General features: G+C 43.3%; 6 protein-coding genes across 6 annotated transcripts; 1 reads left to right on the top strand and 5 right to left on the bottom strand.

Annotated features, from left to right (window-relative positions):
• Positions 1–6,858: 6,858 nt before the first annotated feature.
• Positions 6,859–7,800, bottom strand: LOC135169360 (uncharacterized). The gene has a single exon (XM_064134304.1). It carries the CDS (start codon positions 7,798–7,800, stop codon positions 6,859–6,861), a length of 942 nt encoding a protein of 313 aa, XP_063990374.1.
• A 27,059-nt stretch (positions 7,801–34,859) lies between these two features.
• On the bottom strand, positions 34,860–37,128 carry LOC135169359 (uncharacterized). The gene is made up of 3 exons (XM_064134303.1): positions 37,069–37,128; positions 36,081–36,965; positions 34,860–36,023 (listed from the first exon to the last, which is right to left on the bottom strand). The coding sequence occupies exons 1-3, from the start codon at positions 37,126–37,128 to the stop codon at positions 34,860–34,862; spliced, it is 2,109 nt and encodes a 702-aa protein (XP_063990373.1).
• Positions 37,129–43,467: 6,339 nt separating this feature from the next.
• On the bottom strand, positions 43,468–46,294 carry LOC135169358 (uncharacterized). The gene is made up of 6 exons (XM_064134301.1): positions 46,286–46,294; positions 45,799–46,189; positions 44,899–45,732; positions 43,924–44,859; positions 43,619–43,682; positions 43,468–43,561 (listed from the first exon to the last, which is right to left on the bottom strand). Exons 1-6 carry the CDS (start codon positions 46,292–46,294, stop codon positions 43,468–43,470), a joined length of 2,328 nt encoding a protein of 775 aa, XP_063990371.1.
• Positions 46,295–46,364: 70 nt separating this feature from the next.
• On the top strand, positions 46,365–47,399 carry LOC135169357 (histone-lysine N-methyltransferase SETMAR-like). The gene has a single exon (XM_064134300.1). The coding sequence runs from the start codon at positions 46,365–46,367 to the stop codon at positions 47,397–47,399; it is 1,035 nt and encodes a 344-aa protein (XP_063990370.1).
• Positions 47,400–51,643: 4,244 nt separating this feature from the next.
• Positions 51,644–53,596, bottom strand: LOC135169356 (uncharacterized). Its single transcript, XM_064134299.1, has one exon. The coding sequence runs from the start codon at positions 53,594–53,596 to the stop codon at positions 51,644–51,646; it is 1,953 nt and encodes a 650-aa protein (XP_063990369.1).
• An 18-nt stretch (positions 53,597–53,614) lies between these two features.
• LOC135169354 (uncharacterized) lies at positions 53,615–57,342 on the bottom strand. Its single transcript, XM_064134298.1, has 3 exons — positions 55,794–57,342; positions 54,969–55,728; positions 53,615–54,896 (listed from the first exon to the last, which is right to left on the bottom strand). Exons 1-3 carry the CDS (start codon positions 57,340–57,342, stop codon positions 53,615–53,617), a joined length of 3,591 nt encoding a protein of 1,196 aa, XP_063990368.1.
• Between the last annotated feature and the right edge of the window lie 13,694 nt (positions 57,343–71,036).

The following is a 71,036-nucleotide window of genomic DNA, read 5'->3' as shown; positions in this document are numbered from 1 at the left end:
ATGTTTAAAATTGCATTTCTGGCAAAAAAGCCGTCTTGACAAAATGTTGTAAACCCATTTGTTTACAAGATAATTGGCAAAACGGGTTTTTTGTTGGAAAAATTCGGAAAATCGTGGGCATCCCCCTTGGCGTTCCAAAGCTAATTATTTAAATGTTAATTATCTCATTATGCAATAGCCTTACAGTGTTTTGTCAAGAGATCTTTTTTATTGTAAATTTAATTTACAACAAGAAAGGTCTCTTGACAAAATGCTGTAAGGCTATTGCATAATGAGATAATTAACATTTAAATAATTAGCTTTGGAACGCCAAGGGGGATGCCCACGATTTTCCGAATTTTTCCAACAAAAAACCCGTTTTGCCAATTATCTTGTAAACAAATGGGTTTACAACATTTTGTCAAGACGGCTTTTTTGCCAGAAATGCAATTTTAAACATTAATGATCTTATCGAAAAATCGCGTAGATGTCTTAATTTGATAATTAATCGCGGATTATTGTTTAAAATTCAAATCCAATTATTCAATAAACAAATGGATTTACGGGATTCCACCAGGAGACATTTATTGTAGATAATTTTATTCTCTGCAAAAAATGTCTTGTGACAAAAGGCCGTAAATCCATTTGTTTACGTGATAATCAAGATAACGCGGTTATTGCTCCAGATTCCGCGAAAATCGCGAGCTATCCCCTCTGAAATTTCCCCGCGATTGTTTATCATTAATTATCTCGATAATAGGCTCTTTTACAGCATTTTGTCAAGAGACCTTTCTTGTTGTAAATTAAATTTACAATAAAAAAGATCTTTTGACAAAACACTGTAAGGCTATTGCATAATGAGATAATTAACATTTAAATAATTAGCTTTGGAACGCCAAGGGGGATGCCCACGATTTTCCGAATTTTTCCAACAAAAAACCCGTTTTGCCAATTATCTTGTAAACAAATGGGTTTACAACATTTTGTCAAGACGGCTTTTTTGCCAGAAATGCAATTTTAAACATTAATGATCTTATCGAAAAATCGCGTAGATGTCTTAATTTGATAATTAATCGCGGATTATTGTTTAAAATTCAAATCCAATTATTCAATAAACAAATGGATTTACGGGATTCCACCAGGAGACATTTATTGTAGATAATTTTATTCTCTGCAAAAAATGTCTTGTGACAAAAGGCCGTAAATCCATTTGTTTACGTGATAATCAAGATAACGCGGTTATTGCTCCAGATTCCGCGAAAATCGCGAGCTATCCCCTCTGAAATTTCCCCGCGATTGTTTATCATTAATTATCTCGATAATAGGCTCTTTTACAGCATTTTGTCAAGAGACCTTTCTTGTTGTAAATTAAATTTACAATAAAAAAGATCTCTTGACAAAACACTGTAAGGCTATTGCATAATGAGATAATTAACATTTAAATAATTAGCTTTGGAACGCCAAGGGGGATGCCCGCGGTTTTCAGAATGTTGTCTTTTAATAAATAATACTAAGGTAAATAATAATCGGTTTTTAATCATCCTAGCGCCCCCCCCCCCTGAAAGGATTGTCATGAAATATCTTTCCCCCTGTCTCTCTCTTACTCACTAGCGGAATGGAACGTCCGCCCGAGGAGAAGGGGAAGCACGCACACTGCTTACCCGCGGCACACGGACGGAGAGCCGCGCAATGCTCGCGCCCCATTGGCCGTTCTTTTCACCCCCATATCTCTGCAGGGGTGAGTCCGATCGAAAAGTAGAAAAGGACTTTTCTGCTCAGAATCACCCCCAAAACATGCCTGTTTAGAGTTCGCCCCTACCTGCTCGACACCCTGTATATGTTACCTGGTCAAACCTTCTCTAGACTAATATTAATAAACTGTATTGTCATACTGTTGCATTTCAAGATTTATCCAATATGATCATTACAGCTTATCTAAGATAGAAAACTAAGTAGAATAGGCAGTATTTACCTGATTAAAGATGTATGTTGCCTATTAGTTGTGGGATAGATAAATAAGTACTCAACGCAATGTAAATTAAATAATTCTTTTATTCTTTAAAATGGCACGAGGAAGATACGTCTGTACACTATGGATCTCTCCAAGAGACTAAAGAACTAGTCACTAAGGCCAAAACCAAATTTGTCACCTAATGAAAGAACCCTCTGTTCTTTCTAACTCAGAAAATATTGTTTATGTTTATACAGACTCTCGGGTGACGCTCTGTCGCCGTCCACGTCGATTCGTTTTTGTAACCGTCATTTAATATAAAGAATTAAACGTAATAATCCAATACGCCTCCTCAAAAATGAATCGTCGTGACATAGCATTAGCTTTATACGAAACTTAACAATAATAGAAATAATCACATTTTATTGGAAATTAACATACTACTTAAGACAGACCTTCCTCGCGCTTTCTAATATTTATGTCTGGGGCAAACAAAATAGTCCAACATTCGTTGCATTGGATTGGGGAAACCCAGAAATACCCAATCAGACTATGAGACTATAAAAGAACAAAAAACATTTAATCAAAATATTAGTTATGGCATGTGTCCAGTTATAGCAGGCCTAGTCCATTTCTAAATTCCAGGAATTTGATGGCTGGCAGTGGTTTCATCATCATATCTGCTACTTGATTACCTGTTGGAATAAATTTTAATTTAATTACATTTTTCTCGACTTGTTCTCTTATGACGTGGTATTTAATATCAATATGTTTTGATCGTTTATGGATACTCGGATTATTTGCTATGCTAATACAACCGGTGTTGTCTTCATGTATAATGATAGGATCGGATATATAAGCATTAATGCTTATAGCTACAGATTTTAGCCATAGTGCCTCCTTAACAGCTTCATAGAGAGCCATGTACTCAGCCTCTGTTGAAGCGCTGGCTACAGAAGCTTGCTTTTTCGTATTCCAACATATCGTACACCGTTCATAGAGCTTGAAAAGGTAGCCTGTCGTACTTTTACGATCCGTTCCTTCACCACCGCCCCAGTCTTAATGTACATAGCCTGTTATATGATTTTGAAAATTATTTCGCGAATAAGTTAATTTTATATGGTTTGAACCTTTCAAATATCTTAAAACTCTTTGCAGATTTTGCCAAAGTTCTTTGTTATTTTTGTTGGTATATCGACTCAAAATACCTACTGCAGTACTGTAACGGACCCGAGCGGTTGGGTTCGGGTTTCGGGGTTCACACTCGCGGATAGAGGATAGGAGCAGATATCTTCAATTGATTAACTATCTTTATTGGTTATTTCACAAATTTATTAACAATTAAAGACTCGCTCTGAGACACAGTGTGGGGTTGAGCAGGTGGTTGAATAAGGTTCACGCCAGTGTGTTGGTCAAAATATTTATTCTCAAGTTCTACAGGATACCGCGAGTGGTATGTCCAGGGTAGATCGGGAGTAGTGTGTCCGAGGAAGGTAGAGGAACGACTGTGTAGAGATCGGGAAGAGTGTGGGCTTATAAAGGAAAAAGTGTAGGAAAGGGAACGCCTTTGGATCTCTGGTTTAGGGTTCGGAATGCGCCGGTTCTGGGGAGTTCCCCAGTCTCTAAATAATGGTTTATTGCCTGTAGATGACCAGGGTTTGGGGTGTTCCCCAAACTGATGATGGTCGAGAGGGTAATTAGCCTCCGAGGGTCAGGTCCGGGGCTAGACTCGGTTGGGGAATTTCCCATCGAGTTGATGGGGTGTCCTGGCGACACTGTCACCACAGTACCCCCCTGCCAGTGATTTGGATCACGATGATGATGCTACTGTCCTGCCTGGTAGTGGTTGGTGAACCTGACGCGTCTTCCTGAGCGCGTTGTTGGCGGTGTTGCTGGCGGTGGTGGTGGCTCTGGTACTTCCGGCTCGGGTGTTGCTAAATTCTGGGTGGCTTGTTGGAGACCTGGTTCATCGTCAGCGATGACATACGCTGGTTTCAACCTGTCGATTGAGACGTTCACGTCCTTGCCCCTGATGTGGATGGTGAACGTCTTGGCGCTGCGGCGAATGACCCTGTATGGACCTTGATACGGCATCTGGAGAGGTCCTTTTGGTGCGTCATGGCGGACGAAGACTTGCTCTGCCGTGGCTAGGTCTTTGAACACAAAGGTTTTGTGAGCTCCGTGTCTGTTGACCTTGGCCGGGCGCAAGTTGGCAAAGTGCTGGCGAAGTTCCTTGACGTAGTCCGCTGGGTCGTCTTGGTGACTGACGGCTCGGGGGGCCAGGAACTCTCCAGGTAGGCGTAATGGCTCGCCGTATGCCAGGTCGGCTGCTGATGCCTGGAGGTCTTCCTTCCAGGCCGCTCTGATCCCCAAGAGCACCGTAGGGAGTACCTCCGTCCACGTGGTGTTCTCGTGGCACTTGATAGCTGCCTTGAGTTGGCGATGAAACCGCTCGACCATGCCGTTGGCTGCTGGGTGATAGGCAGTTGTCCTCAGGTGAGTCGTGCCTGCCAAGTAATTGAGGTGCTTGAACAGGTACGACTCGAATTGCCGACCTTGGTCTGTGGTGATGCGGAGGGGAACACCGAAGCGGCATATCCATCCCTCGTAGAAGGCTCTAGCGACTGTGGGTGCCTCCTGGTCCTCCAGGGGAAATGCCTCCGGCCACCTGGAGAATCTGTCGACGCACGTGAGGCAGTATCGGTAGCCCTCGGAGATGGACAGGATGATCAGGTCCATGTGCACGTGCTCGAACCTCGAAGATGGTGGGGCGAATTCTCCCACTGGCGCTGAGACATGCCTGGTGATTTTGGCCTGCTGGCACTGGATGCAGGCGCGAGCCCACTCGCGGCAGTCTGCTTTCACGGACGGCCAAACGTAACGTTGAGTCACGAGTTTGACCGAGGCTTTGACTCCAGGGTGAGCCAGGTTGTGGATGATGTTGAAGGCGGCTCGGCGGTATGGAGGTGTCAGGTATGGTCTTGGTGATGGTGATGACGTGTCGCAGAAGACAGCTACGCCTGCTCCTGGGATCTGGATTTGCTTGAGTTGCAAGCCTGATCCTGAGCGTAGGTATGTTTTCATGGTGTCATCGGCCTGCTGTGATGACGCCAGGGCGGTGTAGTCCAGTGGTGATGAAACTGCGTCGATGCGGGACAGTGCGTCCGCGACGACGTTGTCCTTGCCGGACACGTGTTGGATGTCGGTGGAGAACTGCCCGATGAAATCCAGGTGCCGTGCCTGTCTGGGTGAAGCCTTTTCCAACTTCTGCCGGAATGCGAACGTGATCGGTTTGTGGTCCGTGAAGATCGTGAAGGTCCTGGCCTCTACCATGTGTCTGAAGTGTTTGATGGCAAGGTAGATTGCCAGGAGCTCACGGTCGAATGCGCTCCACTTTACTTGAGCTGGACTGAGCTTCTTTGAAAAGAAAGCCAATGGTTCCCAGTCCCTGTTGACTCGTTGCTGCAATGCTGCACCGACGGTGTGGTTGGAGGCGTCACAGATGAGCGCGAGGTTGGCGTCGGCCTTGGGGTGAGCCAGGAGCGCTGCGTCAGCTAGTCTGGCCTTGCAGGTGGTGAAAGCCGTCTGGGCTTCCGGAGTCCAGTTGATGGGAGTTCTGCCCTTGATATTCCCCACCAAGAGCTCGTTGAGTGGTGCCTGGTCCTGTGCAGTCCGGGGTATGAATCTCCGGTAGAAATTCAGCATACCCAGGAACTGTCGGAGCTGCTTCGCCGTTGTTGGTGCTGGATAGTCCAGGATGGCTTGGACTTTTTTCGGCAATGGACGTGTGCCCTCCTTGGACACCAGGTAGCCCAGGAACTCCACCTCAGGCTGGCCGAACACGCACTTCTGTGGGTTGATGAGGAGGCCGTAGGATTGGAGGCGTTCAAATAAGGTCCCCAGGTGCTGTTGGTGTTGTTCTGGTGTTTCGGAGGCTATCAGGATGTCGTCGATGTACGCGTAGCAGAAGTCCAAGTCCCGTAGCACCTCGTCGATGAAGCGTTGAAAGGTCTGGGCGGCGTTGCGAAGACCGAACGACATGTAGGGGAATTCGTACATACCGAATGGTGTGGTGATCGCCGTCTTCGGGATGTCCGCCTCGGCGACCGGAATTTGGTGGTACGCCCGAACCAGGTCGATCGTGGAGAAGATCTCCTTGCCTCGGAGTGCCTGCGCGAAGTCCTGGATGTGCCGCACTGGGTAGCGGTCCGGAACGGTGCGAGCGTTGAGCGCCCGGTAGTCTCCGCATGGTCTCCAGTCATCCGTCTTCTTCTTGGCCATGTGGAGAGGTGAAGACCATGGGCTATTCGATGGTCGGGCTGTACCTCGTTGGACCATGGCGCTGAACTCCTTTTTGGCATCGGCCAGGCGGTCTGGGGCCAAACGCCGTGGTTTGCTGGCCACTGGAGGTCCTGGAGTGGTCTGGATGTGATGCTTGGTGTCATGCCGCGGAGCTGTCCCGGTTCCATCGGGTCTGGTGAGGTCGGGGAACTGCTGAAGGAGCTCGTGGTACTGCGAACTACCTGTAACTATTTTAATACTCGATAGATTAACATTTTCGACTTGCCCGGGTGAGGTGAGCGAGGTGATGGAGTCCACGAGTCTGCCGTTGCGGAGGTCCACCAAGAGTCCGTAGTGGAACAGGAAGTCTGCTCCGATGATGGGTTTGGAGACGTCGGCGATGACGAAGCTCCACGGGAATGCTCGCCGCAGCTTCAAGTTGAGGTCCAAGGAGACCGTCCCGTACGTCGCAATGGTGCTGCCGTTCGCCGCCGAGAGCTGATAAGTCGACTTGCGTTGCGGCCCGCGCACTAACCGTCGTGGGAAAACGCACAAGTCGGCTCCTGTGTCGATCAAAAAACGTACCTTGGTTTCCTGATCGGTGATGAATAGGCGGCGCGTCGTCGAGGCAGAGTCACTACCCGCCATTAGTGACTGCTCGGTCCGTTTCCCTGAGCGGTGAAATTGCACGGTCGTGTGCACATTTTAGCCTCAGGTCCGAAGCGCCGATGGTACCAACAGATGCGGTCGGTTCCGTGCTGCCGGTGCGTGGAGCGCGACCTGGACCTCTCTCGCCTGACGTTGCGGCCGCGGGGGGATCCTCCGTCTCCTCTGCTCGACCGCTTCAGGCTCTCGATTTCAGAGCGTAAGTCGCCGAATTGTTCCTCGAGGTTGAGGGCCAACTGGGACAGCTTGAGGCTCAGGAGCGCCTCAATGCTGTGCGCCGCTGCCTCAGCGACCTGTGGAGCAGCAGGTGGGATCCTTGGTCTCAGGATCTGGATGGTTTTGTCGGCCAGATCTGCAGCGTCGTCGAGGGAGGCCTTGCGCTGGGTGGCCAATAACACCTGGACGTCGGCCGGAAGGCGCGTGACCCACAGTGTCCGGAGAGCATCGTCCGGGAAGTTGGGTCCCGCCAGGTTTTTTAGGTGGCGCAGAAACTGAGACGGTTTCATGTCTCCCATTTCTGCGCCTTCTAGGAGCTTCCTCGTCTTCTCCTCCTGGGAGGAGCTCAGGCGCTTTATGAGCTCCGTTTTTAAATATGTGTAGGGGTTGTCCGCCGGAGGGTTCAGGATGATATCCCTCACGTCGGTGGCGTACCTTGACCTGGAGAGCTTCCCGCAGATGTGGCCGAATTTTGCTGATTCGGAAGTGATCCCGGCTGCGTGAAAACTGCGATCGGCGATGCCGAAGAAGAGTTCAGGGTCCTCCGGCGTGAACTCTCCTAGCTGCACGGCTACTCGGTTGATTTGGGCCGTACTCTCCATCAGGTTCTGCTGCTGCTGTGGAGGCCACGTGTCCTGCGATGGTGGTGAGGTGCACTCGTCGGATGGTGCTCGTTGCTGTAGTGGCCGCTCTCGTTCCACGACCATGTGGCGTCTGCTGGTGCTCAGTGTCCACGAACTTCCGCTGGATCACGTCGGGGTCACCAATTTGTGGTGTTGAGCAGGTGGTTGAATAAGGTTCACGCCAGTGTGTTGGTCAAAATATTTATTCTCAAGTTCTACAGGATACCGCGAGTGGTATGTCCAGGGTAGATCGGGAGTAGTGTGTCCGAGGAAGGTAGAGGAACGACTGTGTAGAGATCGGGAAGAGTGTGGGCTTATAAAGGAAAAAGTGTAGGAAAGGGAACGCCTTTGGATCTCTGGTTTAGGGTTCGGAATGCGCCGGTTCTGGGGAGTTCCCCAGTCTCTAAATAATGGTTTATTGCCTGTAGATGACCAGGGTTTGGGGTGTTCCCCAAACTGATGATGGTCGAGAGGGTAATTAGCCTCCGAGGGTCAGGTCCGGGGCTAGACTCGGTTGGGGAATTTCCCATCGAGTTGATGGGGTGTCCTGGCGACACTGTCACCACACAGAGTATCAGGCGAGTATAAGTACAAAAGAAGTAACTCCTTATGAATGGTATTCGGATAACTGGCCCAGAGAATACGAGTCCTCGAGTATTTATTGTCTCGTGAATTCGTATTACATCGCACGGTGACGCGCTAGAGGCCAGTTCGAGGCGTAAAGCGCTGACGCTGCGCCCCAGTTATCTACATAAGTTGAATATACGTGGATTGATCCACATATATTCATTACCTTTTATTTTCCTTTCTTCATATGTTTTGCATTCCGAATAATACGTGCCACTTTCGTGTCCTCGTATTCTCCGGATTACGAAACTGAAATGTTATGGCATTTTGGGGCATAACATCCCTCCCCGCCGGGGAAGAAAATTATTACTGATGATAATTTTCTTCTCTAACCCTATCTCATCAATAATTATAAAATCATTCCTTTTTCCTCCGTGAAGGTAAAGAGATGTTCTCTGGAAAAGTAGAAATCCTACGAATATCCACGATCATCACTTCTGGGGCATGGAATAGTGAAAAGTTAGACAGTTGAACAAGACTGTACAGCCTTAACTATGAACAACTTCGCGGAAAAGAGCCCAGAAACCTATTCTATATTTAATTTGTAAAATCCGTCGGCAAGAGATTTTTCCTCGATAAAATCAATATTAAAGAAGTTATAGCCAATCAAAAGTCTGGGTCGATCAAAATTCGGCCAAAACTTCACCGCCCCTTCAAGAAGGTGAAACAGCATTTAAAAAAAAAAGGAAGCATGGCTAAACCTGAGAATTAATGTCGATACGTATTTACAAGTAAATCTTTCAACTTCCTTCGCTTCTCTAACACACGCAGGCTAGGGTTTCCGGCACCAGCAGTACAGAGATACTCCTAGTACAAGGGCAAGAACCACCATGACCACTGAAAATATTGATGATGGGTGGAGTAGAAATTCCTGATAGTCGAATTTCTTTTGAAGCTTCCCTAGATCTTCCTTTTCAGTCTCTAGCTGCACATGAAGGTCCTCCAATTCCTTCAGATTCCCTATGACGTTTGTGAGTCGAATGTCGCTCACGTTATGGTCCTGCTGCTGTAGTTGCGTAATGGTGTCATTACTTAGTGTCAAGTTCAGTCTAGGCTGAATATGGTTCTCCCAGGTTGTTTCCTTTGACTTTCGGCCACGGATAGTGAAATCAGGAGCGATAACCTCACAGAAATCTTCTATCCGCATTATTCCTGAACCTTGAAGGGTGTCTCGAATTTCCCCCTCTCCGCAAGCTATGGCAATTGCTTCAGGTTCCGGTGCCACGTAGAACCATGCGTTAGTCTTCCGCATTTTGATAAGCGTGAGACCTTGTAGCCGAAGATGTCTCGTGCTACACGTTTCCGGTATCTTATCTGGGCTCAGGTACATTCGCACCTCACAAGGGCTAGTGACTCTCATTTTTTGAATCGGCAAAGAGTCGGTGCATAAGTATTGTCCCCGAACTCTCTTGCAGCGATTCCATTGCCCCTCGGTCATTGGCACGTACTGATGTGTTGCGCCATGTACGACCAGAAGCGCATTTGATGCCTCCAAGTACGAGTGATACCCGTTCGTTGTCCGCACAGGAATGCTATGCATCAGCATAACGTCGAATGCTTGGAAATCCACCAGGGGTATTCCTATTACTGTGATGATTTTCATGCCAACTGCGGATACACTAACAGTTGATACCTCTTGCAGTTCATGTACCCCTGCTACCTCCAACTCAAAGGGGAAACTTAAACCCTTCGGTAATTTGGCTTTCCTGAGAAGGTCGACCAATCCCTCTTCCGTGAACACTCCTGTGTCAAATATTAGCCCCTTGGAGTCGGTCAGCAGTTTTTTTAATCTCGCAGCATCCCGCATCGCCCCAGTGTACATGACCTCGACCACCAAAAAATGCTCATCTACGAGTTGCCGGTGTGCCATCTGCGTATCCTCATCCCTTATCTGTTTGATAGACCTCAACAAGATGTTTTCGTTCTTCTGGATCATCTGTTCCGTTTGAGCTAGATGAAGAAGCGTAGAGTTAACAATCTGTAACTGCTTCCCAGAACTATCCAGTGTCCCTTGAACTCCAGCCTCCAGACGTGAAATCCTCTCGCGTATTTCCCGGTCATCTTCAGCATCCATAGTTCCGAAAAGTGACTTGGCTACCGTGCCCAGACCATTTATAAGACCTCGACGGCCCTTCCTCCTCTCATTTAACCCAAACAACGCCGTGATGACGCTTCTCGTTTCCTCGAAATCGACAATCCATTGATCCACGAGGTGATGGAAGTTGGAACCCCATGGTCCAGCCCTGAAGCACAGTTGCTTCGTATAATTCAGATGTCCCTGCAGTTGATCAGCTCTCGCCAGCCATGATGCACCATCCGTGCTTGCAGCAACCGTCCAAACGTAGTTGCTCAAATGCAATCTCCCAATTGGCTCAAAATAAATTCCCGGGGTGTGGACGAATCTCTCAATCACATGTCCCTCCTCCCGAACTTCCGCGATGCTCCCCAGCATTAGCCACATGACAATAAAAATTAGCGCGTCGCTTGATTTGTCAATCAGGAAGTGCGTTGAACTTTTCAATTTTACCTGACGTGGACGATGTCGCCAACCCGATGGCCGCCATGCTTGATGACGAAGCACCCTTGAATATAAAAGTGACTGCCGCCCCGTCTGGGCCACAGTCTTCCAAAAAGTTAACAGTGAAGAAGTTAACATTCCAAGAACCAATAACATGAACGCCGGAAAGTGTTTTATGTGCGGTCGATTTGGACACACTGTCTCCGACTGCTTCCAGCATCTCTCCATCCATGTGGACCGGATAAGATCTTCACCATCGTGTACTCGGGGTCGGCTGTGCTCGAATCGTTCCTCGAGGAACCATCCATACCTGCGGCACTCCATGGACGACTTCGTATTCGAATATTTGGTGAGTACGAATACCTCCTCTATTTTCTTACCACCCTGTTTCTTACTGCCATTGGAAGTCTCTATTTTTCCTAATTCCTTGCTATTTTTGGAATGTTTTAGCGCCATCGATACCCCTACCATCCCGGGTACTTGAACTTGGAATTCAAGGTGAAGATGAGGGACTGGAGGGTTCGTAGTAAGCAAGATCTCAATGCCCTTTGGGATCTCGCCGTACGCTCTGACATCGAGGCTGGCGTAGAGGACGTTTTCAACCTCCGAAGACTCTTCGGCGAAACTCCAGCTCCACAACCGTGCCACGTGCCCCAGTTCCTGGACGATAGCGAAAGGACGTGGGACATCTGTGCCTCCTATCTGTGGGATTATCTAGGCTACTATTATATTAATGATACTGTGATAGAGCGTCCCTCCAACGTATCTGTAACCGCTTTTAACAATAAATGGTTTAATTAAACAAACTATATGTATCTGCAGTTCTAGTCCTTTCCTGAAAATCTCCTTATCACCCGGGCAAGAAAATTCCAGAAATTCACAGGGTAGATTAATCCGAGGCAGGGGTCCATCCAGTCATGCTTCTATAAAGGGTCGAAGCCGATTTACGTGGACTCTCTGCGTTTTTTGTTTGGTTCCCGACCTGATGGTGTAGTTAACCTAACCATTCCTCTCGATAATCTCGTATGGGCCTATCCAGGGCTGAGTTAACTTCTTTGACCTTCCACGTCGTAGGACATCATTTTTCAGTAGTACCTTATCTCCGATTTTCAAATCTATAGGTACAGCATCCTTGTCGTATTGGACTTTGCTCCTGATTTTCCCTTCATCGAGGGCCTCCCTTGCCTCCTGGTGCGCCGCGCGCAATCGTTCACGAAGCTCCTGGGCAAAATCATCATAGCAATACGTCAAACGGGGTGGCTGTTTGACGGCCGTCGGTAACTCGGCGCGTCTCCCAAAAATCAGCTCAAATGGCGTCATTTTCGTAGCCGTGTGGGGAGTGGTGTTATACGCAAACATTGCGTATGGCAGCCACGTATCCCAATCCGTTTGATCCTCCAGGATGAAGCTCCTCAGGTATTCTGCCAGAGTGCGGTGTGACCTCTCGACAATACCATTAGTCTGCGGATGATACGCCGTGGTTTGGATCTTCTTAATTCTTAGAAGCTTACAAACATTCCTAAATATCTCCCCTACAAAATTTGGTCCTTGATCCGTGAGCAATCTCTGTGGTGTACCATATTCACAGATGATTTTTTCGGCGAACGCACGCCCGATCGTATTGGCCTCTTGGTCCGGGATGGGTATGGCCTTGCTGAATTTAGTTAGTCCATCCTGAAACGTCAAGATATACTTATTCCCAGCATCCGTAATAGGTAATGGACCAACTATGTCCATTGCACATTGTTCGAATGCTGTTTCAGGGCTCTCCCCGATAATCATGGGGACCTTTGTGGCTTTTCCCAACTTGCTGAGTTGGCATTCCTCACAATTCCCCACATGGTTTTGAACATCCGACTTAATCCCCCTCCAGTAATATTTTTGCTTTAATTTGGCGTACATACGTTTTACACCCGGATGACCAGCAATCGGCGTATTATGATACTCCCGTAGTATTTCCGGAATGTCGTCGTCAGCAGGTGTAATGACCCCGCCGTCAGCGTTCGAGTCCATCGCACCTGTGTTCGCTCTTATCTGCGCTCGGGTTACCACGTTTATCCGACTTAACGCGTCAGCGCTGGTATTTAAGTTACCAGGCTTGTGTACCAGCTCGTATTCATACTCCTCTAATTTAATCCGCCAATGTACGAGTCTTGACCCCGGGTCCTTTACGTTAAATATCCACTTCAAGGGCCTATGGTCGGTCACTATAGTGAACTTACGCCCATATAGATAAGGACGGAAGTGACGAGCTCCCCATACAATAGCCAAGAGTTCCTTCTCTATGGTACTGTAGTTCTGCTCTGCCTTATTTAAGGTCCTGCTGGCATAGGCGATTGGTAAATCCTTGCCAATTTCCCCTTGCGATAACACAGCACCTATGGCCTTGTTTGACGCATCGGTGGTGAGCAGAAACGGATTCCCGAAATCGGGATACTGCAACACCGGAGCTGTTGTCAGAGCCCTTTTTAGGGTGTCAAAGGCGCTCTGCTCCCTCTCCCCCCAAGTCCAAGTTATGTCCTTTTTCAACAATTCAGACAAGGGCTTAGCAATTTTTGAGAAGTCTCTGATGAACTTCCGATAATACCCCGCTAATCCTGGGAAGGACATAATTTCCTTCTCGTGCTGTGGTACCGGAAATTTCACTACTGCCTCTATTTTACTAGGATCCGCTTTGATTCCATTCTTGGTAATGATGTGTCCTAGATACACCACCTGCTTCCTCCAGAAATTGCACTTATCAGGTTGAAGTCTCAGGTTCGCTTCCTTCAAGCACTGCAGTACCTCCCTCAGCCTTTTATTATGCTCCTGTAGATCCGGTCCAAAAATCACGATGTCATCCAGATAGACGAAACACCGAATTCCCTGTACTCCAGCCAGGACAGAATTCATGAGCCTTTGGAAAGTTGCAGGCCCGCCCTTAACCCCGAAAGGCAATCTACGGAACTCGTAGTGCCCATACGGTGTAGAAAAGGCAGTTTTACACCTATCCTCTTCCCTTACAGGAATCTGATGAAATCCCGAGGCCAAATCCAGAGTTGAGAAATATTTGGCATTTCCCAATCGATCCAATATATCGGATATATTGGGCAATGGAAATGAATCACCAACCGTGACTTCATTCAAGCGTCGGAAATCTACCACAACGCGGAATTTGACCTTCCCTGACGCATCCATTTTTTTAGGAACCACAAGCAAAGGCGCATTCCACTGGCTTTTGCTTGGACGCACGATTCCATTCTGCAACATCTCCTTGACCTGGTGATCCACCTCCTCCATCTGTGATTCTGGTAACCGATGAGGCCTGACATTAATAGGCGCTGTCCCCGGTTTCAATGGGATTTCATGCTTCAGATGATCTGTAGCTCCAGGAGGATCTCCTGGTAGCTGTACGATGGAGTTGTATTCCTCCAAGATTTCCAGAAGGTTATATTTCTCCTCCTGATTTAGGTGCTCAATCCTCAGATTCTCTCGCAATAATTTGATGCGGTCTTTCACCTCGCCCCTCTCGGCATCCCTCAGCACCATAATTATTTCCCCCGACGGCAGCGATTCCAGTTTAACCGTCGGTGGATTGATGAACACATCGTTGTCGTTCGTATTCACCACACAAACGAGTACTTGACCCTTTACTGCCTTCGTGAGACACTCCCCCATGAAGACGCCCTTCGCCAGTTGGTTTTTCCGGACGACACCAGTTCCGCTGCTTCGTGTGGGTACCGTTAGTAATACCTCACTTCTAGCCCCGATTTTCGTGGGTGTTTGATCCTGGAACAGCTCGAACGGATGTCCATTGATCACCAACGCCTTCCCATGGACTGTTTCCACCTTCAACGTGGGTGAAGACAGAAAATCTTCGCCTAAAATCCCCCCAAGGCAAGGAAAATTCGCAGGAACGACCTGAAACGTATGTCCCAGACATCTATTACCAACTTCCAACCGAAGAATAACCTCACCCAGGGTGGCGACGTCATGATTTGAAATCCCCCTCAAGATTCGGCTTCTCGGGGAAATTTCAACCCCTTCCGTCAGCTTGTCCACCCTCACTAAGGAAATCTTCGCTCCGGAATCTGCCAAGAACATGGTTGGCCGCTCCAGCTCCAGCGCAGTGAGTAAAATCTGTGATTTTATTTCCCCCTGCAGTGCTGGCTTTATCATCGTTGTTTTGTTTCCCTGGAAAATCCCCCCTTGCCGTGTAGGTTTTACCATCATAACTTGATAGGCTCCGACAGGCATAATTTTCCCCTCATCAGACTTATCAACCCTCCTTTTTGGATCTAGGTTACTGCTGTCGGTACCCGAATTATTATTTCGCTTACCTGCAAAATGAGACTTCACGAGCTCCGCAGGAATTCTCTGCGAGTCAGATATTCCCAATCTCTTTTTTAACTTACAGCAATCAGCGGCCTCATGACCTGCATACCGGCAATGTTTACACACAGCGCCGAATGCGTTGACGCTGCGTCGCTCTGACGCAACCGGCAACGATTTGCGTTGACCTGCCTGCGGATTGCGACAATCTTTTGCAATATGACCTGATTGTCCGCAGTTGAAGCAATTCCCAGTGGATTGCCGGGCCATAGAAACTCTATTCCCGCCACTGGAGTTCCTTTGAGGCACCTCAAAATGCCTCCCTTTCTGAGGGCCAGAGATGGTTTTCTCCAATTCTACGGCTCCTGCACAGGACTCGTGGAGTGTCTTGAAATTATGGGCTCGCACCAAAATCTGCAACTGCCCTCGCAATCCCTGTTCGAACATAAGTTTAGCCAGAGACATTAGAATGGTTTTAGCGGCTACCTTTTCTACCTCCGTGAAACCAACGTGTAAACTCAGTAAGCCATTCAATAAATCAAGGGTGGCTTCCTCCGTGCGTGCGACATATTTAGAAACACTTTCATTCTCCTTTTGCTGTATTCTGCTAAATTCTGCTTGAAGTCCGACGAGACTTTTCGCTTTTCCGAAAAGTGATCGCAATTCCTCCTCCAGCTGTTGAAATGAGGTGATCGTTAGATACTTCAATTGTTTCAAAGCAGTACCTTCAAGTTTACTTCCCAGAATGCCTTTTAGGAGCGAATCCTGATATTCCGGATATATCAATTCCCTAGCGGAAGTCACTGATTTCAGAAACCTATCTAGTTTATCCGAATCCTGCCCAGCAAAACAACGTACCATTTGAAGTGCCCCCTTCAGATCAAGGTATGCACTCCCCGGTGCTCGGTTATTCTGCATGTTTTGGTCTGCCCAGGCCTCCGCCAAAAGATCTCTAACTTCATTTTTCTCCTTTTCAGCTTCCTCTCGACGCTGCCGCTCAGAATCCAGGAGGCGTTGCATTTCCCCCTGTTGTGCTTGCCTCTCTATCTCCATTTCGGCCATTCTTTCGCGCAACTCTGCTACTGAGTCCCGTAGCTCGTCAGTTCGCCGAAGTGGTCGTACCCCCTCGGGAGGTTGGTCCGCCCCATGGCGTTCGCCCCCAGGAAAGAAACCCCCCGCCGCTAATGTTCCTGTACGGTAAAACACGTTACTGGGTGTGGAGTACTCGTGTCTGGGCGTCACATCCCTTGCCCCGTCTTCCTGGATCTCATCCAAATCCTCAAACGGATTTCCAGGTACATTCGGAGGATTTTGGAGAGAGGATCGCTCGTTTCCTCCTCCAACCCCTCGTGTGCTATTAGCCAGCTGCTCCCCGGGTAATTCCTCGGGTAGATCGTCTTCTTCCCGATGGACGTCAACCCTGACCTGTTGTGCATTACCACTAGCCAACAAGCTCTGATGCAAAGATCGGCTATATCTCCGTTGCACATTAACATTCCCGTTAATATTCCCATCAGAATTAAACAGATGTCTTCTTACCCCTTGCCCTGAAATGGAGTAAGACTCGAAATCCGATTCCGATCGTCGACTACCATTTGCTCCAGTAGTTGACATAATTGATTATTTATTTCTTGGCCAAAAATGAAATAATCCCACTTGCGTAGCTACTTATCACGATACTAGCCCCTCTTGACAGGATAGTTTCCTGATTCCACTAGCCTCTGGTACGATAAAGTACTAAGGTAGGCTTTCCTGGTTTACCCCAATGGTAACCACTATGGTTCCTGATGACAGGTTCCCAAAAAATCTTCGTCTGATTTACCTTAACGGCAATCTTCGCCCTCCTTCGATGTGAAGGTCTGCTGCAGCTGCTGGCCAGTCTACCCGTAGGTAGTCCAAACTCCAATATTCGGTTCCTCTTCTATCACTGTGTGATAAGACAGTGGTTGATCAGGCCTCCGTCTTCCCCAAAAGATACGCTGCCACCAAAAATGTAACGGACCCGAGCGGTTGGGTTCGGGTTTCGGGGTTCACGCTCGCGGATAGAGGATAGGAGCAGATATCTTCAATTGATTAACTATCTTTATTGGTTATTTCACAAATTTATTAACAATTAAAGACTCGCTCTGAGACACAGAGTATCAGGCGAGTATAAGTACAAAAGAAGTAACTCCTTATGAATGGTATTCGGATAACTGGCCCAGAGAATACGAGTCCTCGAGTATTTATTGTCTCGTGAATTCGTATTACATCGCACGGTGACGCGCTAGAGGCCAGTTCGAGGCGTAAAGCGCTGACGCTGCGCCCCAGTTATCTACATAAGTTGAATATACGTGGATTGATCCACATATATTCATTACCTTTTATTTTCCTTTCTTCATATGTTTTGCATTCCGAATAATACGTGCCACTTTCGTGTCCTCGTATTCTCCGGATTACGAAACTGAAATGTTATGGCATTTTGGGGCATAACAGTACTCAAGTCTGGTCTTGTAAAAATCATTAAATACATAAGACAACCGATCAAATTTTTGCATGGTGCCTCATATTTTTCATCTGAATTTAAAGCCGTGTAATTCAATTTACTTGGGAGTGGTGTATCTACTGCTTTGCAATCAATCATTTTAAATTTCTCAAAAACCGTTTTAATGTATGCACTTTGATCCAATGTTAATTTCTCATTGTCTCTCTCAACTCGAATCCCTAAAAACAATCTAATTTTCATGAGATCTTTCATTTGAAATTTGTGCATTAAATAATTCTTAAATTGTTTCATTGTTTCATTATTGGCAGTCGCTATTACCAGATCATCAACATATAAAACTACATATATATTTTTCGATATACTACCTCTGGCTAGAAAATAAATACAACGATCACCTGATGAATTTTTGAACCCTTTTTCAATGAGAGCTTTTTCGAATACCTCGAACCAACATCTCGCTGCCTGTTTCAAACCATACAGAGCTTTATTTAATCTGCAAACTTGGTTACCATTATTTACAACACCCTCTGGAACTCCCATATAAATTTCTTCCTTTAATATACCATTCAAAAATGCCGTTTTGACATCCATATGATGAACTAATAAATTATTCTGATGAGCAAATGCGACGATAAACCTAAAACTTGAAATTCTTGTTACTGGCGCAAAAGTTTCATCATAGTCGACTAAATATTCCTGGCTAAACCCTCTAGCAACTAAGCGAGTTTTATATCTCTGTGGGTTTCCGAATGCATCATTTTTAATTGAAAAAATCCACTTACAATCTGCAATATTCTTGTTTTGTGGCTTTGTTACTAATGTCCAGGTTTTGTTCATCATGAGTGCATTAAATTCATCTTTAACCGCTGTTTCCCATTGAACTCTATCATCTCTAGTCTTTATTTCTTCATACGAACATGGTAGTTTGCAAATATCTGATTCGGCATACAAAAGAAAATCTTCGGGTGTATTTATTTCATTATATGAAATAGGAGGACGTAATTTAATTCTAGCGCTTCTTCTAGTTTGATTTTTCATTTCGCTATCTGTTTCAATTACAGATTTACTCTTCTCAGGACTTTGCATTACTTTTCCATCAATCGCCAGTGTATCTGATTTCTCATTATCAGATTTTCTCATCATTTTTCCATCTGATTTAACATCATCAGATTTACCTTCTGATTCTACTGATTTTGACTCAATGTCAGAAATATCAGTTTCACTAGAGGTTTTTCCTTCATTTAATTCTTTCATCACTGGGCGAGATTTTAACTAATTTACCTCATCTACAATAACATCACGTACTACTCCGAATTTTTCTTTATCGACATCCCAAACTTTATATCCGTTTGGTTTGTTGTGTTTGATAATATTTTATTTCTTAAAAATTAAATATTTAAACAATGTCTGGCGAAGTCGAGCAAGCAAAATGCTTCGATTTCCCAACTTCGGACATTGGCCTCATCCACAGAATGCGATGAGCACAGCCCAAATACTGCGATGTCAACATCGAACCATCCGCACACGGGCACTGACCGCAAACGGATTTCCGACCCTTGTCAAAATTAAAAATCAGTCTTGTCCTAGCATCGCGAACGATCACACCAAGGGGCGAACTCCTTGAAACTTGAGATACCTGATTCCGGAATCAGTCCATAAGTCTGCCCGGCGTTTATCTTTTGTTTCAAGTATCGGGAAAAATAATCACAAGTACGCACATCTTCGTAGTGATTATTCCCGCGGTTAGTTTTTGAACCGAATGATCTTGTGCGGTACCGTTTGACGGGTTGCAAAATTACGCGTTACGGCTGCAGTGCAAGATCGAGAGAGAGGACTCATACAAAAACAAACAAATACAAAATAGTGCAAGAAAGAAAATTAAAAGAACAATTATACAAATCTAAAACTAGTGTTCTGATTGGAGTGTGTCAGCAGCTGAAAGATTGAGTAACCCTAATCAGGCTATTGTGGTAATATTTGGGTTAATTCCTTGTTTTCTCACTCGTATTTCGCGAATATCTTGTAGAAAGCTCAAATTCAACTTGATGTATTACTGTTTAGTCACATAAATAATCATTATTGTTATACTTATAATTATATGGTCTAAAATACATTCAATATCGTACAGTTCTGTGAGAGTTTATTTGAGTATTGATCCTCAATCCCTTCTATGAAACAGATGTGCCCAGCACTTTAAAGGTAAGGATTCACGCTAAACAAGAATAATTATTTTATTGCGCGGCTCCGAAAATTGAAACTGATATTTAAATACAAAATACCATTTCAATTTTCCATATCCAACAGGTTCAAATCCCACCAATACTGCTTTCAATGATTTTTCGTCAAATTTTCGCTTCCTAGTTTTATTATGGACATAGACTGTCGAGCCGAAAACTCTGAAATATTTTAATTTGGGTTTATATCCATGCCACAATTCAAATGGGGTTTTGTCTACTTTTAACGCTTTCGTTGGAGTTATATTAATCAAGTAAGTAGCTGTTAAGACAGCCTCTCCCGAAAACTCTTTACTCAGACCTGCACCGTTTATCATTGCACGTGCTCTCTCAGTTATTGTTCGATTCATACGTTCGGCTACTCCATTTAACTGGGGAGTTCGCGGGCCAGTTAATTGATAACTTATTCCATTTTGTACGCAGTTGTAAGGAATTTCCAAGAATTCCTTAAGACATCCCGGGATCCAAGGAAAATATCCAGAAGGGGGTGAGTACGTCGAGAGAGAGAGAGAGCGAGAGAGGCTTAGATATAAGTTAAAATAAAGAAAATAGGAAAATTAGAGTAATCGGGAGAATAACTCCCCAGATCATGCGGGTAAAAACCCGAGAATTATAGAGAAAGGGGTAATAGGAGTTAGGAGGATCGGAAACATTAGGGATGCGGGGACCGAAGGGAATTCCCGGTTATGAGCCAAAATTTACCGAGCTACGTGGAATTTCCTGAGGACCACTCCCCCCGTTTAGATTTTTTTGGATCTGTATAGGCGTACGTGAAACTACCGCTCGATTTAGGGATCAAGAGGGAGAGGGAGATACGTTTTGGGTTTAGGGTGGCAGACCTAGGGGCCTAGAGCAGCCCTAGTAACCCCTAGGATAGCCAAAAGGCTGAATATTGAATAAATAATGAAAAGTTAGGTTTTAGAGTAAAATTTAGGGTTCCCACTTTCCTCTGATCCTCGAGAAAACAACCAGAAGGATCTAATCGCGTTCCGTGGACAGAATGTTTAAGAATAAAGAGAAAAATAATAATAAAGAATCATCTCCCGATCCAGAGATGCTAGGAGGGTGGAGTAACCCCATTTGAATTTCGAATGCGGTTGGCGCGCGTGCCTCCGGTTGACACGGAGACGCCAGCGCCATTAGTGCCGAGTGCGACCGCAACTCGCCTATTATAATTATTCCATTGTCGGAAAACACGTGTGACGGACGCTAAAAATCGAGGTGCAATTATAAATAAAATTCGAGTGCAATAAAGTAGTCAAAAGCTTCTAGTCGACGCAACATCCAGTTAAGAAGACATCCCGGAGGCCAAAAACAAGGAGTTTTGTGCGAGAAATAAGGTCAGGGAGGTTATCCGTTGGATTTTTGCCGGTCGTCGCCGGTCAACAATAGAACACGTGGGTAACGAGCCACAGGTGAGATTGCATCATTAATAGTTAGGTTAGAAGTAAAAGAATATTTGCGATTTTATTTTTAATTAACTCCTCATCTCGATGCCGTTAAAGTTAACTCATATTATTGTTAGAGAATAAGATCTGTGTTAATGGAAATATGCCACTTCCCTGGGCGAGGGGGAAGCGGAGAGAGTTTTTGCCGTCTCCCTAGGGCGAGGGGAGGCGGAGAGGGAATCGCCCCAGGACAATGATGCCAGACGGCACAGATTTTGGGAATAAGCTTCAGTTTTGATTTTGGACTGGAAAAATCGCAGTAGAGTTTTCGACAGAGAGGAAGAGACAGTTCGATTTTGGACTCTGAAGAGTACGGTAGAGAGTTTGATAGAAAAGTGTCGGTTAGACTATCGAAGGGTACGTATCGTGGTGCGAGTGATCAGTGTTGATCGAGTGCGGGGCGATTAGCCAGGAAGGGCGATCGCGATGCGTGAGTGATACCCATAAGGAATCACCACGAGAATTTTAATCCTCTGAGGTAATTCAGAGGGATTTAGGGAATTATGTTGCCTCCCGATGGGTGGAGGAGATTTCCGCGATATCCGTTTCGTTTATAGGGATTTGATAATTATTTAATTGGAATTAGGGATTTGCTCTGAGCGATTCAGAGAGAAAAACGATTCAAAGGGTTAATTACGCTAAAATTTAGAAATTTCGAGCCTCGTCTTTTGCGTTATCTCTCTCGGCGGACTCCTATGTATTTAAAAGAGATTATGATGTATCACTTATGGTTATTTAGGATTGTTTAAAAGATAATAGTTTCTTTTTTTTCTGGTTATGGTTATTTAATAAAATAATGTATTAGAACTAATGGAAATACTACCAAAGGTAATAATTAAATTTATTTATTCGAAGTTTTAGGGGTTTTGTTATTTTCTTTTGTGGATGAAAGTCCGACGAACCACCTCCATCCGGACTACGCCCTCTCTCCACAACCTACCCCCTGAGCAGCGCGGGTATTCAAGGTCTTCCCATGGATTCGTAAGCAAAGCTATGTGTTTTTAGTTTTGTGAATTTGGTTTACGTTAAGAATTCGTTTATTGAGACTCCGGTTTGTCGTCCCCCGGTAAAAAGGACGGCTGGCGCCCAACAAATGTTGCTTGCGAATCCAGGGGAAAGGGCAGTTAACGGATTTTTCTCAACCCCGAGGAAAAATCTCGTTACACAGTATTCTTTCATTTCATTTGATAAATATTCTCGACCATTGTCGCAATATAAATTCACGATTTTCGAATTTAAATGAGCTTGACTTTTAGCTGTATAATCTTTAAAAACTGAGAAAACATTTGACTTATTTGTGATTAAATATATTACACTGTAATGGGTGTATTCATCGATAAATGAGACATAATAATTTTTACCATTTACTGTAGGAGGGGTAATTGGACCGCACACATCCGTATGGACTATGAACAATGGTCTTTTCACGTGACTCTTATCTTTAGCTTTCTCAAATGGCAATCGAGCTTGTTTACCGTTTATACAAGCCTCGCATAAACTCTCGCTTGGATTGGCTTTTTCTAAGTAACGCACATCTTGAGCCATTTGTTTGGTGTTCAATTCTAAAAATTTGTTCTTTCCTATGTGGCCCAAACGTTGATGCCATAATTCATAATTATCACTACTCACATTCAGAGCTTGAGAACCTTTGAAGTTAATCCTCTCGATAATTTTAAAATCAGTAACTATCAAATTGTTTGAAAGCTTACCGTACATTAAGGTGTTACCGTTTTTCTTTACTTCCACTCCATCCTTATCAAATGTGATACTCATCCCGCTCTGTTGCATTTTTCTCACCGACAGCAAATTGTAGGGCACATCTGGACAGTAGAGGACGTCTTCAAGGGTGCACTCAGCGCCTGTATTGGTTATCAGGTTGACTTTCCCTTTCTTAGCTGCAGTGATGAACTCATGATTCTTCGCGATGAAAATTTTTATTGGTGGATTCAGCTCTACTATACTGGAGAACATGTTGTCCACATTTATTATATGATCAGATGATCCCGTGTCCAGTATAAAGATCAATTTGCCGCCTTTAGTGTTTTGGTATGCTTCGGTCATAAAAGCGAACCCCGATGTATTGTTCTCCGTCTCCATCTGCGTCGTGTTAACCGTATGAAGTGTTGGGCTTCGTTCCGCCCCATGTCGTTGACTCTTCTGGAAAAAATAGCAGTCCGCTATTTTATGACCTTTGCGTCCACAGCGATGACACTTAAAGGGTGATCCAGTATTTCCTCTCGGCTTGAATCCTCCCGAAAAACGTGCGCCTCTGCCTCTTCTAAAAGAACCTCTGTTATTGCGCCTGAAATCGCTTGACTTGTCGAATGTTGAATTCAAACGATTTTCACCGCGTGATACCGTTACAGCTTGAAACACTTTTCCACTCGTGTCCTCACCCGCATTTTTCATTTTTAGTTCATGATCCAAAAGTCTTGTCTTCACAAAATCCAATGTAATTTGATCTTCTGTCATTGTCTCGATCACTGTTGAGACCGTGTCGAAAGTAGTTGGAAGACTCGTCAATAAATACGACACCTTTTGGACCTCACTCACAGACACACCAGCCGCCGCTAGTTCCGTAATTAAATCGTCGAACACTTCAAAATGGTCTTTCAATACCGTATCACACTTCATCTTCAATCTGCTTAATCGATTACGAACTGACACTTCGGTTGCTGCACTTTTCCTCTCATAAATTTGATCCAAACTTTTCAAAATAGATTTCGCAGTACTGTCAGCTTCATCGTACTTGAGGTATGCATGTGATAAATACTTCACTATTGCGCATCGAGCTTTTCTTTCAGCCTTTTGCCACTTCCTTGTCACTGGATTGGGACACTGTTCGTCAATCCCGTAGAGTACCTCTTTTTCTCTTACTAAATCTCGAATTCGATGTTTCCAGGCATTGTATTTACTGCCATCGAATAATGAGATATTAGTGCTGTCTTTAGAGTCACTCATATTGTCCCTTATGCGCTATAATACTTCTCAGTTTAATTGTCACTTATTCACTATAACACTTCACAGTTCGAATCCTCAAAATTTATTTAAAATGTACACGGTTGATGAAAAAGTGACTGGGCCCATAACCGATTGGTTGTGGGATATATAAATAAGTACTCAACGCAATGTAAATTAAATAATTCTTTTATTCTTTAAAATGGCACGAGGAAGATACGTCTGTACACTATGGATCTCTCCAAGAGACTAAAGAACTAGTCACTAAGGCCAAAACCAAATTCGTCACCTAATGAAAGAACCCTCTGTTCTTTCTTACTCAGCAAATATTGTTTATGTTTATACAGACTCTCGGGTGACGCTCTGTCGCTGTCCACGTCGATTCGTTTTTGTAACCGTCATTTAATATAAAGAATTAAACGTAATAATCCAATATTGCCTCGTAACTTTAAACAATTCAGAAGATTTGACAGGCGTATCTATCAATATCAATGATCAATTCGATCTTAGATTGGAAAGGTCGATATTGGAGGTGGGACATAACACATGGCGCCACCTACCGCCGATAATTAGCGCTCTGATTTTTGATACCAGATGGCGATCGGAACGAACGAATGGGATGTAACTCCAACCAAATTTTCTGAAAGAAATTCACACCAAAGTCGATCCAACTATTTTTATTTTCCTCAATACATATTAATTAACAATTATTATAGTAACAATATTTGTCTTTATATTTTTTAAAAATCTGTCTGGTATTAAGTTTACAATTTAATTATAGGTTAACACTAGAACTACCAAGGGGGTCAAAATGACTTGTTTGACATTTCTTATAATTATAACTCATTTCAGGTACATTTTGTTTCTGAAAATTTTATACGACTCTTTCTAAAACATACAAATAATTAATTCTGGAAAACAGTTTTCTTTTTTTTTATTATTATGTTGTAAAAAAGTATGCAGTATACCTACATATACCGGTATGGGTCATTTTGATCCCGCACGGAAGAAGGTTTTCGGTGCTACTCTGTTGTAACGTGGAAACAAAGCTAATAACTAAAAGAACTTCCCTAGTTGGCACTATAAGACAAAATAAGACAGAACGACCTAAACTTGCCAAATCAAAAAGGATAACATGTCTCGCTTCTCGACAGTACTTCATAAAACAGAAAAATGTACACTGACCATCTATAAGATAACCCAATAAAAAAGTATTACTGCTTAGTTCAAAACATAAGTCAGTGAAAATTGAAAAGGATGCAAAACGTTTACCTGAAACGATTACATTTTTTAACACTACCAAATTTGGCGTAGATGTTACGGAACAAATGGTCCGCGAAATGTGCTGTGAAAGCTGAATCCTGAAGATGGCCATTACAAATGTTTTTCAATATTTCAGATCTTGCCGGAATAAATGCATGGATATTATATAAAGAAACAACAGGAGAAAATATGTCAAGTAAAGGCTTTTTATTCCCGTTATCCGAAGAACTTGCAATTAACTACAAAGAAATAACCGATAGATTTACAGATCAAGTAGAAGGAATATCTTCATCTATATTGTCACGAAATCAGACACACATTTCGATGAAACGTGAACGAAGAACAAACTAATAATAAAACGAACAACATTTGTGGTACATGCCATAAACGAGTCTGTGATAAATGTTCTGTTAAAATATCTGTAACTTGCAAAAAATTTTTCAACTTTTATGCATAATTAGTTAAATAATTACGGCTATTAGATTACTATTATTAAAAGATTATATTTAAGCTTTGTTCATAAAATTACAAAATATACAAAAACGTAAAAATGGCTGTCTTTTCTTATATATCTTTTAGTAATTTAAGAAACAAGTCATTTTGACCCACCCGGTAGAAGTAGGTATGCTTCAATCGTCGGTAGTTCTAGTGTTAAGGAAAACGGAAAATAGTGCTCTCAATGGATCCTGAGATGTATGAAAACCTGCGAACAGAATAAAATCAACAAATTAATTGGAATATTCCGTTCAATCAATAAACGAAGTTTATGATTACTTATACTTACTGGAATGAATAGATGGAAGAAGAACACAGGCCGGGAATAGGATGCTGGAATAACAGAGAAATTCTGCATTCATACATTGCTCATTAAACATTCATTACAAAGTGAAGGAAGAATTTTTTCACTCCATAAAATATGAGTTGAATCAAATTTTTCCCTCGCTCAGATAATGATCAATCAAAAGCTACGGCAAATGAAGGAATATTCTTACCTGGAAGAAGTAGAGGGGCCAGTCCATCCGTCATTGATGATAATAAATCTGGATGCCACTAAACCTACCCCCACCCCCGCCCCTACCACCACCACAAGGAGGCCGGTGGAAGCGGTTGTATTGGCCTTTCCGATATCTAAAAAGGAGGGGATCCAAGTAAAGTTAGGCAGAAAAAATTAGATGGGAAATGATTTTACTGCCTCATGCTCAGCATGTGAGAATTTTCGTCAGAGAAAATCCCCGCAGGTTCAGAATGAAGCTCCTATTTCATATTACCTGGCATTCCTCTCCCCGAGGTGCCTCCCTGCTCTGGGCCTTCCCCTCTCACCGTGCTGCCAGCCTCGGGCACCACCAACCTCCCCTAGTTCCTCCTCACGGGCCTCTCCATATTCAGGACTATCTGCCTGCACTTGCCGCTGCAGAGTGTCCAGTTGCCTCTGCAGCTGTTGGATCAGGCGAAGGGGATCGTCCTGAAGACGATTTCCGTTTCGCCTTGAGACACCGCGATGCTGCTGTGGTGCTGCTGGTGGTCTCTGCCCTAATGGTGGTGGTGATCTTTTTGTTGCTGCTGCTGCTGCTGCTGTCATTGGCGGCGAAAGCCCAGCGGCCCGGTTTTGCCCCAAAGGTAGCTAGAAAAACATACAGGGTGTCCCAAAATTGAATGTCCAAACTTTAAACGTAAGTTGGGGTGAAATTCTGGATCGAAAAGTCCTGAGCGACTTTTTGATCAGACGCACCCTCTTCAACTTATTCAGGGTTGAAGTTGGACGAATCAGGGGCGTGGGATAACCGGTCGCACGACGGTGAGGCAAACTTTCGAGTGTGGTGGTGTCCCCATCATACGGTACTACTCCCCTGCGGCGGCTGAAAGATATTAAGGGATGGAATGGGCCTGAATCGATGGGGAAATTATTCCTCTAATGCCCTTGGTTTCATCCGTTGGCGTTAATTAGGGGAGAAGAAACTGATTTTTCAAGGCCAACGGGGCTTTAGAAAATTAAATCGCCGGGTTTTTTTTCCAGCGCTGTAATTTTCAACGCTGTTTTTTTATCGTTTTCAATTAGATTAAGGGATGGAATGGGCCTCAATCGATGGGGAATTTATTCGTCCATCGAATGCCCTTGGTTTCATCCCTTGGCATTAATTAGGAGAGGACTAAATAATTTTTATGTAGCGGGCGGGTGTTCATTTTTTTCATTTCCCTCCCCTTCCTCTTACCCACAGCCGCCAGTCATCTCTTTCTGCCGCCGCAGGGGAGTAGTACCGTATGGTGGGGACACCGCCACACTCACATGTTTTCCTCACCGTCGTGCGAGCGGTTATCCCACGCCCCTGATTCGTCCAACTTCAACCCTGAATAAGTTGAAGAGGGTGCGTCTGATCAAAAAGTCGCTCAGGACTTTTCGATCCAGAATTTCACCCCCAACTGAAGTTTGAAGTCTGGACGTCCAATTTTGGGACACCCTGTATAATTAATAATATACTCTAAGCAGTTGGAAATAAGAGTGTGTGTTAAGGTTCAGGTGTGGTGTGTAACACAATAATAACACTTGGTCTTAATGTTTATCAGCAAATATATTTTATTGTAATCGTAGTTTATATTTAATGTTCACTTGTAGCGTTCACTCGTAGCCTCTAGTATCTATAGATGGCTATATGTGTATCTCTCGATATTAACTGAACGCAAGTTCGTGCACGACTGACTTGATCGGGCGGGACACACGTACCCAAGACTGCCGTTAGAGGCGCACATCTTCTCAACACTCGCTCCCGACTCTAACAGGCATCTTGCCTATTCTATAGTAACTTAAAAATATTAATCTTGAAGATTTACTCGTGTCGCTGTCGTCTCTTTGTTTATTTGAACCTTTGGTTTTGCTCTCGTTGTTTTATTATTCTGTCGTTCACGTCCTCTTGTTCCTCTCGTTCTTAGTTTGGTTTTCTGAAACATGTAAACTAACTATAGCAATGGCTTCAATCGTTTTCGTTCAGGATTTCAAATGTTAATCTTTTATGTATTTCAAAGGACAAGGGTTTTGTAAAGATATCGGCCAGTTGGTTCTATGAGCTGACCCATTCAACCTCGACTAGTTTTAGTTTAACGCATTCTTTTATATAATGTTCTTTGACTTCGATCATATGTCTAAATTTGTTACCCCCATCAACCTTTGCACTTGCTATCGCGGCCCTATTATCGCACCAGAGTTTCACTGGATAGAAGTTTACAGTCAGAATGAGTCCTAGAGAATTTGCCATTCCTATAATGTTTTGACAGGCTTCGCTCATTGCTACATATTCTGCTTGACAAGTAGACAGGGCTACATATGGTTGTTTGTGTGTTTTCCATGCTATTGTCTCACCGTATAATCGTAAAATATAATCGCTCGTTGTCAAAGAGTTTTTACAGTCTGCGAAGCTTGCATCAGTAAAGCCTTGCAAATCCTCTCGTTTGGCTGCAAACTTCAGACTCTGTTTCTTCGGTCCCTTTAGGTATCTTAAAACTCTCTTTACCATTTTCCGGTCGTTTTCTGTTGGATTAATCTGATGCCTGCTTAATACATTGACCGCATATGAAATATCAGGTCTTGTTGCATTTGCTAGGTAGAGCAGGCTTCCAATCGCTTCACGATAAGGCGCATTTTGAATTGTTCTTGTTTGTTCAATATCGTGTTGTTCGCTCGTTTCTTCTCGTATTCTACGCTCGCGATTAGATTCTTGAGTAGTTAGCATCAGAGTTCGTTGTGGATGCATACCATCGAACTTAAATCTCGTTAGTATTTTGTCAATATAATTTTCCTGATTTAGCACTAGGTTTACGGGCGTTTCTTATATAACTATCTCTACGAGCATCCGTCAAATTAACGGGTGGATGAAAATACGTATTTATTTTTTAAAAATCAATTTATTCAAACTAAATCTGAGTTTAACAATATAAGGCTTCACGTAAAAATAAAATACTAATAAGTCAAATTTTTTGTTAAGTTATTACGAAAATGATAACAATAATATAACGGCTACATAACCATATTTATCGAGGACATTTTTTACATACGTATTGAATTTCTTTTATGCATTTTCCGCATACGATATTTTTACAATACATACAGCAATTACTGCTTCTATTTTTATTACAGTAGCCCACTTGGCAACTTTTTCGCATTCCCGATGTTGAAGGTGACCGATCTGAAACGTCTGAACTGTGACGAACGTTCTCCTCGTTTTTTCCAGCTAATTCATCGGCTAAAGAAAATATAAACTCTTTTCTGGATATTTTCGATCCGGTACACTCTTTGTACAATATCCACGCGTTTATCTGCCAAATCTAAAATATTATAAAAAACTTGGAGAGGCCATGGAAAACACCCTGCTTTCACACTATATTTGCGTGCCATCTGGTCGGCGACATCGACACCAAACTTTGTTTTATTATAAAATGTAATAGTTTCTGGAACACATTTTCTATTGTTTTCTATCTGTATATTTCTATGCTTGGTGCTTAGAAGAAGAACTTTTATTTTCGGTTTACTTTTATATACAGTAAGCGTGCAGTTGTCTGATTTATATAAATTTGATGAAAATAACGGCATTTTGTCCTTTGTTTCTTTCGCTGGTTTTGGTAATTCTCTCTTGTTCGAGCGGATGGTCCCAACCAAAGTTGTCTTTAGTTCAAGCAATTTTTTGGCCAGCGGGATGCTTGTAAAAAAATTGTCGGTCGTGATATTTCTTCCCCGATGTAAATACGGTTCGGCTAATTTCAACGTTACAAACTGGCCCAACGAATTTGAGCATCGAGTGTCATCTTTTCCCAAGTAAGGGAAACCATTCAAAAGATATTTTGATTTGACGTCAACCGCTAACCAAAACTTAATGCCAAATTTATACGGCTTATTTGGCATGTATTGTGTAAATCTGCAACGGGCTTTAGTTGGAAACAGTTGTTCATCCACTGTGATATTTTGATGTGGTTTATAACAAGCCTGGCTGTTACTTATAAATCTGTTCCATACTTCAGAAATGAGTGCAAATTTATCGGTTTGTAACCTTTCGGATCGTTCGGTTCTTTTATCAAAGCGTATAAATCTTACAATCTGCATAAATCTATCTCTGGTCATTGTATCTCGGAAAAAAGAAGGTCCCCATTTTTTGGACCATAGATAAGATACTTTCAATGCTCTTCCTTCGTACGCGCCCCGGGCATATAGTATTGCTAGAAAACTACGTAATTCGGAAACTGTAATTCTCCAGTCGTTCTTCAAAACTCGACGTGCCTCGGTTTCGGTGCAGCCTTTTATATGTTTCATAATGTGAGCGTCAATTATCAATTCAAAAGCACTAGTTACACAACCCGACATAATATTTCTTTTCCTGTAACCAGTAGGCCCTACGGTATCCTTGAATATAGTATGAACGGACGGCCTACCCCTAGATTTCCCTGCTTTCAGTCTCACCCACCGTGTCCCGTCAACTGCAATTTCAATTTCTTCCATTACATCTCTGGATGTACTTGGAATACTCGTCCTCTCATCCTCGGTGTCAGAACTAGAAATAATCCGCCTCCTTTTCTAGTTACGACGTATATTGAAGAGGTTTTCCTCTTCACTATCCGAAGATCCTTCCATTTCTGTAGTTTCAGTGGATTCAGAATCTTTACTGTAATCATCACTTTCACCTAATTCATATTGGTCTTCTTCGTAGGACACCTCAGAACAATCCTCATTGATGTTGGTAATTTTTGTCAATTTCTTATTATATCGCCTGTTTCTATTCATGATTGCTAGAAAAGGGTGATCGGTGAAATTAAAAAATACCGTGCAACATTCAATTACCCTATTGTAAAAACTTACAATAAGCGGCTGACTACAATAACCAAAACTTTTGCACACTGTCTTCGAAAAATATTCTTACCACTGTCACTGCAGCGACTATACTGAAGACAGCAGGGATTATCGCAGTTTCATATCGCAGCCTAACGTCGGCTACCGCAGGCTGTGAAAGTTCTTTCTGTGTGTTGTTTATGTTTGCACCAACACATGAACTGAATATCTTTTCGATACGAGATTTAGTCTGCTGCACGCTTGGAGTTTCGAATAACGCAGGGATTTGACACCCGGGCTACACAATTCGTTATCGAGGCGCTATTGAGATTATGAGTTGGGCGGGGGAGGGGGGGGGTCTTAGACCTTTCTTTCAGTCTTATATTTGCTATTGGAGGTATAATTTTACAAGCGTAGCAAATATATAAGGATTGTTGACGTAATCAGCTAACCCGTCAAATTGACGGGTTCCGTAGAAATAGGTATACAAGATACAATTTTCAAAATTTATAAAGCTTAGGAAAATAATAATTGTGCGTATAAACTCTTTTAATGAAATTATAAATTTACGATGCAAAATAGTTAAGATTAATGCTATGGTCTTTTGCGTATTTCATTTCAAAGTTTGAAATCCGTCGAATTGACGGGTCCCGTAAACCTAGTGTTAGTGTGAGGATTTTTTCTGTTCTATTTCGTTTGACGGTTATACCGAGATATTCCTTCTGTGTGCCTAAATTGCTCATTTCAAACTCTATTCGCAGTTTCGTTTTAATTTCATTAATTTTATTTGTCTCATTACCCGCCAATAGAATATCGTCTACGTATAGTACCAGTATAACTACTCCCCGTCCGTTTCTCGAAGTGAACAGGCATGGTTCAAATTCATTGTTTTTCAACCCTGTGGTCAGAATTACTTCAGTAAAACGCTCGTTCCATCGTTTTGGACTAATCTTTAAACCGTACAATGCTCGTTCTAATTTACAAACACTCGTTTTTCTTAATCTATCTGAGCACTGGAATCCTTGTGGAATTTCCATATAGATTTCTTCGTTAATTGTTCCATTAAGAAAAGCTGTCTTAACGTCTAATTGAAATACATCCAAATCATATTTATTTATTATGGCGATTACCGCTCGTATTAAGGGTAATCGTGAAACCGGTGCATAAGTCTCTCGTAAATCGTATTCGTTCTTGTCCTTAAATCCTCTTACTACACGTCGAGCCTTATCTCTAATTTCATCTTTATTTTGAATTGTCTTTTTAAATACCCATTTCGAATCGATTATATTTGGTTTTCTTCCGTCGTTTGTTTTACTGGGTCTGTTTACTATTTTCAAAACTTTATTTTCGCTCATTGATTTTAATTCTTCGTCTATCGCGTTTTCCCATAAATTTCTGTCTCCTGTTTCCATACCTTCTTCGTAGCTTGCTGGGTCGCCTTTAATTTTAGCTAGTAACGCGTGATGACAGATGTCTGCATCAATAGTTTCAGTTCTTTCGTCACCGTCGTTAGTCATGTCAAATTTTACTCTCGTTAGATGTACTCCCTTTAACGGAATGTCTGTGAAGCTACTATCGACTATACTATTCGCGCTTTCGTTCGTTTTTGTGGGTTTAGTATCTTTTCTTGGTCTCCCTCGTTTTCGTTTAGTCTCTGTCTTGTTCTCAGTCTCGTTTTGATCGTTTTCAAATTCCCAAAACCATTTATCTTTGTTCACAGGAATTTCACTCGTTTCCTTTTGCTTGATTTCGTTTTTCCCATATCTGTCGCCATACACTAATTTCTCGTTAAATTTAACATTTCGACTTTCGTAGATTTTACCTTCTTCTGGTTTTAACAGTAAATAACGTGTGGGTGTATATCCGACAAGTATCGCTCGTCTGCTCTCGTAACTAAATTTCGGACCCGTCTTTCTTTGGACTTTAACGTGAGCTAAACACCCGAACCTGCTTAATTGATTTATATCAAAACTGATTTGGAGAGAATCTCTTCATGGGAGTTATCATTTCGTTTGAAGCATGTGGAGTTCTGTTATATGCGTAAACTGCTGCGCTTAGTGCAATGTCCCACATATTCTCAGGCAGTTTGGAGTCATACATACAGGGTGTAGATCAGGTAGAAACGAACAGTGAATAGGCATGTTTTGGGGGTGATTCTGAGCAGAAAAGTCCTTTTCCACTTTTCGCTCGGACGCACCCCTGCAGAGATATGGGGGTGAAAAGAACGGCCAATGGGGCGCGAGCATTGCGCGGCTCTCGGTCCGTGTGCCGCGGATAAGCAGTGTGCGTGCTTCTCCTTCTCCTCGGGCGAAAGATATTTCAAGACAATCCTTTCGGGGGAGGGGGGGCGCTAGGGTGATTAAAAACCGATTATTATTTACATTAGTATTATTTATTAAAAGACAAGCTTCTGAAAACCGCGGGCATCCCCCTTGGCGTTCCAAAGCTAATTGTTTAAATGTTAATTATCTCATGAAGCAATAGCCCTACAGTGTTTTATTAAAAGATCTTGTTTGCGGAGGTTCTAATCTTTAGGGTGGATGTGGGTGAAGAATCAGGTGAAGAATCTGGAAGGATTAATCCGGGTGAAAATTAAACTCGCTGTTCACTTTTCTACAAAAGTTTATTGGGGCCACGTGCCACCAAAGTCCGAAGGTTTTACACAATTATTGATAATCAAATCGATGATGTACTGGTTCAGTTCCTTAAATGTTCGATACACAATTGTTTAACACGGTTGGGTAACTTGATAAGGAAAATCCTCCTTATATCTCTGATGGAGATGTACTTGGGGATTCACTTCGGTGATGTACTGGGATGAAATTAAGAGAGGTGCTTAAAGATTATACGCGTTACTGCACTCGATGGCTGTCGACGGTAGACTGGGGCGAGTTTTTTGGGCTTCCGGGGTCAGCTCGTGGGCCTAGTGACCCGAGGTGTCGCTGCTGACCTTTTGGCCTGACCGGGGGCCTTCATTACGAATTTGGCGCTAAACAATCGCGTTTCAAACATCCCGGGGGCAATTCAACATCAGGAATGTTGAATTCTTCGATGTCAGCTGATCCTTTGGAAGGTGTTGGATGTCATCTAGTTGTAGTGCTGGGTGTCGTTGTCTATGCTGTTGGGCTGCTGGTTGCCTGAGGGAGGCGTAAATTCCCTCGAGCTGTGACTTCCTCTTGTTGATGATTGGTTGTTGTCTGTAAGGGGAAGGACAGGGTGAGAGACGTATCATTTGTCAAGTAATTGAATAATTAATCAAAATGATACTTAGCTCTCAGTCCTGTGATTCCTAGAGGTCCCCTTCTTGTTCCTCTGGAGGTTCTTCTGCTGGTGGTGGAGCTGATGGTAGAAGACAGAGTTTGGCGATTGGTCTGTCAAACTCTGCGTAAGTTACCCTTATATTTGGAGGGTCTGGTGATCCGTCTACGTGTCTTGTCACTTGGGATCTTGCTGTTCTCACTGTGACGACCCTGGTGAGTCCATCTGCTCCTGGTCACGTTGCGATGACTCTGGCGATTGGCCACGTTGCGGGTGGATATTCATCCATCATCAGGACCATGTCGCCGACCTTGATATTGTCCTGTTGGTTCTTCCATTTGTAGATTGCTTGGTATCGCTGCAAGCACTCCTTAGACCACCTGGACCAGAATTGTTGGGTGATTTGGGTGACGAGGTTCCATCTCTGTAGCTTGCTGCTAGGTTTCTGGAGAAGAGACGGTTCTGGCACCAGTTGAAGGGGCGTTCCTACCAGGAAGTGTCCTGGAGTAAACACTTGGAGATCTTCTGGATCATCTGACATTGGATAGACTGGTCTGGAGTTGAGGCACGCTTCTATCTGGATGATCACGCTGTTGAGCTCTTCGTATGTGAGTGTTGATGGTCCTAGTATCCTCTTCAGGTGATATTTCACAGATTTCACGGCTGCCTCCCATTTACCACCGAAATGTGGTGCTCTTGGTGGGATGAACTTCCACTGAGTTCCATGGGTTGCGAGGACAGCCTGGACTTGTTGGTTCGCTCTTGGCTCCTGATGATAAAGTTGCTCTAGGACCTCTGCTGCTCCTGTGAAGGTGGTGGCATTGTCACTATACATGACTGCTGGAATGCCACGTCTTCCCGTGAACCTTTTGTAGGCGCCGATGAAAGCCTCTGTTGTCTGCCTGTTGACGAGCTCTAGGTGAACTGCTGACGTGGTGAAGCACACAAATACTGCTATATGCACTGTTCCTGGTTGTGCATTTGTTGGCCTCCAGTTCAGAATAGGGAATGGACCTGCATAATCCACTCCTGTGTGGAGAAATGGCCTGGCTGGTGAAATCCTTGTTGATGGCAGTTGACCCATCTGCTGTTGAGCTTGTCTTCCTCGATGACGGGTGCAGATGGCGTAACGTAAGATGTATGCTCTGACAGTGCCTCTGCCTCCTACGATCCAATATCTTTGTCTCGTATAGGCTAGAGTCAGTTGAGTACCTCCATGTTGGGTTCTCTGGTGAGCTTCGGCAATGACCAATGTGGTGAACCTGGACTGTCTGTGTAGGATTATAGGATGTATTTCCTCTGGACTGAGTTGAGCGTTTTTGAGGCGACCTCCTAGTCTCATGATGACTTGGTCGTCTAGTGTTGGTGTTAGCTTAGCTAGCTGATGACTTCTTGGTAACTAATGATCTCTCTGCAAAAGTCTGATAGCTGATTCAAAATATTGTGCTTGTGTTACCTTAACCCAGAATACTCTTGCTTCGTTTAGTTCTCTAGTTGTCAGGACAGGTCTCGGGGCCGTTGGGCGCCGGCTGAATCTGTCTATCGCTCTGTTGATAGTCGCTGTTACTGCTAACAGTTTGGCCATTGAAGTGTATCTGTTGAGGAGTTCTGCTACTTTGCTGATTTTCATCCGTGCTGGATGAACTGGTACTGGTTTAGCTTCCTTGGCCACCTCTGGAGTATCCATTTTGGATACGTCTATGGTTGATTGAGGCCAGTCTTCTGGATCCTGATTGATCCAGCTTGGTGCTGACCACCAGAGTGGATGATCTGCTAACTCGTTTAGTGAGATTCCTCTTGAGGCACAATCAGCTGGGTTTTCCTTGCCACTGACGTGTCTCCATATGGCCTTTGGTAGCGTTTCCTGTATTTTGATGACCCTGTTATGGACGAAATCCTTCCATCTTGAGGCTGGGCTTCTGATCCAGTCTAGTGTGACTGATGAGTCTGACCAGAGATAGGTTTCCATCTGATTCCGGTCTAGTTGAAGCATCTCGTATGTTGAGTCCACTAGCTGGGTTAAAAGCAGAGCTGCTGTGAGCTCTAGTCTGGGTATGGTCATCCTTTTGATTGGTGCGACTTTGGTTTTCGCACATACTAGAACTGTTGATGGTTTCTCGTTGCTTGATCTCGTTCTAAGGTAGACCACTGCACTCATGGCTACCGTTGATGCATCTGCGAATCCCTGCATTTGGATGTTGGCAGTGTCTGATGATAACTGTATCCACCTGGGTACAGTAACTCTGTCTAAGTTGATGAGGTCTCCTCGGAATGTCCTCCAACGGTTTTTGCACTCATTTGGAAGAGGATCATCCCAGGTGACCTTGAGCTTCCATAGCTCCTACAGGAGAACTTTCCCTTGTACTATGTAACGGTTTTCCTATGGCCTCAGCGAAAACTCAATGCCCTAACATCCAAATATCTCGACTATCCATAAACCTGGCCAAACCATTACCTTCGGTCTCGTAATCCGACAAATCCGTAACGCCAAAAACCCAATACATAAACGGGACCTCGGGGAAAATTAACAGCTCAATAATCCTCTCTTACATAATTTTAGGGCGCCAGCCGATTTTTGACTACGCGGAATCGACGAACCGCAGATAAACCAGACTTTAATAAAAAATGATTGCTAATTATTCCCCAAGATCCTCTAATGACAAAAACGGAATTCAAAAACCTTACTCGGAAATGTGGATTACGAGGGTACGGGATTGCGCGGTTGCTCAGTGTGTGGGTCGTGGAGAGAGGGGTGGATTCGTGGACGAGAAAAACAAGAACAATGAAAACCCATGATCGGAATCGAAATCGAGGGTCTCATCCTTAATTCTAGAGCAGTTTTTATTTCTTGAGGAATATATGTTCACACTTCGAGAGCAGTCGACGAACTAACAAACGAATTGGAAAATCTTAACAACCAAAGCATCGTCATCATGGTTTCTTTCTTCCAATGAACAATGATTTCTTTCTTTTATTCTATAAACATAAACTGGAGGTTTCGGCGCAAGACCACGCAGACGGTCTCTCCAGGAAACAATGACCTCACAGTACTGCTGTAAACTTATATATGCCTCTAATATAATCATATTGTTTTTGCTCTTTTCAATACTCCCACTCAAAAATAATATCGATTGAAAATAAAAGTGGAGTATATAATTTGTCATATTTGGGGAAATAACATAAATGGTCCAACATTTGTTGCTCGGGTTGGGGAAAACCCCATATTAAAAACCCAACCAAACCATAGAGTTGAATAAACAAAAATACATAGCTCATAAGGTTTTACCTTTTAACATTTGTCTAATTAATATATATATATATAACGAGTATTAATTCTTAATCTCATATAATGTTCTATGGATTAGAACTCTTCCAAGCCAATGTCCTTCCGAATCTTCAGAAATTGAGTAGCAGGTAGTGACTTGGTCAAGACATCTGCTAATTGGTGACCTGTAGGAATGTATTTAAGGATTACTTCTTTTTGTTCAATTTTTTCTCTTGAAAAATGATATTTGATATCGATATGTTTTGATCGTTTATGGTCTGTTGGGTTATTAGCAATCGCGATGCACCCATTATTATCCTCGAAAATTACTATGGGCTTTGATAATTCCATTTTGATACTGATTAATAGGTGTTTAAGCCAACAGGCTTCTTTAATCCCTTCAAATAGAGCCATATACTCTGCTTCCGTTGAAGACGTTGCCACTGAGTTCTGTCTCTTTGTATTCCAACAGATTGGATTCACCTCAAATAATTTGAATAAAAAACCAGTAGTGCTTCTACGATCAATTTCATTTCCAGCCCAATCAGAGTCTACATAACCGATCAACATATCTTTATAATCATTTTTTCTGAAAATTAATTTGATATTTAATGAGCCTTTTATATATCGCAGGACTCTTTTTAAGCATTGCCAGAGCTCTCGATTATTTTTAACCTGATACCTGCTTAGTAGGTTGAGAGCTGCACACAGATCAGGGCGTGTACACAACATTGCATACATTAAACAACCAATTAGATTTTTACATGGGGCTTCATTATGCTCATCAGAATTTAGAGCTGTATAATTCAATTTTGGAGGTAAAGGGGTACTAACAGCTTTGCAATCGCCCATGTTAAATTTCTTCAATACATTTAGTAAATATTTATTTTGATCAAGCGTAATTATACCCTCTTTTCTTTCTATGTTAATACCCAAGAAAAAATTTGCTTCGTGCATGTCTATCATTGAAAATTGTTTCATCAAATATTGTTTAAAACTATTCATAGTATTTTGTTCACTTGTCGCAATTAGAAGATCATCAACATATAGAATTACATAAATATTTTTCGTGATGTGACCTCGATCTAGAAAATATAAGCAACGGTCAACAGAGGAATTTTTGAAGCCATGTTCTTTGATCACCTGATCGAAATGTTGAAACCAGCACCGGGCTGCTTGTTTCAAACCGTATAATACTTTATTTAATTTACATACATGGTTCTCTTTTGCCTTTATTCCTTCTGGGACACGCATGTAAATTTCCTCTTCCAAGATACCATTGAGGAAAGCTGTTTTTACATCCATTTGATGGATCAATAAATCAAATTGATTAGCAATAGCCAAAATTAATCTAAAAGTACTAATTCGTGCGACTGGTGCAAAGGTTTCATCGTAGTCTAATAAGTACTCGTGGCTAAACCCCCTCGCGACTAATCTAGCTTTATATTTTGTTTTGTTTCCACTAGCATCGCTTTTAATGGTAAAAATCCATTTACAATCTACGATGTTTTTGTTATTTGGGCAAGGTATTATTTCCCACGTATTATTTTGCAAAAGTGAATCAATTTCATCTTTTATAGCTCTTTCCCATTCAGATCGATCATCACGAGTTTTAATTTCTTGATATGAGCTCGGAATATCAGAAATGACCGATTGTGCGCTTGTGTAATAACAATGTTCCTCCTCATAAGAAATTAGAGGCATATTTTTAATACGTGCACTTCGTCGTGGCTCGATCACGTTTTCATCGGTTTGAGTTTTTACGCCTGTGGTAGGACTTTTATCAACTTTATCTGTTTCAGTCACAGATTTGTTGATTTTATTGATTTCCTCTGTTTCATTTACAGATTTATCAATTTCATTGATTTGATCTGTTTTATTTTCAGACTTGTTGATTTCATCAACTTCTGTCTGGGTTACAGATTTATCAATTTCACTCTTATTATATTTACCGATTTCAGAAATATTTTCAGTTCTCTGTCTTTTTGTTCTTGGATTTTGATATTCAATTTCATTGTCACATGCAAGGGATCGTGAAAGTTTGAAATTACCTTCATCAAAAATAACGTCTCGCGCTACAATAAATTTATTTGTTTCGACGTTTAATATTTTGTACCCATTTTGTTGGTACCCCATGAGTATACCCTTGAATGACTTTTTATCGAATTTATTTTTTCTAGTTTTGTCATGAACATACACAGTTGATCCTACAATTCTAAGATACTCTATTTTAGGCCTTTTATTATGCCATAACTCATAAGGTGTTTTAGAATTTGAAATGGCTTTTGTAGGCGTTATGTTGAGTAAAAATGTTGCTGTTAGAATCGCTTCACCCCAAAATTCTTTACCTAGGTCGGCACCATGTATCATTGCACGTGCTTTTTCAACCAATGAACGATTCATTCGTTCAGCAATAGAATTCTGTTGAGGTGTATACGGAACTGTGAGATGATACTGAATTCCCTTTTTCACGCAAAACTCTTTGAAATCGTTAGACAGATATTCTCTCCCGTTATCACAGTAAAGATGAGCTATTTTCGAATTAAAATGAGTTTCACTTTTAGTTACGAACTCTTGAAATACTTTAAACACACCGGATTTGTTATGTAATAAATATACAACCGTGTAATGAGTGAACTCATCAATAAAAGTAACAAAATAATTTTTGTCATCGATTGTTGTGGGTGTAATTGGTCCACACACATCCGAGTGAATAATGAATAGAGGCCTTGTAACATGAGTTCTATCCCGGGTCTTTGAAAAAGGGAGACATGCTTGTTTTCCATATATACAAGCTTCACAAATTTCATCTGTGGGGTTTATTGATCCTAACCGTTTACTATCTAAGAGCAAGTCATTTCTTTTTATTTCTAGAAATTTTGACTTTGAAATGTGGCCTAAACGTTCATGCCATAATTTATATGGGTTTGAGGATGTGTTTTTATCAATATTAGCCTGATTGCACATCTTTTTAGATATTACAAATTCGATACAGGTTAAATTGTGCAGTAACTTACCAGTTGCAATGATCTTATCACCTTTTTCGATCGTTACCTTCCCATTTTCACTGAATATGACTTTCATACCCGCTGATTGGATTCGACGGACTGATAACAGGTTGTATGGTATGTCAGGTGAGTAGAGGACATCTTTCAATTGGCCAGCGACTCCTTGATTTGTCACGATGTTGATGACTCCTCTCTTGGTTGCGGTTATCGTGCTGCCTTTCTTTGCCACGGTGATCTTCACTGGAACCTCCAAATCTGCTACAACTGAGAAAACATCGACTTGATTAGTCAGATGATCAGTTGCACCAGAATCCAGAATAAAAGTCAACTTATCCGATTCTTTCGTCTGCTGGTTTGAACCCCGTATTCCGGTCATGAATGCGAAAGAATTATTTCCCTCCTCTACCTGGATGGTTTGAAGTGTTCGTTGACGGTCATTAGATGTTTGTATTTGTCTTTTGTAGAAGAAACAGTCCTTCTTTTCATGATTCTTTCTACCACAGTGTTCACATCTTTTCTTCGTGGGATTATTGTAGTTTCTCGTGAAGTTTTCGTGATTGTAAACTCGGGTGTACCTATTTTGTTGTTTTTGTTTCAATAGAATTGTCACCACTTTTATTTCTCACTTTAATTTTCACTTTTATTTTCACAGGAGAGGTTCCGTTATAACTTTAATAAATTGTTTGTAATTAAAAACACAAGTTACTTAAATATGTGCCTGGGCCCATAACCTATTAGATTTTAATAAATTGGAAGCCAGGTTAATTAACAAAAATGCACGATATAAGTAAGAGCAGTTTTTATTTCTTGAGGAATATATGTTCACACTTCGAGAGCAGTCGACGAACTAACAAACGAATTGGAAAATCTTAAAAACCAAAGCATCGTCATCATGGTTTCTTTCTTCCAATGAACAATGATTTCTTTCTTTTATTCTATAAACATAAACTGGAGGTTTCGGCGCAAGACCACGCAGACGGTCTCTCCAGGAAACAATGACCTCACAGTACTGCTGTAAACTTATATATGCCTCTAATATAATCATATTGTTTTTGCTCGTTTCAATAGTAGCTTACCGGATTTTTCAGAGCGAGTGCGGTTATGAAGGCATTTCGACAATAGGTAGCTCGCCATATTAATAATTAATTCCCTCGGAACGGAACTGATCCATAACGGGAATTATTATCGACATCAGGATAGCTGTCGATTAATTTGATGAATTATAATAAACTGTGTGAAGGAACGCATAACGATACCACTTCGTGGGTTCGAGATTCATTTTTGATACTTCAAATAATGAGTTGGTCACGTTCGACGTGCGCAATTAATTTGAGTCGCCGATAATTCGTCAAGTACGCCGTTTGTACCGCCATTTCTGTCATTCACCGATATCGCCTCGCTTTCCTGCCTAAATTCGATAGCTACGATTTCTGATTATAGGTAGCTTACCTTTTAGTTAGTGAAGATATTTGAATCCGTCAGTTTCTTCTTGTCCGATTTTAAATCTTTATTTGGTCTCTTTGTGGGAATTCCAACCATAATTTTTAATCAACGTAGCAAAAAGATAACGTCCCCATGCCCAACCGGAATTCCACACTTTAACAATTATTAGGTAGCATAGGTAGCGTAGATAATATGAAAAGGTAGCTGCGTCAATCGCCTTGGCGAGACGCCTTATTCGTCCTCCTTGGACCAAATCTTTTTATTCTTTTTCTAAAACTTAAGATAACATTTTGATTCTTAGTAAATAAGGTAGCGTTTCCAGGCGTTTGGAAGGTTCTCGATCCTCCAACTCGCTGGTCCTGTCGTTGGCGTCCTTGAAGTGAGGTAGCGACGCAATTTCGAGCCACGCAGGTTAACTCGAGAATTCAGCACTCATTTCCCGCGGTAACACCACTGTAATATATACACTGGTACCTCACCATCTCTGGAGAGTCGCGTTGAGCCGATTTCTCCATTGATTGGGATTGTGTTGGATTCTTCCGGATGATTCCGACCGGGAGTTTCTCCGGAGACGATGTTCAACGTGTCACGGTGTAACAAAGACTCTCATGGCGGAACCTCGTGTCCCCGCTCATACCTGTTGCGTCGCGGTGGGGAATTTTGCGGATTCGCCCATGTGGCGCTGGCGCGGTGGTGGCAGCGCGTACTATCTTTCGCGGGACAAGGGCGCGATATATTCAAAACTCTTGAATATTACATGTTTCTTCCTTTAGTATTATTTTTCTTAACTTATTGTTTTTAATCCATATTTTATCGTAGTTAGCTAATTACCTGGGATTTCCGAGGGGTTTTTGGCTGTGTTCGCGACTCGAATCGGGGAGTTTTCTGTCAAAGGTACTCTCCGGAGAGGAATTAGGGCTTTCGCAACGCAAAACCGTAACTAAACTAAACCGAAAATTTGTACCCAAATGGCGATCCGCTTCAACAATTGGGTGATTGTCTCCACGGCCTTCCAACTGAAAGCCCTAACACTCTCGCGTAAGGGAGCGCAAGTATTTCAACTCGACCTCTGTACTCACATGACTGATTAACCCAAAGAAGGGTTGCAGGTAACACCGGGCGGCACATTATCTCGGCCATGGGTATTCCACGGTGTTATCCTGGCCCTCAACCGGATTTCTCGCGAAGATACCTCCAGGTATCAGCTCAATAATATTGACTCTAATTCAAAACTTTATACTTAGTTTCTCAACCTGTAAACCAATCCGGGATTTTCACTTTATTCTATTATTTTTCAGCATTTTAGTTGCCGTGAAGCGGTCTTTCTTGCTGCCCAAAGTCCCTAAAACATAATACTCATTAGGTAGCAACCGTTAGATCTAATTCCGGTTTTCCGCGAGGTTTATTCCGTCGGATTTAGGTAGCAGGTAACTCTAATCCATTTCTATAGCAAAAAGGTAGCTTTTATTTATTCGAATGGCGAAATACTAAAGTAGCTTGGATTACGATTTTTCCCGGATTTTGAAGGTAACTCGGTGGTCTCTATTAGTTTCTCTCTCTCTCTCTCTTAGTCTGATAAATACCCTTTTTGTTATTCGGAGTCGGAGATACGGGATAGGACGGGATAGTTCGAAATTCCGTCACAACTACCACTGGGGCGATGAATCCTAATGGATCGAAGATCTGAGCTATCTCCGATGACACTGTTCTTTTGGTGATGATGGCTGCGGTGAATTTCCTCGATTTGTACCTGAATGTGTCGGTTGACTGGTGCCAACACAAACCAAGTACCTTTGTCACTGATTCCTCAAACTGAATCAGGCTGCTCTCTGTTGTAAGGCCTAGTTGATGAAGAGCTTCTGGGCAATTACTGCTCCACTTTTGTAGATCGAAACCGCCTGCTTTGCATAGTCCTTGAAGCTGCACTGCTATTTCCTTGAGGCCTTCTTCTGGATCGGACCCTCCGTATATTTCGTCGACGTAACGACCTCTCGTGATCGCTTCGACTGCTGCTGGAAAACGGTGTCCTTCATCTTCTGCTAGTTGTTGGAGCCTTCTGAGTGATAACCAGGGCGAACAATTGAGACCGTAGGTCACTGTGGTTAACTGGAAGGTGATCTCCTGTTGATCGTCATCGATCCGCAATATCCTCTGAAGATCCCAGTCGTCCTGATGTACCTTAATCTGTCTGAACATCTTGACGATGTCCGTCCCAAAGACGAGCTTATGTCTTCTCATCCAGGTTAAGAGGTTCATCGCGTTGATCTGTAATTTAACACCAGGATATAAAATGTCCTTAAGGGACATACCTGATGAGCTGGCGCTGGAGCCGTTGAATCCAACTCTCAGCTTTGTTGTGATGGCGTCCTCTCTTAAAACTCCGTGATGCGGCAGATAGTAGGCTGTTGATAGTTCTGGAATTTCTAACGCCCTTTTCATGTGTCCTAATTCTTCATATTCCTTGATGAATTCCTTGTAGAGTTGGGAATATGCTGGATCCTTGTTGAGCCTGCTGATGACTGATTTTAACTAACGTGAGGCCTTATTTTTTAAATTGCCGAGCGCTGCTGATGACGTCCTCAATGGAAGTCTCACTATGTAGCGTCCGGATTCATCTCCGCGGTGGGTTTCTTGAAAGTGCTTCTCGCACTCGAGTTCCTCTATTGACAGCTCTGAATGTTGATGATGAATTGGCAATTCTTCCTGGACCCAAAATTTCTGGAGAAGCTCTAGTAGTTGTTCATTGGTGGATTCCTTTACGGCCGATAAAGAAATCTTCGTTGAACAACTTGTGCATTTGACTGGCCCTGATAGTATCCAACCAAATGCTGTGCGTTGGCCAACTACTGCTGTTCGTCTAGACTTGATGATCTGATTCTCGATGATCCGCCCATAATAATCTGCTCCTATGATGATGTCGATCAGTCCAGGTCTGAGATATTGAGGATCGGATAGGTGAAGATTCTCTAGTGAGCCGATGTCTGCTAGTGTACATGAGAATGATGGCAGTGTAGTCGGCAATTTCTTCAGTACGTGGGCGCTGATTGTGATGTGCCTATGCCCCTGAGTTGATTGAAGAATGACATTCACTACGCCCTGAGTGATGCCTGAATTGAGTCCGCCAATTCCTATTAATTCTGTTGATGATGGCCTTCTCTTGAGTTGCAGTTGATGTGCTAATTGATCAGTAATAAAGGATAGCTCTGATCCTTGATCAATTAGCGCTCTTGCTTTCACCATGAATCCTCTAGGTGAATGTGCTCTTAGTTTTGCGGTGGCGAGTAATACCGCTTGTTGGTCTTCTTCTGGATGATGTACTGCATAGATTTCTGTTGACCTCTCATTGATTCTCGGAGTGCTGATCTCTGATGATGCTGATGATGTACTTAATCCTGTGAATGTAGAGGACCAATGAGGGAGTGAATGATTCTGTTTATTATATTAAATCATTCACTCACTGGTTGAGGTGCCTGGTTTTGGATGCTCATCATTTCTCTCCGTTGCTCGGAATCCCGCTCCAATCGATGGCGCCGTTGTCCACGAGCTCCCGTTGTGGATTAGCGTATGATGGTCTCGATTGCACTCGTGACACGTCTTGGTTGACTTGCATTTCGGCTTTCGATGGGGACCCAAACACCTGAAGCACAGCTCCTTATTAACAACGAACTCGTTCCTCTTCACTGGGATGAGTGTCTTAAATAATGGACAAGCTGCGATGAAATGCCTGCCCTTGCAGTACGCACAGTTCGTCTTGGGGAGTAGCTTCTCTGTTGAATGGATGTCCTGCTGTTGAGTGACTGTGTATCCACTTTTTAATTTCGTAATGAGCTTCTTGTTTGCTGGACCGCTCTCATGATATTAGGGGGACCGGAAAGTAATGTCGTTTCTGCGCATGCCAATACTTGATTGTCATTTGTCAGCTCATTGTTTTGTTCAGAGGCGTACCAAAGACATTGTGAGGTTATAGTGATTTCTTTACTTATAGACAATTGAATTACAATTTTTTTTTGTAATTTTGGGTAAAATGGCCAGCCAAATACCAGAAGAGGTACACATCCGGCATTGCATGCTCTTTGAGTTTCGCAAGGGAAATAACGCAACAGTTGCTACCAAAAACATTTGCGATGTTTATCCAAATGCACTGGACATTCGTAAATGCCAAAGGTGGTTTTCCAAGTTCAAATCGGGTAATTTTGATCTTTCCGACTCGTATCGATCAGGAAGACCATCAGCGTTAGACAACGACGTGTTAACAGCGGAAGTGGAAGCAAATCCGTGTCAGACGATCGAGGAATTGTCAAACAGTCTCAACAAACCTTGGTCGACCATCCAAGAACATTTGAAGCAGATTGGGAAAGTAAGCAGAGCAGGTGTTTGGGTCCCGCATAATCTGTCCGAACAGAATAAGGCTAACCGATCAATCACATGCAACTTATTGCTTCAACGGCACAACGCAGAAGCGTTTTTTGATCGCTTGATCACAGGAGATGAGAAATGGGTCCTGTATGATAACCCAAAACGCAAAAGGCAGTGGCTCTCTCCAAATGAAATCCCTCGGAGTACGGCTAAGCCAGGTTTACACCCCAAAAAAGCGCTTTTGTGTGTTTGGTGGAGTATTCGCGGCATTGTTCATTTTGAATTACTGAAACCTGGACAAACTGTTACTGCAGACCTCTACAGCGAACAATTGCAGCGAGTCAATCAATCTTTAATTGAAAAGTGGCCAGCGATTGTCAACCGAAAAGGCGTCATTCTGCAACATGACAATGCAAGACCGCACTGCGCAAGGCGAACTCTAGAAAAAATTAATGAATTGGGGTGGGAGGTGCTGCCTCATCCACCATATTCGCCCGATGTTGCACCATCGGATTTCCACTTATTCCGAGCGCTGCAACACTTTTTAAGTGGCAAAACATTTGCAAATTTGGATGATATCCAAAATGCCATCTCTAGATATTTTGCCGAAAAACCAATTAATTTTTATCGATCAGGGATTGAAAATTTACTCACTAGATGGCAAAAGGTTATTGACAATGATGGGGAATACATCATTGATTAAAAATAAAGACTCGTTAAAAATGTATGTGTTTATATTTAGCGTAAGAAAACGACATTACTTTCCGGTCCCCCTAATATTCCTTGAGACTGGCTCCTGCGTTGAGAGCTCTTCCATAAGCCTCAAGAAAGTCTACGAACTCCTGTAGACTAGGAAAATCCTTGGACGTTCCCAACTTGACCTCCCACTGTTTGAGCGTTTCCACATCCAGTGATCTTCTCAGTATGTGGGCGAAAAGTTGCTCGGTGATATTCTCTGAGTCGAGTCCTGGTACATCCTTCAGTTGGTCGAGGGTCTCGACCACTGCTGAGGCACTGGATCCGAGGATTTCGGCAGTGGGCTTGTGGATCTGCTGCAAGTCTAATACCTTGTTGAATAGTGTCTGAGCCACTAACCTGGGACCCTCGTACCTCCTGACGAGTTTCTGCCACGCCTTTTCGTAGCTCGCTGGCTGCGTGTAGAATGTAGCGAGGAGCTCGGCTGGTAGTCCTTTCAGGAACGTCTTCAGCCACATGAGTTTCTTTACTGGAGGAATGGTGTCGTCATTCCCTACCATCGTCAGGAATGACTCACTAAACTCCCTCCACTCCTCTCTCTTGCCATCAAGGGGTTTAATCTTGAGAGTTCCCAGTTGGTGGGCGTACGTCGAATCCTGGGCTCTGGCTGCATCCCTAGCGTTGACGATCTGGCCTCTAATTTGTCCCATTAAGGTTAAACAACCTCGTTTATAACGGGATACCTCGTCGTAATCCTTGCCCTGATGTTGCTCGTGAACGTCGGGCAGAGAATCAATTAATTGATCATTAATTTTGTTGAATTCGGCCCACTCAGACTCAACAATATCCCGCTGGCTCTCCGATTCCTCGATGGTATATGGGACCTGCGTCTCGTATATACGAGACAGTTCCCGATACACCTCTCTGACGGCCTGAGTCTTGTATTTCAGCAACCGAAGTTTGCTGCGCTGAGGTGCGCTGATGTCCTGATTGGAGGCTCCTATTTCTGAATGCCTTACTTTGATTGGCCTTGTCGGGGTTGGCTCTACGTTGAGGGACTCATCAACCGCCGTTAATTTAATCTCTTCCGCTGCATCAGCCCAGGAGCACGACTCCTGTTGAATATCCTTTGGCGTGAGGGTTGAGCTGTCACTGGGTTCATTGAGGTCGCTCATGGTGAGGTGCTCGGTTATCGACGAGTTGACGAGTATCGATCAGTTACCGACTGTTGGACGTCTGATGTCGGCTGGTTATCGACCGTGCCGCTGCGATCGCCACCTGTTGCTAACTATTCGGCCCAAGTGTTGGGTCTCGTCGAAGGCACTCGAACACTCTCGAGTCCTCCCGATCACTTGAGGAATTTCACCGTTGGGTTTCCACTGACCTTGGGCTTTGTTTGATGTAAACAAAGTGTCTCGCTGCTAATCCCTCGTTGATTGTCCTGTCTGTTGAAGTCCTTACTGGCACTTATGAGACCCTCGAAATTTCCAGAAGCACGAGGCGTCCAATTTTTCACACGCGGCACTTCACTTGATTTTTAACACGCACGATCCGGCTCGAAGGATCAATGTTTGGGGAGGTTCTAATCTTTAGGGTGGACGTGGGTGAAGAATCAGGTGAAGGATCTGGAAGGATTAATCCGGGTGAAAATTAAACTCGCTGTTCACTTTTGTATAAAAATTTATTGGGGCCACGTGCCACCAAAGTCGGAAGGTTTTACACAAGTATTGATAATCAAATCGATGATGTACTGGTTCAGTTCCTTAAATGTTTGATACACAATTGTTTAACGCGGTTGGGTAACTTGATAAGGAAAATCCTCCTTATATCTCTGATGGAGATGTACTTGGGGATTCTCTTCGGTGATGTACTGGGATGAAATTAGGAGAGGTGCTTAAAGATTATACGCGTTACTGCACTCGATGGCTGTCCACGGTAGACTGGGGCGAGTTTTTTGGGCTTCCGGGGTCAGCTCGTGGGCCTAGTGACCCGAGGTGTCGCTGCTGACCTTTTGGCCTGACCGGGGGCCTTCATTACGAATTTGGCGCTAAACATTCGCGTTTCAAACAGATCTTTTTTATTGTAAATTTAATTTACAACAAGAAAGGTCTCTTGACAAAATCCTGTAAAAGAGCCTCTTATCGAGATAATTAATAATAAACAATCGAGGTCGAAATTCCGAAGGGATAGCTCGCGATTTTCGCGGAATCCGGAGCAATAACCGCGTTGTCTTGATTATCAAGTAAAATGGATTTACGGCCTTTTGTCACAAGACATTTTTTGCAGAGAATCAAATTTTCTACAACAAATGTCTCCTGGTGGGATCCCGTAAATCCATTCGTTTATTTAATAATTGGATTTGAAATTTAAACAACAATCCGCGATTAATTAATAAACTAAGACATCTGCGCGATTTTTACATAAGATAATCCACCAAAAACACGTTTTGCCAATTATCTTGTAAACAAATGGGTTTACAACATTTTGTCAAGACGATTTTTTTGCGAGAAATCCAATTTTACACATTAATTATCTGTTTGAAACGCAGAGATTTTGCGCCAAACTAGCAATTAAGTCGCCCAACCGAAACCAAAAGGTCAGCAGCGACACCTCGGGTCACTAGGCCCACGAGCTGACCCCGGAAGTCCAAAAACTCGCCCAGTCTATCGTGGACAGCCATCGAGTGCAGTAGCGATTATAATCTTTAAGAACCTCTCCTAATTTCACCCCAGTACATCACCGAAGTACATCCCCAAGTACATCTCCATCAGAGATATAAGGAGGATTTGTTTCCTTATAAAATTATCCAACAGTGTTTAAATAAATTGTGGATTGAACATTCAAAGAAATTAAACTAGTATATCATCGATTTAATTATAAATACTTGTGTAAAAACTCGGACTTTGGTGGCACGCGGCCCCAATAAACTTTTATAGTAAAGGTAACTAGTGGGTGTAATTTTCACCCGGGTCAATCCTTCCAGATCCTTTACCTGATTTTTCACCCACATCCACCCTAAAGATGAGCAAATCCCCAAACATTATCTTATGTAAAGATCGCGTAGATGTCTTAGTTTATTAATTAATCGCGGATTGTTGTTTAAATTTAAAATCCAATTATTAAATAAACAAATGAATTTACGGGATCCCACCAGGAGACATTTGTTGTAGAAAATTTCATTCTCTGCAAAAACTGTCGTGTGACAAAAGGCCGTAAATCCATTTGTTTACTTGATCATCAAGACAACGCGGTTATTGCTCAGGATTCCGCGAAAATCGCGAACTATCCCCTCGGAATTTTGACCTGGATTGTTTATTATTAATTATCTCGATAAGAGGCTCTTTTACAGGATTTTGTCAAGAGACCTTTCTTGTTGTAAATTGAATTTACAATAAAAAAGATCTGTTTGAGATAACGACGAGTATGCGGTGCCGATTTGGGATCGGTGGGAAAAATAAAAGACACGAAACACGTTAGCTGATGGGAGATGCACTATTTAATTTATTGTAAAACAATTTGAGGCGAAACCTCGCGTCTTTCGAGAGAACTTTGTCACAATAGAGTTTAATAATTTCAATTCACGCACTGCTGGTGATATACTAGAACAGTTATAGAGTACGCGATTGAAAATTGAGGTTTTCTTGGAGATATTTAATTGAGAGATAACTACAAACACTTGAACGTCTGTTATTCGTCAACGCTGTAGAAGAACTGGGGTTCAGAAACATCCGTTGAGTAGACGAATTTAAACGCGTGGTAGGTTTTGATCCATCTATAGGATTTTGAGAGAAACTGTTTAAATCTCAATAACTAAACGTGATAGCTAGTTATCATCGCGATAGGCTCCAATTGGTGATGTACAATTTGATAATTATGGAGAACACTATATTGTGATATGTTGAGTCCGATTTCAATTTGCGAATATTCTATTGAGAAATACTTATTGCGTATTCACTGTTGATCGTTGAGCTATTCTAGACTGCTTGAGACACTGAGCAGACTGATAGAGACTGAGAGTATATCTGTTTTTGGATCTCTTTATATACCCAAGGGTTGTTTTGATGGGATTAGCAACCCAAGGATTTGGAAGGTTCGAGACGAATTCCTCAGTTTGAATGTTCTCGCATTCTTCACTGGAGAATTGGCTGAATTTTCTCTCTCTTTTAAACATCCCGGGGGCCATTCATCATCAGGGATGATGAATTATCTGTCTTGAGCTTCTCTTCTACGGTGAATGGCTTTGGTGGATGTCTAATCCTCTTCTTGCTCTGGCTCCTCCTCTGGAGGTTGTTCTGCTGGAGGTGGATCTGTCGGTAGGAGGCAGAGCTTGGCGATGGGTCTTTTGAAGATTGAGCTGGTGCTGGTGATCCTCTCTAAGATGGGAGTTCCATTTTGTTGGGTTGGAACTGATGCTTTTGAACACCTGATGGTTGCCACTCTGGTTAGGCCGTCTGCTCCTGGGTGAATTTCTATTACTCTTGCGAGGGGCCATTTTTCTGGAGGATAATCTTCGTCGATCATCAGGACCATGTCTCCAACCTCGATGTTCCTCTCTCTCTGGTTCCACTTATAGATGGCTTGATATCGTTGGAGACACTCTCTAGCCCATCTGGACCAGAACTGCTGGATTTTTTGAGTAACCAGATTCCATCTTTGTAGTTTTCTGGGCTCTCTGTTGAGGATGGTTGGTTCTGGTATGATCTGGAGTGGCTCACCGATCAGGAAATGTCCTGGGGTGAGTGCTTGGAGGTCTTCTGCGTCATCCGTCATTGGAGTGATTGGCCTCGAATTCAGGCAGGCCTCGATTTGGATGAGGATGCTGTTGAGTTCCTCGTAGGTGAATGTTGATGATCCGAGGACTCTCTTGAGGTGGAACTTGGTGGATTTCACAGCTGCCTCCCATTTGCCACCAAAGTGGGGTACTCTCGGTGGTGAGAAGCTCCATTGAGTCCTCTGTGTGGTGAGGGCAGCTTGAATCTCGAGGTTCTCTCTAGAGGGTTGATTGTACAGCGTCTTGAGTATTGATGCTGCGCCAACAAATGTAGTGGGGTTATCGCTGTACATCACTTCGGGGATTCCTCTTCTTCCGGTGAATCTCTTATATGCCCCTATGAAGGCATTTGTCGTCTGCCTGGACACGAGCTCGAGATGAACAGCTGATGTGCTGAAACAGACAAAAACTGCAATATGCACCATAGATGGTTGGGCGTTTGTAGGCCGCCATTTTAGAATGGGAAGTGGACCTGCATAGTCCACTCCCGTGTGGAGGAATGCTCGTGTTGGTGAAGTTCTAACAGCCGGCAGTGGTGCCATTCGCTGTTGAGCCTGGCGTCCTCGGTGTCTGATGCAGATGGCACATTTCTGGATATGGGCTCTAACAGTGCCTCTGCCACCGATGATCCAGTACTTCTGTAGCGTGAAAGCTAGGGTGAGTTGTGTCCCACCGTGTAGAGTTTTTCGGTGAGCTTCTTCGAGGACTAACGTCGTTAGTCGAGACTGTCGAGGCAGGATTGCCGGGTGAATCTCTTCGGGATCCAGCTGTGAGTTTTTTAGACGGCCTCCTAGTCGGATAATTCCGAGTTCGTCTAGAGTGGGCGTTAACTTTGCCAGAGGATGACTCCGTGGTACTTGAGCGTTTCTCACGAGCAACCTATGAACAGAAGCAAAATATTGAGCTTGAGTTATTTTTACCCAGAATGTCCTGGCCTCGGTGAGTTCCCTGATGGTGAGGACGGGCCTCTGGGGAACTGGCTGTCTTCTAAATCGCTCGATTGCTCTGTTCAGTGTCGCTGTTACTTGGAGTACCTTTTCCATTCTGGAGTACCTGTTGAGTAGTTCGGCTAAGGCATAGATCTTCATGGCCACTGGATAGGATAGTGATGGTCTTGCTTCGGTTGCTGCTACTGCTGGAACTTCGTCTATTGAGGAAGGCCATTCCTGGGGATCCTGATTAATCCATTCAGGTCGGGTCCACCATAGGGGATGTACTGCTAGTCCTTGAGGAGCAATTCCTCTTGAGGCACAGTCGGCTGGATTCTCCTTGCCGCTGATATGTCTCCAGCTTGCATCTGGGAGTGAGTCCTGGATTTTGATGACTCGGTTTTGGACGTAGTCTTTCCATCTTGAGGGGTGTCCTTTGATCCATGCCAGGGTTACCATAGAATCTGTCCATAGGTGCGTTTCTAATTCCCTGAGGTCGAGCATCTCTTTGGTGATGACCACTTACTTCGTAAGCAGGACAGCTGCGTTGAGTTCAAGACGAGGAATGGTCATGCGCTTGATAGGAGCCACCCTTGTTTTTGCGCACACCAGTACTGTTGAAATAGGCTCATTGAGGTTCTCTGTCCTGAGGTACACTACTGCACCCATTGTTGCGGTGGAGGCGTCTGCAAATCCATGGATTTGGATTCTCTTCGTCTTGGATGAAATTCTCAACCATCTCGGTACTGAGATTTGATTCAGCGTCTTGAGATTGAGCCTGAAGTCTTTCCATTGGCGTTGATAGTCTTCCGGTAGAGGTTCATCCCAGTTGAGCTTTAACTTCCATAGATCTTGGATGATTATCTTCCCTGGAGTGACTACTGGTGCGATGAGTCCCAATGGATCGAAGAGTTGACCTATTTCTGATAATGTTGTTTTCTTCGTGAACACCGCTGAATCAAACTCCTTTGATTTGTATTGGAATGTATCACTGGTTTGATGGCAATACAATCCAAGGACTCTGGTGATAGGCTCTTGCAATTGGATTATCGATTGAATTGATGATATTCCTAATGTCTCCAAGGCTTGTGGACAGTTGCTGCTCCACTTCTGGAGTCGAAACCCGCCTGCTTGGCAAAGACCACTCAGCTGCCAGGCGATTTCTCTGAGTTTTTCTGCGGTTTCTGCTCCACCGTAAATGTCATCGACATATCTGCCTTTGGTGAGTGTCTCAACTGCGGCAGGATATCGATGGCCTTTGTCCTCTGCTAATTGCTGGAGCACTCTTAAAGATAGCCATGGAGAACAGTTTAATCTGTACGTAACTGTGGTGAGCTCGTAGGTGATGAGCTGTTGCGAATTGTGCCACAGTATTCTCTGGAGATTCCACTGGTCCTTGTGAACGTTTATCTGTCGAAACATCTTGACTATGTCTGTTCCAAAGACTAGTTTGTGCTTTCTCAGCCATGTCAAGACGTTCATCGTGTCTGCTTGGATCTTCCCACCAGGATAGAGGATGTCGTTGAGGGATATTCCTGATGAGGTTTTGCTTGAGCCGTTGAAGACTACTCTCAATTTCGTAGTGAGTGCGTCTTCTCGTAGAACCTCGTGATGCGGTAGATAGTATGATGTAGAGGGTTCTCCTTCTATTGGTGCTCTCCTCATGTGTCCTAATGCCTCATACTCGTCGATGAAGTCTCTATAGAGCTTGGCGTAATTATCGTCTGCCTTGAGACGACGTGCAACTGACTGTAGTTGCCTTGAGGCTTTGAGCTTTGAGTTGCCGAGTGCTTCTGCTGATGTCCTTAGAAGGAGTCTAACTGTATAGCGCCCGGTCTTGTCTCTTGAGTGCGTGGACTTAAATATTGTCTCTCACTGGAGTTCATCTGGTGATAGCTCTGAGGTGTGCGTTGTTGGTAATTCTTCCTGAGTCCATAATCTTTGAAGAAGCTCTAGCAGTTGTACATTTATGGATTCCTTTACGGCCGATAATGAAATCCTTGGTGAACAACCTTTGCATTCAACTGGTCCGGATAGGATCCATCCGAATACGGTTTGTTGGCCAACTAATTGAGTGTTACTGGAGCTGACTACTCTCTGCTTGAGGATCCGCCCATAGGTGTCAGCTCCTAATATGATCTCTATTGGCCCAGGTTTGAGATAGTCTGGATCGGCTAGTTGAAGACCTTGGAGTGGGTCGATCCTTGGTGATTTGCAGGAGAAGGATGGTAGCTTCACGGTGAGTTTCTTGAGAACGTGGGCATCAAGGTCAACTTGTTCTGACCCGTCGAGTGCGTAGAGTGTAATTGGAGCTACTCCTCTCGTGCGTCCTGCGTTCGTTTCTGCGATTCCGATGAACTCAATTGATGATGACATTATTGAGAGGTCGAGAGATTTTACTAGTTGCTCGGAGATGAAGGATAGCTCTGATCCTTGATCGAGCAGCATTCTTATATTCAGTGTGAAGCCTCTTGGAGATTGAATCCTTGCTTGGGCTGTGGCTAGCAACACGCGTTGGTGAGTGTCTTTCGATTGGTGACCCCGCTGATTGTTGAGTATCTTCTGATTGTGTGTCTCTTCTGCCTTACTGATCGTTGCCGTGTTGAGCGTAGTCTCCGGTGATGTACGTCTAGAGTCTGTTGAGTTGAGTGCGATCAATAAGGGTTCTGATTAGAGTGAATGATTTTTTATGTACACTCACTCCAATCTGACGACTCCTTCTTCGGAGGTGCACTTTCTGCCTTTGAGGTGGAGGCCACTGGCTCGTTTTGATGAACCTCCCCCTTTGTGTGTGGGCTGCCTCCGTGTATCAACGTGTGGTGCCTGCGTTTACAGGTGAAGCACGTCTTCTGAGTTTTGCACTTTGAGAAGATGTGTGGCCCTAGACAGTTAAAGCACAGTCTGGTGGTAGAGACGAAGTCGTTCCTCTGGATTGGTGATAGGGCTATAAATTTGTCGCAATTCGCAATGAAACGCAACCCCTTGCAGTAAGCGCAGTTGTTGCTGGGCTTTGTTGCCTCTCGATGATCAACTGATTGAGTTGAGGCTGTGAAAACTCTTCGTGTCCCTTGAGGAGATGCTGGTCGTGGTCGTTGAGTTTGAGTCTTCGGATGGAGTCGTTCTCCTGCGTTGATACCTCGTGCGCACGACTCCACGAAGTTGGTGAACTCCTTGAGTGATGGGAAATCCTTGGAATCCCCTACTTTGAGTTCCCATGCTCTTAGGGCCTCTGTGTCCAGAGATCTTCTTAATAGACGAACCAGCATCTGTTCCAAAATTTGGTCTTTTGGCAGTCTTGTTGTGGCGATCAGCTGATCGAACGTCTCCAGAGTAGCTGCTGCGTTCGAATTGAGGTTCTCTGCGTTCGCCTTAGTGATCTTGGGAAGACTGAGGACCCTGTTGAATAGAGCCTGTGCTGCTAATCTAGGATCCTCGTATTTCCTCACTAATTTGTCCCATGCCTTCTCATAATTTTCCTCAGTTATTGTGAAGGTGGACAATAATTGAGAGGCTGTTCCCTTGAGTGCTTCCTTGAGGCGAACCAGCGTCTGTACTGGCGGGATTGAGTCGTCCTTGCCCACCAGTGATTGGAAGAGATCTCTAAATTGGCTCCATTTAGAGTGACTTCCATCGAAAGTGATGAGTGAGATACGCTTTAATTGGTTGGCTTGCTTAGTTGAGGTGTTCGCCTCCTCTTTTTTGAGTTGCCCTTTTAGTTGATAAATCAACTTTGAGCAATCCCGACGCCATGTGGTGGCCTTTTTGTACCCCTCATAGGCCAGGTATTCTTGAATGGGAAGCAGGTTGACCGCGAATTCCTTCTGAATGGCCACTACCTCGTTCCAATCAGCTTCCAGCATTTTTTCGTGGCCCTCGAGTTCGTCTAACGTGAGCCTAGTTATTTGAGCGGCCATTTCCAGCAGCTCCTTGTGCCGTTCACTAAATCCACGCAGCTTTGTTCGGATTTGCTGGAGCTGGAAGTTTTGAATCGCAGACAGATTCAGTGGGTCTATTGGTGGTACACCAATACATGATTCCCGAGTCTTGATGCGAATTGGAGTGGGCTCTGGTTGTTTTTGCTCTGTGATGTCATCATTAACCTCTAATGATGACGGACCTGGAGTGGGCGTGTCCTCTGTAGCTTCGGACACTCTAATAGTTGGACGAGCAAAATTAGCATCTGCATCTTCGAATTGACCATCGAGAATCTCTTCGAGATCGTCTGGGTGTTTTTGGTGTAAGTCAGTCATGATTACTTACTTGGTGAGTAGCTAATTGAGTTTCTACTTTACCTAATGCTGACTTATTCACACTTGCGGTCGGTAATGTAGAGTGCTTACTTGGTGATGCCGCTGTTTGAGGTCGGTTGAGTCCCACTGAGGTTCGGCTGAGTTCGGCTTCACGAGGTTTTCCGATGATTGGAAGAAGCACGTTGAGTCCTGGGTGTCGGTGTTTATGGTTGAGTACGCCTGAATGTAAACACTAGACCCAGTGTTTGGTGAGGTTGTCTGACCTTGTCCGTTTGTTAAGCCCGTGAGGCATGTTGACCGCACGTACCTGAGTGTCAACTTTCACTGCACGAACCTTCCACTGAACAAAATTCACGATGTAATTTTTCCACCGATTTCCCAAATCCGGCTCGAAGGACCAAATGTTTGAATTGGAGACGAGGATGCGGTGCCGATTTGGGATCAGTGGGAAAAATAAAAAGACACGAGACACGTTAGACTGTTGGGGGATGCACTGTTTAATTTATTATAAATAATTTGAGGCGTAACCTCGCGTCTTTGAGAGAATTTTACAGTTAAAGTTTGTTAATTTCAATTTACGCACTGCTGGTGATGTACTAAAACAGTTATAGAGTACGCGATTGAAAATTGAGGCTTTCTTTGAGATATTTAATTGAGAGATAACTACAAACACTTGAACGTCTCTTGCTCGTCAACGCTGTAGATGAACTGGGGTTCAGAAACGTCCGTTGAGTAGACGAATCTAAACGCGTGGTAGGTTTTGATCCATCTATAGGATTTTGAGAGAAACTATTTGAATTTTAATAACTGAAAGTGATAATTAGTTATCATCGCGATAATCTCGAATTGGTGATATACAGTTCGATAATTATGGAGAACACTATTTTTAGATAAATTGAGTCCGATTCCAATTTGCGAATATTCTATCGAGAATTGCTTATTGTGTATTCACTGTTGATCGTTGAACTATTTGAGACTAAGACTGATACAGAGACTGAATCAAAACTGAGAGTTACTATCTGCATTTGGGTCTCTTTATATACCCAAGGGTTGTTTTGATGGGATTAGCAACCCAAGGCTTTGGAAGGTTCGAGATTCCTCAGTTTGAATGTTCTCGAATTCTTCGCTGGAGAATTGGCTGATTTTTCTCTCTCTTGTAAACAGACCTTTCTTGTTGTAAATTTAATTTACAATAAACAAGATCTCATGACAAAATACTGTAGGCCTCCTGCCTCATGAGATAATTAACATTTAAACAATTAGCTGCGAAATGCCAAGGGGATGCCCGTGATTTTCGGGATTTTTCCACCAAAAAAGACGTTTTGACAATTATCTTGTGAACAAATGGTTTTACAACATTTTGTCAAGATGGGTTTTTTGCCAGGAATCCAATTCTCAATATTAATTATCTTATGTAAAAATCGCGAAAATGTCTTCGTTTATTAATTAATCGCGCATTTTAGTTGAAATTTGAAATCCAATTATTAAATAAACAAATGAATTTACGGGATCCCACCACACACAGACATTTGTTGTAGACAATTTGATTCTCTGCAACAAATGTCTTGTGACAAAAGGCCGTAAATCCATTTGTTTAGCTGATAATCAAGAAAACGCGATTATTATTTAACGCGTTTATTATTATTTCGACAATTTTAAACATTAATTATATAATCTAATCACCCCCCCCCCCCTGAAAGGATTGTCGGGAAATTGGCAATGAGTGAGAGAGAAATTTCTTTTCCCCTCTCTCTTTCTCTCACTAGCGGAATAGAACGTCCGTTCATGGAGCAGGGGAAGCACGCACACCGCTTACCCGCGGCACACGGACGTAGAGCCGCGCAATGCTCGCGCCCCATTGGCCGTTCTTTTCACCCCCATATCTCGATAGGGGTGCATCCGAGCGAAAAGTGGAAAAGGACTTTTCGGTTCCAAATCACCCCCCAAACATGCCGGTGCACCCCCAACAGAATCATAAAATTGACCCTGTATACAATCCTCAATTTTCACTCTTCTAAGATCAACCCTTATTTTTTAATAGCCATTTTAGTAATTTAATCATTTCTCCTCTCCGGTCGAAAACTGATCAAGCGTCATTTAATTAGTTATCCCCGCCAGATGTCTACAGGTGTCACTCCTGACCCAGTAAACAGCACGGAGTAGGGATGAGAACGAAGCCGGTCTCCTTTCTTTCTCACTCCCTACACAGTTGTCGGCCATCATTATTGTTTATGAATCAAGTGTAGTAGTAACGTTGACAATTATTATTTTGCCATCTCAGTGTAACTCTCATATTAACTTTTAATCATTCCTATTTTATCAATAATAATTAAATTATCAATTTTGATTGTATTTTGCACGATTAGTTTATCAAGTGATTTTATAACCTCAAAAGTACTCAACACGTGACACGAGCTTCCAATAAAAACGGATTTTGTGTTGTAAGTATACTTTTTTCAATTTATCTCGAAAATGTTGTTGATCGTATAAAAATGTAATGTTAATTTAATTTTATTAAAAAAATGAAATTGAACAATTAAGATTTTCATAGTTTCCAAAAAATCAATCATTATGAATCTTTATTGTGAAATGTCAATGGAATTATTGGTTGTATGAAAAAATTATAAGAGACAACGTTTTCATAAAATTCAATTTTTTACTTTTGTTTGAGAAATGTTTCCATAAAACTTATATTTTTCTTATAAGTTCATAAATTAAAACTAATCATTTCAAAACTGCGGAAAAAATCCTGGCCCTAATTATACTTTTAACATTTTTGATCATTAAATAATTTCATTAATTCTATTGATGTATGTTTTGTACAGTGAGAAATGCCAAGAAAACGCAAAGGGGCTGATTTGAGCCGCAGTACAAGTAAATCTCGAAACTTGCGAAATAGCAGATCCGAAAGAACAGAAGAACAAATCCAGCAACAAAATACTGATGCACGTGTCAGAATGGCGCAATTGCATCAACAAGAGCCAGAAGATACACGAGCTGAACACAATGAAGTAAGAAGATTAGGACAACGACAATCACGCCGTTTCACAGTCAATAGACGAAGAACAAATGACCAACAACGACAACAGGTACATCGAGCATTTATATCTGATTCATTCCTGCGTCTAGCATTCCAGTATGAGCCCGATATTGAATATTATTGTCATTCAAAAGTGGTAATTGGTGCTATGGACAAGGAATGTCCGCATTGTCATGCTCTGAAATTAAAAAATGAGCCTGCTGGGATGTGTTGCGCGTCAGGAAAAGTGCAACTACCTGAAATTGAAACACCACCTGAACCATTGAACGGCTTACTTATCGGCACGGATCCAGATTCTGACGTGTTCCTGAAGTCAATTAGAACATTCAATTCATGCTTTCAAATGACATCGTTCGGAGGAACAGAAATAGTTCGACATACTAATGCAAATGATGAACAATTCAATTCTACATTCAAAATCAGAGGCCAAGTTTATCATTAAACTTAACTTAATTCAAGCGTATTCAGTGTCCGATTAGATGGGCATTTGCAATGACTATCAACAAATCCCAAGGTCAAACGATGTCTGTTTGTGGATTAGATTTGAGAACACCATGTTTTTCACACGGACATGCTCTCGAGTGGGTAAACCATCCATTTTGTTTGTGTTAGCTAAAGATGGACTAACAAAAAATATTGTTCACGCTATAGCATTAAGAGATTGATATTGTTTAATAGTGTTACTGTCGTAATTGTTTAATTAATAATATATAATTTTAAGGAATAAATTATAGTAACTTAAAAATAATGTTTGCCTTTTGTTATTTTTATATTCCCTCAGCGTTCATAGCGCTCCATGCTTATTTCACGCATATACCACATTCTTACATACATACAATATACACATTCTAACATATATACATACTTACAATAAGTAAGCTATATTTTGTCTACACTAGAAATTATTAGAAAATTATTTATATGGCAAAACAACGGTTGCCGGGTCAGCTGGTATATATGGTTGTTTGTCCGCGATGGACTCTTAAACTACTCAACCGATTTTAATGAAATTTGCAGACCGTGTGCAATTTGATTCAACTTAAAAGGAAGCATAGGTTACACCTTAATTGATAGTCGCAAAATTATTTTATTGCAAAATATTTGTCTAATATTTGACATTCACACAATCTAATCTCTTAACTCTAAATGATTTTAAGGCCCGGTTGGAGGGATTTTTTCCCGACAAGTCCCAAGGAAATTCCCTAGGAAACTGATAAAAATTGACCATTTCCACTTTCCCAAATTACGACCGGCTTATTGGACGAAAAAATCCAATTTTGGTCACAAAAATTGAACGTTTGTTTCCCATGAATCGGAAATTTGGTCTGGAAGGAGGAAAATGAATGGAAGTATTTTTTTTCGTCATTGGAAAATCACACCAAAAAAACACCATTCCCGCTCGCTGTCCAAATTAGCACACCGTGGCACCCGGTCAATATGGCGTGGCTAACTGTCACTTGAAAAAACACTCATTATAATTATTCCAGACACTGGACACTTTTCACACCTAATTTCCGATTCATGAGATATAATGCACTATTTTTTTAAATTATTCCTGGACCTATTTGATGACTCCAGTCCGCGTAAAATAGGAAAGCCGGGATTGCAGCGATCAGCTGTAGCCATATTTTTTTAGAAATACCGCTCGAATCCGTGGGATGGCGCCACCGACAATACAAAAATTCATGACGGAGGATTCATGAGTTTTGAGGATTATTGAGGGCGGTGGATCAGGGACGTATTACGATGGGGCCCGACGGGTACCAGCGGTTAGTCCGTCTCACTCCCACGCCCCATAAATTTAATAATGTAGTGATAACAATAATAATAATAATAATAATGGTAAATAATAGTAATAATAATAATAGTAAATAATAATAATAATAAGTGTAAGGAATCCTGAAGGGATCCCTTCGTCAAGTAAAACTTTTTGGAGGAAAGGAATCTAGCGTCAAGTAAAATTTTCGTGAGTAAGACAAAAGAGAGAGAGAGCTTACCCATTAAAAATTAGGCATAAGAGATTTAATTGTTTAGGGAATACGATATATACTTTTGCTCTTTGGATTAATTAGTTTTTTGGAAATAATAGAATCATCGTTTAAGTAAAATTTAAGTTACGTTTTCGAGAATGAGAATTAGGAATTATGTTTATTAAATTTTGCGGATGTTTGGCGCGCCCTGCGGTTTTACAATTTATGATTTTGGTTCAAGGAGAATTATTACGCTTTTAGGCCAAGATATTACCGAGCCACGTAATTTATTCGAACTGAAACCTCTCCATTGTTTTCGCGGAAACGTGTAGGTGCAGATGAAATGCTGCCGCTCAGATAAGTGGATTTACGGGGTAGGATGGGTTTTGTGTTTCGTTTCAGGGTGGAAGGCCACGCGAGTAATCACGACCATTACCATCGCGTGGATTGCCAAAAGGTCGAATTACGTTTATGTTTAAGAATTAGAGCGATGGATAACTAGAATGAGATCGCGAAAATATCGTTTTGTTTTTAGAAAATTAATTACGTTTCTCCTAACCCCGGGGATCCCGAGAATGCAACCGCGAAAATAAAAATCAAGTTACGCGAACATTTGAACTTTCGCGCCGAGACCTGCCAGGCCAACTCTGCGTTGCCATAACGCCCGGAGCGCTACGCTCCCGTCGGTCGCCATGCGCCAACCTGTCGCGTAGCAACAGTTTCTACGCAGACGTCGCCGGCAACACCACGTGTGGTATCAGCGTCAAGCGAATTAATAGTGCATTTAGTGTTAAATAGTTAATTAGTTGTGCTCGAACCATCGCCAGGAGAACACCGAATCCTCAGGACAATTATTCAAGGACCAGTGAAGTCGAATCGACCCGTTGTCCGAAGTATAGTCGATTATTGTCTCCCAGCGCGTACACGTCGCAACCGTGAGTTTGGATTTATTGTTAACAATGCTTATTAGAGAGTAAATCAATTTATCCTGATTCTCATCTCAGGGTAATAGTCATTGTTCCGGTTAATTTATTGAGATTATTGCTCTGTGCGGTAGAGCCTAAATAACGCCAAAACCATGCAGTTACGTCTTTTACGTTTAACGTCTTTTATATTGCTTAACAATTGCCTAGCAATTGCAAGCCATGCCAGGGTGACGCAATACTCATGACCTTGATGAGGTCACACCTGTTGTGGAATTTGGGAGAATATTCTGGTATTGAGGAAATACCTTGCGCTAGTCGCCAATATATTTAATTTACGTTGCTGCCTTTTTGGAATTTCGAATTCTTTTGTATATTTTTGTGCCTTTGGCCCTTTTGGTTTATTTTATAATCCAAAATCTGAATTTGGATACGTGTTAGTCGTGTGGATCAATTGTAGGTTATTGTCTTATACAGATATTTTTCTGAAAAGCTATGTTTGCGTTTATCGCCTAGAGATTTGTTCTCTTTTTCTATTATTGTGCCTTAGGCCATTGCGAATTACACTTCGCTAATAAAAAGTGTCTAACGATTCGTCGTTTCGAATACGAGTTTACGTTTGTTTACGTTACGCGCCTCCGCGAGAATCTCCCGCGTATTTCTCTCACCAAGGTCGCGCCTCCGTATAATGTATATCCCGCGTCCGTCGTTTTAGCTGCTATGTGTTATGCTCTCGGAGCCCGTATGTTTTATAGATTATGTTACGTTAGGAATTTTCGTTATTAATTGCGTTTATGACGCCTTGAAAATTATAATTCGGGTTTATTGAATGTATCGAGTATTAGTAATGAGTTCAAAATTATGGACTGTTAGATTTTCGGGTAAATTAATAATATTTAGCCCGACATTAGGATCGTATATTTTCTTCTATTTTATTTGGTTTTGATAAAATTTATTGTCATGGATTAGATGGATCAACATAGTTGAATTTCTCTCTGCGACGATACGATTACGTTCCTTAAAATAAATGGAATCTTGAGTAATTTATAAGACCTCTCTCTCTCTCACAAAAATTATTGGGTTTATGTCTGCGTTATTATAAATATTTGGAATATTGTAAAAATTTGTATTTTGAGTTATTATTATCGGAAGTTAAAGAATATAGTTCCGTAAAGAAATATTAAATATGTGTTGAGTTTTGAGTTATGGAATTGATAGCCCAGTGACCAGCACACCCCGAACCACCCCTCTCTCCACAACCTACATCCTGAGCAGCGTGAGCAAATACCACCTTTCCTTTGATCTTTTAGTTTCAAGTTATTGGGTTTACGTTTTAGTTGGAATGTTAGTTCGTTGCCGTGAGTTATCCGCTTCGATTACGTTTTTCGGTTTGTTGTTCCCGTCGAGACAAAGAACAACTGGCGCCCTTCAGAGCATTTGTTCCGTTTTTGGACGATCAAGGGAAAAGGACGGGTTAACTGGTGCATTTTTATATGAGTAAAAATTAACCACGTTACATAAGAGTAAATAATAGTAACAATAATAATAGTGAAATAATTATGCTATTATTGTAATGAGAGGGGGTGGGTGGTTGCACCGTGTGCGGGTCTTGGAGAAATGTCTCCGCAGGGGTGGGTCAATCGACTCAGGGGATGATTCTGAGTCGATCTGTACCGATAAAAATCCACCCCATTTTTCCACCCTCCCTTCCACTTTACCAAGATGGCCGACGGGGTGGAAAAAAATGTCTCCACAGAGGTGGGTCAATCGACTCAGGGGGTGATTCTGAGTCGATCTGGACCTATGAAAATTGACTCCATTTTCTACCCTCACTACCCCATTTCTAAGGTGGCCGGCGGGGTGATTCAAAAATATTTCTACAGGTAGGATTCGAGAAGTGAAATGAGTGCATGAGGAAAAAATGAACACAGCAGGGTAAACTGAGTGCACGGCGAAAAAATGGGGGTTTGAGGGTTCGATCAGGGTGTCAGGGTGCAATGAGGGGTTGATGGTGGGATCAATGCATTGGGATAAATTGGAGGGTGGGATGGGGCAGATGAGGTTACATAACGGGACACAAACAAAACAAGAATTTTTTAACATTTCTTTATTTTCCTATACATATGTTGTAAACAGTTTCAGCTTTGGTCTTTTTTTCCCCTCTTCTGTCTCCCCTTGTCTGGCCGCTGTTGCGGCCTCCGGATCGGCCTCTGTGGGGGATTCTGGAGCCTCTGTTGGCTCTCTGCTAAAGACAAAATAAATCAAAAGTGGTGTAAAATACATAATACGCAGGCAATATTTTTTTTTACCTTTGGTGGTTTCATGGCTGGGTGTGGCATACTGCTCCGAATAGGTCCTGGCACCACACGGCCAAACCCATATGGGCCAGTCATCACAGGAGCTGGCCCGTATGGGCCCATCCCATAAGGTGCTGGTCCGTATGGGCCCATCCCATAAGGAGCTGGCCCGTAATGGCCAACCATGTAAGGGCCTGGTGTGTGGTGGCAGGTCAGGTAGGGCCCTATTCCGATGGGGCCTGCTGAATTGGGGACACCTGGGTCCCTTCCTGCTCCGCCCAGATTAATGGCTGAGGCGGCAGCTGGGCCATGCTCGCCATTGTGGGAATGTTCCTCCTCATTGTCACTCTCCCCGCGTGGTGGTGATGGTGGGAGTGGTGGTGAGGGTGGTAATGGTGGTGACAGCGGCGGCGGTGGGACACGAGGAAGAGGAGGAAAAATGTAATGCGACGGAAGAAAGCCAAGCGGAGGAAGAGAAGACGGAGAGGGTAAAGGAGGAAAAGTAGAAAGAGATGATCCTTCGTTTTTTTCTGAAATAAAAAAGGTTCGTAATTAGCTCATTGCAAAAAGTGGGTCATGCCTAACATTATTCAACACTAATAAGCGTGAATCAGGTTGAGAATAACTCATTTCTTTGCAATGATTTACTCTAGATTATTTTTTTCATCCCAATTTCAACCAATCAAATGGTGGCTTTTCCCGTCACTTGGTACAAGTAAGAGGGTTTTACTTCGGATATTTTTCGGATATTTCCCTGTTTGTTGCTGAGCAATGAAAATACCCGATAAACAATTTGTACGCGTTTCAAACCCCAAAACTGTCATTACAAAAAATCAAGTTCAAAGACTTTACCTCGACATGAGCAGATTTGGAGGAAAATCCTTGGAGATTACTCATCACAAAAAATGAGTTATTCTCAACATGATTCGTGTTTTTTCCTATTGAGAATAATCCACTCTTAGGAATAGATTACTTCACATGATTTACTATTGAAATAGAACATAGAAACTCGTTTTGCCTCGAACATTGGCCAAAAAAATCCTTCGCAGCATTTTATTGCCAAAAGTGGATTATTCTCAACATGATTCATGTTTATTTCTGATGAACTATGTTGACAACAATGAACTTTTTCAGGTTATCTACTGTCTTCTTGATTGCAGGTAGGTATGGATAAATGAAGGTCAATGTGCAACTTGCAGAGTACATTTTGAAACTATCAACACTGAAAGTAGCAAATTGACGTTCATTACTTGATGAATATTTCACCAGCAAAGGTGTTATATTTGATAGAACAAAAATCACTTACCTGCCATTTCTTTTCTCGATATGCTTGTGGGCGTTATCCAACTTATTGTGAATGGATGATGGGCAGTCCTCGTAATAATCACATGGGAACCGGCACGCCATCGTGTGGATTATTACTATCGATTATTGATAACGAGCGCCGGTAAATCTCCAATCCGCTTGTTCCAAGTTTGAACAATGGCGGCTGCGTTCTACTGTGATTGTTATCGCGAGTGAAGGTGCTTGTGCCCGTACAACAAAAAAAAAATGAAAAGAAAACGGAATAATAATCCTAATGGAAAGGGACAATTACGCTTATCGGCAACGAGACGAAAACGGGGGCCCAAAAGGTAAGTGAAATTATAATAATGTATTGTTACGTATCCCCCTTCGAAGACTCATTCATTTGTCTATGATCTGAACTTCGGGAGAATCACGACTGTCTTTTGGATATAACATTAGTCTTGTGTGTCTCTCTTCGGAGCTCTGACGTGTCACATCGTAATACTCTTTGTAACTAATAAACCGCCCCAAATATTTATCAACCTGTGTCGTCTTTATTCTTCGCTGGATATAACAGTATTTTGAAAATATAGCTATTCAATTCCGTTGCCTTTGTTTTTTTTTTCTGGGAAGAATTTTACTCTTCAAATATAAGATTGATATTGGTTTTTCCCTATAAAAGTTGGCAGAAAAAAATACAATGGAATAAATCCTCTAGTGTAGAGGATTTCCTCTGAAGTATGCCTTTCTGGCAATGTCAACATTATAATTCTTGAGAAAGACCTGTAGAGTCACCCATTGCAAAATATGGGTTATTCACAACATGGGTAAACAAGGATCATGTTGAAAATAACTCACTTTTGACAATGAGCAACTGTAGACAATGTCTGTGACGAATTTAAAAAAAAAACCTGAGTCCAGGTGCTCTTTCTAGTATTAGATTGCTAGAATAACTCGTTGACAATAGTGGGTTATTCTCAACGTGATGAATGTTGATGCATGGTGATTCATATTGAGAAAAACCCATATTTTGCCATGAGTAACTCTGGAGGATTTACTCTAACAATATAATATTGACATGGGATTTGTTTAGAAGGGTTGGCAGAAAAAAATGCTTTACAGTAAATCCTCTAGTGTAGAGGATAATTGGGCCGAGGACTCCCGAATACTTCGGGGAGTTCCTCAAGTGGCCAATAACTCGTCACTCGTCGTTCGGCTGTCGATTAAGAAAATTCAGTGCGCCCATCAATCATATTATTATTATAAATCGCGGAGGAATAGTTAAGTGGCCCAGGACGTCCGAGCTGGAAAAGAGGCTCATACTGGACCAGGATCAACCTGTTGCCCCCCCAGAAGAGGCACAAAACCCAGAGGACCCAAATAAGGAGGACAAAACCCCCAGGAACTCAGAAAATCATCGGCCGAGTGAGTACCCTTTCTTTTCCCCTCATCGCCCAGCGGCCTCATTTCCCCCAATTACGATTCGCGGAACCCCTCCAACGGTGTAGATTCTAATCATTCTTTTCAAGGGATTATTAATATTATTATTGTATTATTCTTATTATTATTATCATAGGATCCCTCAATTCTCCTTTTTTTTCTCAAATGTAGAGCCACCCCCTTTTTCTTTGTATAAATTCAAAAGTGGTCCGACAAGTGACCTGCCTGCCCCCCACCCCTGAGAATTTCCAAGAAACAGGCATTACTCTAACTATTGTATTATTGAACAAAATATTGTATAATCGCGTAATGAATATTATATTTTTCATTAATTGTATTTTGACTCCCAACATTTTAATTCTATTAATTGATATTTCTAATAAATGTATTTGATAAACTCAGCCCCGGACCACTCTATAAACGAGACGAAGGGGAGGGTTTGAGTCACCTACTGAGCGCGTCTCCAGGTGGCGGATAGGAGGGGACCGGAGTATGAGTGGCACCTTGGCACCGGAGACAGGAGGCTGGAAAGAGCACCTGAATCTGGATTTCCGGGGTACACTTCGGATATCGGTCTGCGATGGCTATAACGTCGACCTACGGGAGTAAAGACTCGCCAGGAAGACCAAAAGCATCGCCGCGGACCAGACTCCCCAAGCCAAGGTGGAAGTAATCGTGCCGAGGGCTGAATGGCACTGGGGTACAGTGTCTCTAACGATACCCTTGGGGAACCAGGCAGCACCCCATTGTGTGCATGCCTTACCTCCGCATCCAGGCTCTGCAGGGGTGGACCGTTTTTCCTGGGCACTCGTGGAAATCATATGGACCCAACAATTAATAAAAATTTTAACGCCGATGACGGTGCCCTCACTGAGGGAACGGCAAAGGCTTCCAGGGCAGAGGAGGTGACGATCTGCGCTAGGGCTCCGGAAGGGGAACAAGCGCAGATACGAATGGAAGTGGAGGAGGAGCCAGCCTCAGAGGGGCCTACCAGTGGTGGGCCCGCTGTCGCTGACCCTACCCAGGGGAAGAGGAGAAAGGGTAGGACGGGTGCGGAGAAGCGCCGGGCCCGCCAGGCTAGGCTGAAAGCCGAGGCCTCGCGGGATCAGCAATCTCCGCAGGCAGAGACCGCGTCAGGGGATAAGGAGGAACAGGGGACAGGGCCCAAGAGGCCCAGGTCCTCCGGATCCACTCCCCCCGATGTGGCCATGCCCAAGAAAAAGGCAAGGGCTATGGAAGGGCTAGGGGCAACCTCCTTCAAAGAGGAGGCGAAGGGTGGCGGCAGGGTGGCCATAGTGCCAACTGGCCATCCCGAGCTGTCCCTGACGAGGGAGCAGGCCTACCTGGTTCAGGAGGCGCTAGTGGCGGCGATGTTTGGGACTGACCTAGACGGTCAGCTCCCGAGTTTTGATGGCCACTGGTTTGACGATGGCGTGCTATGGGTGGCATGCACGGACAGTCAGTCGAGAGAATGGCTGAAGACCGTGGTGCCCACCCTGGTACCCTGGGAGGGGGCCTCCCTTATCCTGGTGGATAAGGAAGCGCTCCAAAAGCTGATCAGGGTTACGGCCTTTCTCCCGGGAAAACCCGTGGGGGCGGCTGTGGCCCTCGAGAGGCTGAGAAGGCAGAACAGGGCCCTCATCACAGGTAAGTGGAGGGTCTGGGACTGCCGGAGCGGGGAGGAGGGGCTCAACCTGGTGTTGGGTGTGGACCCCCAGTCCCTAGAGGTTCTGAAAGGTCTGGGGATGGCCCCTTTCTACTGCCTCGGCCGGGCTCGTTTTTATGAGACCCAGCGGAGAGCGGCGGGAGGAAAGGCGCCCCGGGCGCAGACAGGCCCAGTGGACGCGGTCGCTGACCAAGGGGGGTCGGGGATCGCCGAGGATGAGGGAGGGCGGAAGGGAGCACCAAAGGGCCCAAGTGGCCCGGAGAGTGCCACAGTAACTGCCGGGGAAGGCGCCCGCGTGAGTGAGGGAAAGGAGAGCGAGGAAGGCTCCCTCTTACAGAGGGACCCCCTTGCCCCTGCAAGGCCTCCGCTGAGCGGACGGAGTAAAGGCCGGAGAGGAAGGCCGCCTCTGGTGAGAGGGGGCGCGGCGGGAACTGGGCGAGGGTCTCAAGGGACCCTCAACTGGGCCCTGCCGGGCTCATCCCACTCGGGGCAGGGTAGGGCACCACCAGGCGGCCCTGCCTAACGGCCCACCAATGGCCAGGGGGACAAGGGGGGAAGGAGCAGAGGGCAATATCCAGGGAGACGGCTTAGGCTCTCTGCTAGTCCACTGCTCCCAGATTAACTTGCAGCACTGCAAGGCTGCGACTGCCCTGCTGAGTCGCAGCCTAGCAGTAGAGCATACAGACATATGCCTTATACAAGAGCCCTGGCAACACGGAGGCTCGGTAAAAGGCCTATCTGGAGGCGAGGTGGAGCTATTCTATGCCCGGGGCGACCTGGGCCCCAGGGCCTGCATTGCTGTCAAAAGAGCGTGCGGAGCCAGGGGAATGGCCAACTTCTGCCACAGAGACTTGGTGGCGGTTGTCGTGAGACTTCGGGGGGAGGCCGGTGCGGAGGATATAGTTTTCTGCTCGGCTTACTTCCAACAGGACTCGCCGACACCACCACCTACCAAAGAGCTGCGTGATCTGGTGAATCACTGCAGAGCTAGAAAGTTGCCACTCATCATAGGTTGTGACGCAAACGCGCAGAACGTGGTGTGGGGCAGCGGAAGATGTAATGACAGGGGCA

This window comes from Diachasmimorpha longicaudata, chromosome 14, assembly GCF_034640455.1.
Source record: "Diachasmimorpha longicaudata isolate KC_UGA_2023 chromosome 14, iyDiaLong2, whole genome shotgun sequence".
Lineage (NCBI taxonomy): Eukaryota > Metazoa > Arthropoda > Insecta > Hymenoptera > Braconidae > Diachasmimorpha > Diachasmimorpha longicaudata.
The sequence above is the reverse complement of the archived record's forward strand: the minus strand, read 5'-3'. Positions and strand labels throughout refer to the sequence as shown.

Bases quoted from the DNA above. Each gene is read 5' to 3' on its own strand.
- LOC135169360 (XM_064134304.1), bottom strand. From the start codon at position 7,800: ATGGTCGTGGAACGAGAGCGGCCACTACAGCAACGAGCACCATCCGAC.
- LOC135169359 (XM_064134303.1), bottom strand. From the start codon at position 37,128: ATGTATTGGGTTTTTGGCGTTACGGATTTGTCGGATTACGAGACCGAA. The intron at 36,966-37,068 runs GCCAGGTTTATG...GTTCTCCTGTAG, and splicing joins AGACCGAAGGTAATGGTTTG to GAGCTATGGAAGCTCAAGGT. The intron at 36,024-36,080 runs GTAACACAAGCA...AGAGATCATTAG, and splicing joins CAAGAGTATTCTGGGTTAAG to TTACCAAGAAGTCATCAGCT.
- LOC135169358 (XM_064134301.1), bottom strand. The intron at 44,860-44,898 runs GCAATTTAAAAA...AGTTAAAATCAG, and splicing joins GACGTCATCAGCAGCGCTCG to TCATCAGCAGGCTCAACAAG. The intron at 43,683-43,923 runs GTATTTATCAGA...ATTATGTTTTAG, and splicing joins GACTCCGAATAACAAAAAGG to GGACTTTGGGCAGCAAGAAA.
- LOC135169357 (XM_064134300.1), top strand. From the start codon at position 46,365: ATGGCCAGCCAAATACCAGAAGAGGTACACATCCGGCATTGCATGCTC.
- LOC135169356 (XM_064134299.1), bottom strand. From the start codon at position 53,596: ATGCTCGACCTCAGGGAATTAGAAACGCACCTATGGACAGATTCTATG.
- LOC135169354 (XM_064134298.1), bottom strand. From the start codon at position 57,342: ATGACTGACTTACACCAAAAACACCCAGACGATCTCGAAGAGATTCTC. The intron at 55,729-55,793 runs GTGAGTGTACAT...TCAACTCAACAG, and splicing joins GAAGGAGTCGTCAGATTGGA to ACTCTAGACGTACATCACCG. The intron at 54,897-54,968 runs GTGAGAGACAAT...ACTCCTTCTAAG, and splicing joins CTATCACCAGATGAACTCCA to GACATCAGCAGAAGCACTCG.